Source organism: Amphiprion ocellaris, chromosome 5 (genome assembly GCF_022539595.1).
Source record: "Amphiprion ocellaris isolate individual 3 ecotype Okinawa chromosome 5, ASM2253959v1, whole genome shotgun sequence".
NCBI classification, from domain to species: Eukaryota; Metazoa; Chordata; class Actinopteri; family Pomacentridae; genus Amphiprion; species Amphiprion ocellaris.
Window position 1 is genome coordinate 38,781,924 of NC_072770.1, and position 72,089 is coordinate 38,854,012.

Below are 72,089 nucleotides of genomic sequence, written 5' to 3' on the forward strand. Positions count from 1 at the left end.
CTGTGTAGTTAGCTGTTTCTATGACTTTAGCTGTGTAGTTAGCTGCCCTTCTATGACTTTAGCTGTGTAGTTAGCTGTCCTTCCATGACTTTAGCTGTGTAGTTAGCTGTCCTGCTATGACTTTAGCTGTGTAGTTAGCTGGATTGCTATGACTTTAGCTGTGTAGTTAGCTTTTCTTTATATGACTTTAGCAGTGTTGTTAGCTGTTTCTGGGACTTTAGCTGTGTAGTTAGCTGTCCTGCTATAACTTAAACTGTGTTGTTAGCTGTTCTGCTATGACTTTAGCTGTGTAGTTAGCTTTTTTCTATGACTTTAGCTGTGTAATTAGCTGTCCTGCTATAATTTAGACTGTGTAGTTAGCTGTTCTGCTATGACTTTTGTGTGTAGTTAGCGCTTTCAGTGATTTTAGCTGTTTAGTTAGCTGGCTTTTTAGGACTTTAGCTGTGTAGTTAGCTTTTTTCTACGATTTTAGCTGTGTAGTTAGCTGTTTTTCAATGATTTTAACCAGCTGTTTCAATGACTTTAAATGCATAATAAGTTGTCTTTGTATGACTTTAGCTTTATAGTTGGCTGTTTCTATGGCTTTAGCTGTGCAGTTAGCTGTCCTGCTATTACTTTAGCTGTGTAGTTAGCTTTTTTTCTGTGATTCTAGCTGTTTGGTTAGCTGTTGTATGACTTTAGCTGTGTAGTTAGCTGTTCTGCTATTACTTTAGCTGTGTTGTTGCTTTCTTTCTGTGACTTTAGCTGTTAGCTATTTAGTTAGCTGTTGTACAACTTTGGCTGTGTAGATATCTTTATTTCTATGACTTTAGCTGTGCAGTTAGCTTTCTTTCTACAACTTTATCTGTGCAGTTAGCTTTCTTTCTACAACTTTATCTGTGCAGTTAGCTTTAGTTCTCTGACTTTAACTTGTTGCTGTTTCTGTGATGTTTACTGTGATGCTAGCTGACTTTCTATGATTTTACTGTACAGTTAGCTGTTTTTTTTTTACTTGAGGGTTGCACTAAGCTTTCCTTCTGTGACAAACAAAATAAAAAAATGTAGAATCAAATGTTAATGTGTTTTACTTCTTTAGGGTGAAAACTAAATGAAAATTCTACAGTTTCTTGCCCCGCTGGACATCTTTTAAACTGTTTACTTCAGCAACTAACCAGCAGGTGAGTACGTTATCATTATTATGATTTTCAAAGGAGTGGAGTAGATTTAGTTCTGCTTTTAAGCGTCAGTTTGTCACATCTTGTTGGGTTTAAAGTCTCAAATTAATCCTCATTTCACTGGAAGAATTTGATTCGTGTCTAAAACTATTACATTTTCACATTAAAATCTGATATTAAGATAAAAACAACTGGCAAATATTCACTGAATCCATGTTTTATATCTCAACTGTCGCCACCTTTTTCCTAAATGTGACAAAACGTCCTTGATGCGCCTCAAATATAATGTTTTCGTCAGAACTTCCCAGAGATCCGAGCCCAGGTCGGACAAAAGCTGCTATTGAGTGGAACTTTTCCCACCAAGCAGAGCAGATCTGAGCTACTGCAGCCCTGGAACAAACTGAGGGAGGTATTGAGCCGAGTTCTCTTAAATGGACGTTGGGAAACGTCTATTCCCCACAGAGGCAGCGGCTGGCTTTAATTATCACACATTTCCACACATTAGCCCATCTGAGATACAGGCGCTGGATTCTACAAACAGCTGATTTGAATCTGCGTGTATGATTTATGGTGACTGATATTTCCTATGATTTATGATGGTGTAAAAGCACGTTGGCTCGACAGGAAATGAAACATAATTGGGAAATTGACTTCGCGGTATGCTTTCTTGTATGTGTTTTCTCCTCCCGTGATGGATCGGGATTGTTTAAGAGGAAACACAATGGCTTCAAAGCTGAACTGTTTGTTAGCTTTCTAATATTCCTGTCTGTAGTTTTACATTAAACGCTGTTCTCACTCCACATTTACATTCTTGGTTTGGTCAACATCGTACGCCTGCAGAAAATGCTTTAAAAGACAGTTTCTGTTGGCTAAATTTCTTCAAACAACAACATCTGAGGAACTACCAAAGATAAAAACCTGAAATCTGCCCACAAAAGTCATGAAATGATCAAATATTCAGACATTCAAAACAACAAAAAATACACAAAATTATAAAAAATAAACACAAAATGAACATAAAGACACAAAATATGACCAAAAAAGACAAAGCAGAATTGTGTTTAGGTCTTCATGGTAAAAACTAGAGACATGTTTATTTTCCAGTTAATACTCTGATGGAGGTTTAGAGGTAATACATGATGCAGTACTTGTTAAAGCAGACGTTAGCAGTATAAATACAGATATTTGTATCGTCCCACCTGTGGCCCCCCGTCCCTCCACAGAGCCCGTAATCACATTAGGTCCAAGAAATGTGTAGTAAAGCAGAAACACGGACTGTTTACAGGTGTCAGGTTTCCTCGGCGCTGTTTGTGGCTGGGAGTTGTGGCAAAGCGTCGGGCCGAATCGCAGCGAACGGGATCAAGAGCTGGGCTGAAGAGGACTATTGTGTTTGTGAGGCAGCGCTGATCAGGACCAGATGCCGTCCGTCCGTCCTCACCGCCGAGTGGGGAGCCTCGTTTAACGGGCCTGAGCTTCATTGAACACAACTTTAATGCTCGGCCCCATTTCCACGCTGAACAATGATGTTCTGGAAGGCTGGTGGACGTCAGACAAGACCGCTGACACCCAGAGGCATTTACATGCAGACCTGAACACCTAAACAACCAGCTGCACTGGTCCACAGCTCCTCCACTGGTCCTCCACTGGTCCTCCACTGGTCCATAGTTCCTCCACTGGTCCTCCACTGGTCCTCCACTGGTCCACAGTTCCTCCACTGGTCCTCCACTGGTCCTCCACAGCTCCTCCACTGGTCCACAGCTCCTCTACTGGTCCTCCACTGGTCCACAGCTCCCCCACTGGTCCTCCACTGGTCCACAGTTCCTCCACTGGTCCTCCACTGGTCCACAGCTCCTCTACTGGTCCTCCACTGGTCCACAGCTCCTCCACTGGTCCTCCACTGGTCCACAGCTCCTTCACTGGTCCTCCACTGGTCGTCCACTGGTCCACAGTTCCTCCACTGGTCCTCCACTGGTCCTCCACAGCTCCTCCACTGGTCCACAGCTCCTCTACTGGTCCTCCACTGGTCCACAGCTCCTCCACTGGTCCTCCACTGGTCCACAGCTCCTCCACTGGTCCTCCACTGGTCGTCCAATGGTCCACAGCTCCTCCACTGGTCCACAGTTCCTCTACTGGTCCTCCACTGGTCCTCCACTGGTCCTCCACTGGTCCACAGCTCCTCCACTGGTCCTCCACTGGTCCGCAGCTCCTCCACTGGTCCTCCACCGGTCCTCCACTGGTCCTCCACTGGTCCACAACTGGTCCACAGCTCCTCCACCGGTTCTCCACTGGTCCTCCACTGGTCCACAGCTCCTCCACTGGTCCACAGCTCCTCTACTGGTCCTCCACTGGTCCACAGCTCCTCCATTGGTCCTCCACTGGTCCACAGCTCCTCCACTGGTCCTCCACTGGTCCTCCACTGGTCCACAGCTCCTCCACTGGTCCACAGCTCCTCCACTGGTCCTCCACTGGTCCACAGCTCCTCCACTGGTCCTCCACTGGTCCACAACTCCTCCACTGGTCCTCCACCGGTCATCCACTGGTCCACAGCTCCTCCACTGGTCCTCCACTGGTCCACAGCTCCTCCACAGGTCCTCCACTGGTCCTCCACTGGTCCACAGCTCCTCCACTGGTCCTCCACTGGTCCACAGCTCCTCCACTGGTCCTCCACTGGTCCTCCACTGGTCCACAGCTCCTCCACTGGTCCTCCACTTTTCCACAGCTCCTCCATAGCTCCTCCACTGGTCCTCCACTGGACCTCCACTGGTCCACAGCTCCTCCACTGGTCCACAGCTCCTCCACTGGTCCTCCACTGGTCCACAGCTCCTCCACTGGTCCTCCACTTTTCCACAGCTCCTCCATAGCTCCTCCACTGGTCCTCCACTGGTCCTCCACTGGTCCACAGCTCCTCCACTGGTCCACAGCTCCTCCACTGGTCCTCCACTGGTCCTCAGCTCCTCCACTGGTCCTCCACAGCTCCTCCACTGGTCCTCCACTGGTCCTCCACTGGTCCTCCACTGGTCCTCCACTGGTCCTCCACTGGTCCACAGCTCCTCCACTGGAAGTCCTGCGAGCCACAATTTATTCCATTTCACCTGTAATCTGATGGAGACACAAAATGACCATATAGAGACACAAAATGACCACAAAGAGACACAAAATTAGCACAGAGTCACAAATTACCACAAAGAGAGACAAAATGACCACATATCGACACAAAACAACCACAAAGAGACACAAAATGACCGCAAAGAGACACAAAACAACCACAAAAAGACACAAAACAACTACAAAGAGGCACTAAATGACCACAAAGAGACACAAAACAACCACAAAAAGACACAAAATTACCACACAGAGACACAAAACAACCACAAAAAGACATAAAATTACCACAAAGAGACACAAAATTACCACAGAAATACAAAATGACCACAAATGGACATAAAAAGATGAAACGTCAGGTGCACCTTTTTGTGAAGCTGCATTAGAAGGCACAATGTCTGTTTTGTTACTGTTGTTACATACATCACAGATGAAGTTTAGGTTTGGAAATAACTGAAAAAATATTATGGTCAAAGGAAATGTACATGAAATGACCAAAAAGAGAAACAAAATGGGCAAAAAGAGAAATTAAATAACCAAAAGGTGATGCAAAATCACCAAAAACTCACATAAAATTGCCTAAAAGTCACATAAATTTACAATAAAGTTACATAAAATTACAAAAAAGACACATGACATCACCAAAGGGACACAAAATGACCAAAAAAGAGATATGGAATACCCAAAAAGTGATGCAAAATGACCTAAAAGTCATGAGTCATGAGATGACCAAAAAGACATCAAATTATGAAAAAGGGACATGAAATGACCAAAATGATCAAAAATTGACAAAAAATGACCAAAAAAGAGACATGAAATACCCAGAAAGTGATGCAAAATTACCTAAAAGTCACATAAACTTACCAGAACGTCACATAAAATTAACAAAAAAATCACATGAAATGACTATAAAGGCACATAAAATGATCAAAAATAGACAAAATGACCAGACAGAACAAAAAGAGACACAAAAAATCTAAAACTTACACAAAATTACCAAAAATGGACACACAATGATGACAAAAAGAGACATGAAATGATCAAAAAGAGACAGAAAATGATCAAAAAGTGATGCAGAAGGACCAGATAGACCACAGTTAGACACAAAATTATCTAAAATGGACACAAAATGACCAAAAAGAGTAAAAATCTGACTAAAAAGAGACACAAAATTAATTTAAAATGACACTAAATGACCATAAAGAGGCAAAATAATCAGAATAACACCGATCCAGAACACATTAATGAATTAAATGGCTGAAATAAACTATTTATCCTTCAATCCAAATACAGAATTAAATAGATTTAATTTGCAAAAAAAAAAAAAAAGCTTAACTGAATTTTAAATGCAGTTGGTCTAAAAAGCCCATTTTTACTATAATTCTGTTTTATTTCTCAGTTTTCTCTTTATTTATAGTAGCAGATGATCAGATAATAATAATAATAATAATAATAATAATAATAATAATAATAATAATAATAATAATAATAACAATAATAATAATAATAATAATAATAATAATAATAATTATTATTATTATCCAGTCAGCTTTTATTTCTTTATCAGATCTGGATGCTGCTGGAGTTTCTTTTCTCTGACAGATGTTGTGGAGGAATTTAATCAAGAGTTTAATCTTGAGAACATGGACAATACCATCTGGAGGCTTCACTTCTGGAAGGTCTGGATTTTTAATCTTTTTCTATTTCTTTTGGACATCTTGTGTCTCGTTTTAGTCATTTTGAGTGTTTTTTCTGTCATTTTGTACCCGGTTTTAGTCATTTCTCATCTGGTTTTGGTCATTTTTCATCTGTTTTGTTCATTTTTTATCTTGTTTTGTTCATTTTTTATCTTGTTTTGGTCATTTTTCATCTTGTTTTGGTCATTTTTCATCTTGTTTTGGATATTTTGTGTTTTTTTCTGTGGACATCTTGTGTCTCATTTTAGTAATTTGGAGTATATTTTTAAACATTTTGTATCCAATTTTAGTCATTTTGAATATATTTTTGGACATTTTGATCCAATTTTAGTCATTTTGAGTATATTTTTGGACATTTTGATCCAATTTTAGTCATTTTGAGTATATTTTTGGGTATTTTGTGTCTCATTTTAGTAATTTTGAGTATATTGTTGGAAAATTTGCATCTCATTTTAGCAATTTTGAGTACATTTTCTGGCATTTTGTATCCCATTTTAGTCATTTTGAATATATTTTTGGACATTCTGCATCACATTTTAGTCATTTTGACTATATTGTTGGACATTTTGCATCTCATTTTAGTCATTTTCAGTATATTGTTGGACATTTTGTGCCTCATTTTAGTCATTTTGAGTGTGTTTGTGGTCATTATGAATCTCTTTCTGGACTTTCTCATTGCATAAAACTGCATCTGTGTGTGGGATTTGTTTGTGTAAAGCATATGTGGGGATTTTAAGCCCTCAGGCCGGGTTACAGTAAGAATGTCTAGCACAGGAGGGGGTATTTTTCTACAGAGCTCTGGCAGAAGAGCAGCTGAGTACATTCTGGGTCCAGTTTGAACCTCCAGCTTCTAATCATGAGTTAGTGCTGCTGCTGCTGCTGCTGCCGCCGCCGCCGCCGCCGCCGCCGCCGCCGCCGCTGCTGCTTTGGCCTCCTCCTCCTCCAGGAATTGCAGAAAAAAGCTGCACTTTCTGTTCTGCTGTGAAAACATAGCCGTCATTTGAGTGGAACCCCCGGCCTGCACAGCGTTTGATTGAGGCGTACATGTTTCGTGTTAAGATACAGAAGGTCTATTCATTTCTGCTCGCTGTGCCGGAGCAGAGTGTTGTAGAGGAAGAGTCGTGTTTCCATGGCAGCTGCATCCAGAGCTTTGATTGGACATTTTCAGTCTTATTTTGGTCATTTTCACTGAACTAAGGTTGACGTTAATGTTATTTACTGCCTCTCTGGGGTAGTTTTGTGTCTTGTTTTGGACATTTTTAGTGTCTTCGTAGTTATTTTGGATCTTTTTTTTGGACATTTTAGTAATTTTCATCTCTGTGTGGTTCTCTTGAACGCTACTTTGTTCTTTATTTTGGACATTGAGTGTTATCTTTGTTATTTTGCATTCCTTTTTGGACATTTTGAGTGTTTTTACTGTCATTTTTGCACCTGGTTTTGGTTGTATTGCATTTCTTTTTGGACATTTTGCATCTTGTTTTGGAGCTGAGTGCCTTTTTACTAATTTTGTATCTCATTTTGGTCATTGTGCATTTCTTTTTGGACATTTTGCTTTTTTTTTTGGACATTTTGCCTTTTTTGAACATTTTGTGTCTAACTTAGACATTTTGAATGTATCTTTGGTCATTTTTACGTCTTTATTTTGAAATGTGGACATTGCTTTGAACATATGTGTCCTGATTTGGACATTTTTAGGATATCTTTGGTCATTTTGCATCTTATTTTGGAGATCTTGTATGTATTTTTGGTCATTTTGCATTATTTTTCCATATTGTTTTGATTATTTTGCATGCCTGTCTGGTTATTTTGCATTTACTTTCGAATATTTTGAATGTATTTTTACTAATTTTTGCGTCTTGTTTTAGAAATGTGGTCATTGTTTTCAATATGTCTGTCTTGCTCTGGATGTTTTTAGGGTATCTTTCTATCTTTCGTCATTTTGCGTCTTGTTTTGGAGAGCTTGAATGTCTTTTTGGTCATTTTTCTGTTTTTTCTCAACATTTTACATCTCATTGACAGTATTTTCAAAATGCCTAAAATAAGATGACAAAATGGCCAAAAACACACCTAAGATGATGAAAATGATCCCAACAACAAATATAAAGTAATGAAAATCACCAAAAAGACACTTAAAATGACCAAAACAAAATGCAAAATGATTAAAAGGACTCCAAAAATAATTTTAAAAATGATGACAAAACAAACATAAAGCAATGAAATTGACAAAAATAAGACACAAATTGACCAAAAAGACACTCAAAATGTTCTAAACAAGATGCAAAATTACCAAAAAGACACTCAAAATATCCAAAATGATATCAAAGACAAGGTGATGAAAATCATCAAATAAGACATAAAATGACTAAACATGTTCAAAATGTCCAAAACCAGACACGAAATGACCAAAAAGACACTCAAAATGTCCAAAAGAAGATGTGAAATGACCAAGAAGGCACTCAAAATGTCCAAGACATGATGCAAATTGACCAAAAAGACACTCAAAATGACAAAATGATAAGACAAAAAAAAAAAGCCAAGGTGATGAAAATCATCAAAATAAGACATAAAATGACTAAACAGATGCTCAAAATGTCCAAAACATGATGTGAATTGACCAATAAGACACTCAAAATGTCTAAAAAAAGACACAAAAGCACCAAAAAGATGGTTAAAAGGACCAAAACAAGGTGAAAAAGTACCAAAAAGCTGCTCTAAATGATAAACGGATATCAAAAACAAACACAACGTGACAAAAATGACCGAAATAACAGACAAAATGACCAAAAAGAGCCTTCCTTCACTTCATTCCTTTCCTTGTTCTGTCTGGATGAGATAGAATCAGCAGCCTTTCACTGCCTAAACTCTCCTCTTTATTTATATACTTGTACTTTTTATACTTTAATAAGAATTTGGATCAGAATCATCTGTCAAATGGACCGTATTTTATCTGTGGTGAGTGATGGATGTGGTCCTGCTTGGAGAAACTGTTTCTGGAGTTTTGTGAGCAGCAACAAACTGAGATAATTCCTGAATAATCTTCTTCCCTCTACGGTTCGTGGCCACATGCCGAGCTGGACTTTAACAGTCAGACACACCCACACATCGTCCACTCTGCAAACCATTATCATTGCCAGGTGCTGAAAAGAACAGATATCAGCGCTCGCCATTCATCAATCAGCACTCCTCCCCTCACACACCTCCGGCTGCCAGAGACGCTTTTTTCTCAACATGTAAAACATTTCGACCACCTGTGTGCTTTGGATCTGTGCGGCTCGACATAATTTCTCACTTTAAGGAAAAAAAAGATGGATTTGAGGACGTTAGGTTTTTGCCAGAGCAGAAAGTTCTATGAAGAAAACCTGCTTTTTTACTGCCTGTGTTTCAGATCAAAGGTTATAAAGTCTTAAACATTCCACATTATGCATGAAAGGTAAGAAAAAGCTGCAAGGAATAAGATAGTGTTTTCACACTCAAAACAAGACACAAAATGACTTAAAGGACATTTAAAAGTACTGAAATGAGACACAAACTAACCAAAACATCACTCAAAATCACATAAACAGCACACAAGTCTACCAAAACATGATACAAAATTACCAAAAGGACATTCAAAACCATCAAAACAAGACTTAAAGCGACCAAAAGAAGACACAAAATCACTAAAAAAGACACAAAATGAATTAAAGTACATTTAAAAATACCGAAATAAGATACAAACTAAAAAAAAATCACTCAAAACCACCAAACCAACACACAAAATGACCAAAACAAGAGAGAAAACTACGAAAACATGACACAAAATGACAATAAGGACATTAAAAGCTGCGAAAACAAGACATACAATGACCAAAACAAAACCTAAAATGACCAAAGCAAGACACAAAACCACCAAAACGAGACCCAACATGACCAAAACAAGACACAAAATCACCAAAACATGGCACAAAATGATCAAAACAACGCTTAAGGCCACTAAAATGAGACACAAACATGCCAACAGGACACTAAAAACCTCTGAAACAAGACCCAGAACCACCAAAACAAGACACAAAACTATCAAAGCAAGACACAAAATCATCAGTACAAGACACAAAATTACCAAAACAAGACACACAATGACAATAAGGACATTTAGAACCACTGAAATGACACAAAAGGAAGCAAAAACATGAAAGCGAGACACAAATCTATCAAAACAAAACACGGAATGACCAAAACAAGACACAAAATCACCAAAACGACATCTAACACCAATGACTCTGATACAAAATAAACCCAAACCATGAAAATGAGACACTAAACAACCAGAGCAAACATCTAAACCTTGATTTTCTGAGCCTCTGCTCTATAATTTGCTCCAGTTTAATGTAAACGTGCTGCTGGAAGCCTCCAGAACAAAGTTTATGTTCGTAGCGGCAGTAAAAACTCCCTCTTCCTCCCCGGTGACACGTTTAGCGCTGCTTCTTCCTCTGTGGTGTTTCTGCCACTTCTAGAACTCGACTTGTGAATCAGTCAGTGGGACGTAAATCAGCTTTGATTCGGAAGCACCGTAAAGAAAAAAAGGACATTTATTTATTTGTAGGAGGACGTCACGGCTGATGAACTGTTAACTGACCGCTGTGTTTAGAAGCAGGAGGAACTCTGCTATATTCGTTGTTTTATTCAGGTTCTCCTCCATACCAGAGGAAACATGGAGCTGTTTCTGTTGTCCACATGATGTCTGGTTCCTCCCATTTACTGAAACTTTACAGTGTGTGTCAAATAAAAACAAATACAAATATGAACAAAAATAAAGAATTTCCAGCATGACCGGTGTATCAGCTGCATGAAATTTCATTAATTCGTTTACATGTAAATAAAATAATTTTAAAAATACATAAAAGTACTATTTTTTCCCACAGTGAAAGGCTGTATATACTACAGGTAATAATATTAATAATAAATAATAATAATAATATAAAAACACATAAAATATTTTTTCCACAGTGAAGGGCTGCATATGCTATTAGTAATTTTTATTTATTATTTTATTATTTTATATTAATAATAAATAAAAATACAAGTTTTTCCTGGTGTAAATGCTGTAGTAGCTAAATGTAATTTTTATTTATTTAAAATAAAAATAATTTTACAGCATAAAGAAGGAAGTTTATCTCAGGAATTTTTGTTTTCAAAATAAATAAATTATATTTAAAATCTTTTTTTTTTTTTTTGCCCCAGGGTAAGGGCAGTATATGCTATAGATAATTTTTGCTTATTTATATTATTAAAAAATAACACTAAAAATTATTTAAAAATATATAAAAGCAAATGTATACTGGTGTAAGAGCTGTAACAGCAGATACTAGTTTTTAAAATATATTGTATATATATTATAAAGGGAATGTTTTCTCAGTGCCAGAGCTGCATAGGCTAAAGGTAATTTTTTACTTAATTCTTATTTAAATTAAAAAAAAGAAAAAGAAAAATATGAACAAAAAGTACAGATTTTCCAGCATGGCCGGTGTGTAGGCTGCAGGGAAACTTCATTAATTCATTTTTAATAAAACAAAATTATTTTTAAATGCATAAAAATACTATTTTTCCCATGTTGAAGGGCTGTATGTGCTATAGGTCATTTCCATTTAATCATATTAGTAATAATAAATAATAATTATAAAATACATTAAATAATTTTTTTCCCCAGTGAAGGGCTGCATATGCTATTAGTAATTTTTATTTATTATTTTATTATTATATATTAATAATAAATAAAAATACAAGTTTTTTCCCTAGTGTAAATGCTGTAGTGGCCAAACGTAATTTTTATTAACTTAAAATAAAAATAATTTTAAAGCACAAAGAAGGAAGTTTATCTCAGGATTTTTTTTTTGTTTTTAAAATAATTAAATGAAAATATATTTAAAACATGTGACTTTTTTCCCCCAGAGTATGTGAAATGCACCGTGTTGCATGCTGGTTGCGTTGCAAGCGCATCACTCTAGAGTTACCTGCAGCTCATTTGCATAAAGTAGTTTGATTTCTACTTTATGCAAATGAGGCACGGGAAGCGGAGGTCTGACGCCTCGCAAAACTTTTGCTAAGCATCTAAACCAGCCATGGTTGAACTAAAACCAGGACAGCTTCAGCTGCTTGTTTCTCACTTCAAATGCTTTCAGAAATACTTTTCGATGAACTGTTGTCGTAACAAACGATAAATTTTGCGACCGAGCAGCCATCTTGGTCCTGTCATGTGACCTCCTAGTGGCCCAAGTCGGCACCGAGGTCCAGAACTTCAGAACGTTCTTCAAGGGGGAGATGTTCTTGAATGAGAAGAGGCGGTTTTATGGCCCAGTGAGCAGAAGAACTGCTGGAGTTCCTGGGGTTTGGATGAACGACCTGAGGGCCTTCAAGAACGGCTTCTCGGGAAACGTTCTGGGGGAAGGATTTGTCCTTGGTGGGGTCTTCGTCATCAGACAAGAAGAGCAGGGAAAACTTCTGGAGCACAGAGAGATGGAGTTCGCAGATAAAGTCAACACTTATTACTAAGTGGGCGATGTTTAGATGCGACGCGTCTCCATGAGAGAAAAACTGTGGACACAAACCATCAGAGTCTTGGTTTTGTCTCAGGATATATCGAGTCTTTTTCAGGACTGGTCTCTATTTGGCGGTCTTGATTAAATCAGTGCTGTTTTGCATCTAAATCTGTCCAGATAAGTTTTGGTTTTTGTACAGTTTGATGCATTTATTAAGTTTTTGTGCATGCTGTGATATGCTTCTGTGCTCTTATTTATACGTGTGTGTGTGTGTGTGTGTGTGTGTGTGTGTGTGTGTCGTCTGGCTCTTGTAAGTGTGTCCATGTGTGTGGGAGAAAAGGCCTATTTAAGCAGCATTACTGCGATCATGAGCTGCCAAGTACCTGTCGCCTCGACTTCTCTTCCCCTCTTTGTCTTCTCTTTCTCAATATGGCCAACACCTGCAGAAACACTGCACACACACGCACGCACGCACGCACGCACGCACACACACACACACACACACACACACACACACACACACCTACTACTAAAGATGTGCAGGGAAACACACACTCTTGTCTGGTCTACACCGGACGCGATGTGCCCACATTTTGAAGCAGCACAGACTTTTTATTTTACCCAAGACGTCGTCTTTTTTTGCTTCACCTCCTTTGTTCTGGCTTTTTATTCACTTATTACAGACGCAGCTTTGAATATGTTTCGAAATATATCAACAGAGCAACGCGGGAAAAGCCCACATTGGTGGATTTTATTGTGCACGTTGTTATTATTTGGGAAGTTTTTCTTCCTATATGTCTTAACAAAATGGTTTTGGATGGGACCACGATAAAGTTTCACTATCTGGGTACAAACAAGAACAATTTGCAAACAAGACTGAATGTAAGCCATTTAACGGGTGATATAACCACATATCACCAGCAGGGTGCGCTGAAGAACTAATGCACCACAATTCAATATCGTTAAAGGAATAACAATTAGTAGCAAACAGTTTTGTAAAAAAACTAATATTCTTCAGCTTTTGTCCCAGAAAAAACGACTGAGAGCATCTGACATGTAAAAGGGATCATTGTCAGCGTACAGTGATAACCACTCAGTTTATTTTCATCTACGGCTGCTTATATCTGCATAAAACTGATATAATGTGCAAATACACACAACCTTTTGTCTGTTTGTGTTGATAGAGAAAGTTTGTCTTTGTGAAACTTTCTTGTAACCTGAAAAATTTAATCTAAAATTTTTTTTCTAACTATAGACAACACTGTAGTGTATTCTGCTCCTGATATTTATGTTTTGTTTTTTTTTTGTCTAATATGCTTGTTTAAGTCACCTGTTTTTGGAAACTAGACTGTAGCTAATGTGGTTTACAGATGGTTTTTTTATATAAAAAATATCGTTAGAAACAAAAATTATAATTAGCTACGTAAAGATTAACTGGAGACAGTCGTAAGGTACTATGGTTGCATTCCTTTTCTGCAACAGTTTTCTGATTTAAAACGGTACTTCCCACTCTGGTATCCAACCAGAGGTGGTGAACTTAACATCTGCACTGACATTTGTCCAGAAATTTGGATAAATGTGGCAAAAAATAGAGCATCATTTCTGCAGGAACATTCATGAGTTGGTGGTAGTAGGTGCTAAGACTGAGACAGCTAAGCTAACGTTGTCTACTGGGACTTCACTCCTGCTAACATCACTGTTGTGGAAGTTGTGTTTGCTTTGTGTTCTGCTGCTGTTGTTTGACTTCGGTCTCAACAACCATTCTGAAACTGTTATCTTCTAGTAAAATGAATCATACATTCATGAAAGTCGTTGGTATTTATGACTTTTCCAAAGAACTGATTGATATTGTGATGCACGGAATGGCTTTGTTTACATTTTCACTGGATTTCTGACTTACAGCGATCCATAGGAACGGAATGCCGACATAAGTCAAGGACTCCCTGTATACCGTTTTATGGTACTTTTACTACATTTCAGGAGAGAGTATTATACTTTCTACTTTGCCACATTCATCTGACAGCTTTATGGTTAGAGGTTAAATCAGTGGTTTCCAACCTTCTGTTTTCTTCTAAACTGCAGGCAGTCGGCTCACATTTCAGATGTTACCAGTTCCAACTAATCGCACTAATTTCAGTTAGAGCTCAGATACGCCAATGTGTCACCAATAATCAAAGCTTAGAGAAAAACTACAGATTGTGCATCAGAAGTCTCTTTCTCTGAGTCATGGAATGTCAGATTTCTGTTTCTGAATATACAACTGGATATAAAATAGTTGAAACATGCAGCAGCTCCAACAGTAAGCTGCTGACACGCTGATGATTTACTGTTAATAATCTAATAATACTTCAGACACACGGACCACATAAGGACTTTCACATCAATACTATGACTACATTTAGCTGCTAATGCTGACGTAGGATTTTTCATGCATCACATGAGTACTTCTATTTTGATGCATTGGTATTTTAATGAAAGATCTGAGTGCTACTTCCACCACTGCATAGATCTTCATGACACAGAAACATCTGCAAAACTGGACGACTCCAACTGCAACCAAAGTCAAACCACCTCAAAGTCCAGAAAAGTGAGTTTTATTTTTCATTGCATCTGGCAGATTTTCACTCCAGGAATTTGAGGCAGGCGCAAATATTTACCACAACGAGACCATAATTGACTTTCTGTTTCCATTGTGGTGCAAGATCTGACAGCTTTGCCCTCTGAATGCACCAAAACAACAGCTAATAGTAGCAGGACACAACTGCAGTTAAAAGAGCACGAAGGAAAACTGAACGGTGAAGGTTTAGGTTAGCCGATGTGATGAATTTTATGTTGGAAAGAAGAAAACTAAAACTGCATGAGGACATCCAGAGGTCAGAAAGACTGGAGTTTGTTGCCCTCAAAGTATAAATTAATCAGCATTTGTCACTGAGTTTAACCAATCAGTCAGCAGTTTTTCAGAAGTATCTACCCAGGAGTAGAAGTACTTTTTCCACTCTTAAAACAGCCCTGAAAAGCTTCTACAGGAGGGATTTCTGATGCTCAAAGATTAAAGCAAACGAAAGAAATGTACACTCTTTACACACTAGTACAATAAAGCAGCTGTGATATATATGTGATATTTATGGTCCTTGTGTCCCACCCCCCCACCTCTCTATCTCTATCCCTCTATCTGTATCCCTCTATCTCTACCTCTACCCCTCTATCTCTACCTCTCTACCTCTTCTGTCCCTCTCAACCCGCCCGGCCAGCAGGCAGATGGGTCCCCCCACATTAGAGCCGGGTTCTGCTCGAGGTTTTTTTCCCTGTTAAAAGGGTGTTTTCCTTGCCACTGTCGCCTTTTGGCTTGCTCTGGGGGTCAGGCATATGGGTTCTGTAAAGCGTCTCGAGACAATTTGACTGTAATTGGCGCTATATAAATAAAATTGAATTGAATTGAATTGATATAGTGATACGCTTTAAGTTTAGAAACAGGCGGTAGGAGGTTTTATGGCAGCCAGCCTTAAGGAAAACACTCCGCACTTCCACACATCTTCAGTTTATTTACATGCAGGCTGTTAAAAATCGCTTCAGTTGGTCTGTTTCTGTCCGACATCCCATGAATGCAGGGCTGTACGGCGTCCAACTTGGACACCTTGGACGTCGGACCGCCTTGCCAACACAATTACATACACAAACCGTGCACGCCCACACAGAGTCGGCTTTGGACCGGCCAGACGCCTCTCTCCCACTCTTACCCTCTTCATAAACACCGCTACTCCGACGTAAAACCGCCTGCAGCTGGTATGCTCCGATAAACGCCATTAAACCACATAAATAAAATGGCTAAATAAATATCTCCATGGGGTGGCCTGCAAATATTATGATCCACTGGTTTTCTCTGACAACAGGAGGAGAGGGAAGGTGTGTCTGTCTTTAAGGGTGTGTGTCCACAACTCTCTTTGTGTATATGATTATTTATAAGTGAAAAATTGGTGGCGCTGTAGGAAATAGTCTGAGTTCTGAAATCCACGACCAGTGATGCCAAATATAAACAATCAAAACGGCTAACCTCAAGAAATTCCTTGGGCAAAGCGTTTTCAACGTCAGCAGAGCTAAATTAGACACAGCAAAGAAACAGAGGCTGTTTACATCAAATTAGTCTTACCACAATATCTGAACACGTAGCTTGAATGCAACATGTTTCTGTTAGCCAACTGTAATATCAGAGCCAGTCAGTGCTACAACTTCAACACCAGTCCATCAGTTCAAGCCAAAACAACATAAAGTTAGCCACTATGTTAGCCTTAAAAAGATAAAGCCAACTGATATGCTTGCCCAAAAGAGATCAATTTAGCTGCTGTTTTAGCCTACAAGGGCTAAAGTTAGCGGCTGTGTTAGCCTAAAAGGGCTAAAGTTAGCTGCTGTGTTAGCCTAAACAAAATCAAGTCAGCAGCTACATTAGCCTTAAACAAAATAGCATCAGCTGCTGTGTTCACCACAAGATAGAGCTAGACATCACATTAGCCTAAAAAAATGTTAAAAAAAATAATGATAAAATCTGCTGTGTTATAACAAGAGCAGGTCAGCTGCTACATTAGCCTAAACAAGATAAATTTAGCTGCTATGTAAATCTAAAAGGGCTAAAGTTAGCTGTTGTGTTAGCCTAAACAAGATAAATGTAGCTGCTATGTAAATCTAAAAGGGCTGAAGTTAACTGTTGTGTTAGCCTAAACAAGGTAAATGTAGCTGCTATATAAATCTAAAAGGGCTAAAGTTAGCTGTTGTGTTAGCCTAAACAAGAGCAATTTAGCTGCTATGTTAGCCTAAAGGGGATACAGTTAGCTGCTGTGCTAGCCTTAACAAGATCAAGTCAGCTGTTGTGCAGTCGCATTAAGATCAGATTTGTTGCTATGTTAGCATTAGCAAGAGTTTATAAAAATACATTTAGAGCTGTGCTGACCTTAACAAGATAAATTTATCTGCTCTGTTAACCTAAAGGGCTAAATTTAGCTGCTGAATTAGCCTAAACAAGGTCAAATTTGCCACTATGGTAGTACAAGCAGGATCTTAAAATGATACATTCAGATCTGTGCTAGCTTAAACAAGATAATATCAGCTACGTCAACCTTAACAAGACACAGTTACCTACTAGTTTAGCCTAAACAATGTAAAATGACCCTCTGTGTTATCGCAGTTAAGATTTAATTTGCTGCTATGATAGCATAAAGAATATTTTAAAAAGATACGGTTAATATCTGTTAGCCTAAAGTAGACATTGTCAGCTGCTCTGTTAACCTCAACATAATAAATTTAGCCACTATGTTAGCCTAAAAAAGTACTTAGCTGCTACATTAGTATGCTGTCCTCATTAAAAGTTGCTGCAGACAACACATCCTTATAGCTATACAGCTAGCTAAACATTATATTCTCCAGTTTGTTGTGTTTGAAAGGATTTAATCAAGAAACTATTATCTTTATAAAACTGTGAACAAGTACAAAATACAAACAAGTAAGTACCTTTAGGAGTACAACGTAATATCTGTAGTAGTAGAGAAACATTACAGACATAAACTCGTGAACAGTTGCTTAAAGCTACGTCAAGGAACATAGAATATGGAAATACATCAGTAAACACCATCTATCTATACACCTGTGCCTTAACCACCAAATACTAATCCACCCATCCATTTTATGAACAAACCATCATCAAAAATACTGAACTCAAGCCAAGAAGTAGTAACAGAAACATCTTAATATAGCTGTACATACCTGATGACTTACAGATGAAGTCGGTTTGTGGACTTTAAGACTCAGGATTAAAAAGACTGACGCTCTGGGATTCTTACTCTGATCATACTACATGGAAAAGAACTTCCTGAACTGTACTTCCTGTTCCTGTTATCTCACTTCCTCTTTAGTGCTGCTAAAGTGCTGCTACTAGCAGGTGGTACTGAAAAACATACAAAGGAAAACAATAAACTGATTCCAGTACAGTTAGTCTAAATAATACAGTTTGTCTACACAAGGTAAAATTAGCCACTACTTTAGTAAAACAAGTTTTAAATAAGACAAAATTGCTGCATTAGATTAAACAAGATAAAGTAAGCCGTGTTCACCAAAAAAAAAGATTGAGTTACTAAATATAACATAAATCACCACTAAGTTAGCCTAAAAAATATGACCTAGCTAAGATAATGCTGGACATGAAGTTAAACTCAAAAAAACACGTAACCTAAATATGATAATGTTAAAAAAGGAGCCTGAACACAAAAATGTTAGCCTCTAGATTAGCCTATAAAAGACAAATGGCCTAAACATGATAACATTAGCTGCTATGTTGCCTAATGTAGGTAAACATAGCCCATATAATATGCTAAACAAGACGAACAGAACCAATATATTAGCCTGAACAAGACAAAGATAGCTGATAATTTAGCCAGAACAGGATTAAGATAGCCGACATGATTCATCTTAGTGCTGCTTACATCATTTTGAGCTATTTCCTTAGTTAAATGTTCTGTTTCACAGTTTAAAATCTGACTTTTGGTCATCTATAACTCGCCCCGATCATTGAGTCCAACACTAAATACCTCCTTACATAATTCTTTCTGTTTCTTGTTGCCACAGCCACCCTTTATTGATATCTCCAGAACCTGCAGCATCTATGTAACGTCTTCAGGATGTTCCAGACTTTATGCTAAGCTAAGCTAAGTGTCTGCTGACTGTAGCCTCGTATTGAAAGTACAGACATGAGAGTGGCATCAGTCAAAGTAAATAAATCCAGAATGTGAAACTGTCCTTAAAACAGACAGAAAAAGTAACTCTCAGCTCTGACGTCTACGACATGCACCATAACCGGCTGAATCACCGGGACCCTCCTCATCAGCGTCATATTTAACGGAGGCCGCTCACACCTATAATTTTCACTTCTATATTCAGTTCTGTCTGCAGCGTCACAGTCCTGCTGCTGCCCACAGTTTATTCCACCCTGACTCTTTGTTTGAGCAGAGCGCTGAGCTGTGCAGACGGATCAAAAGGCCGTGACCAGAGGTTTCTACAGCAAACACAGCTCAGGATCAGCCTGCTGGACTAAATACTACATATTAAACACACAAACTGCTCAACTTTATCAACTTAATCTTAACTTTCACTCCACCAAACTCCTTAAACTACAAAAAACTCGTCATAAGTTGCTTGTTTTAAGCGCCACCTGATCATGTGGAGATGCACTTTCCCTTAATTGTCAACAGTAGTTTGTTTTATTGCAAAAAATCTACCAGAAATGAGAATTTCACAACACTGAGCTTTAAAATCTTGTGTCAGACTGCAGTAGATGAAAACAAAGCAAGCATAGCAGTGTCTGTACTCGGATTAGGAGAAGTTTAGCACTTTAGATACACTAAAAATGCTAAAACAAAGCTGTTTTTGATGGAAAACCATCACACAGAGGAGAAATTAAAGAGTTTGAGGCTACTTATCAACACCTACTGAGCTGTAGAAGTTCCCAAGTCTGTTGTTAAAATCATAAAATTTGCCTTTAAAAACATACATATTTAATTATCATAACTGAAATGTACTCTTGTACAGTTGTATTTTTTATCTGTTTGCCAAGTTGAGAGATTTTCATGATTTTGAGACTAAACATGATGCTCAGATTGTCCCGATTGCTTGTTCTGAAGAGGTGGATCCAGTTACCTTTGGTTGTGAGCTGAAACACTGACAGATCTACCCGTGTGTAGCTTGAATTTCTGTACTGGTCTTTGGTTTTTGTGGACTTTAGTTTTCAATAGGACACCTGAATTGTTTTTGTAACAAATAAATCCTCAAGAAAGCAACGAGAGGTGCTCTGGTAGCTCAGTAGGTTGATCAGGTGACCCATGAACAGGAGCTATAGTCCCTGATGTGGCAGTCATGAGTTCAAATCCAGCTCATTTGCTGCAGGTCCGTCCTCTATTCTTCTCCCCACTTTCCTGTCTCCCTCCCAATGCTGTCCCATCAATAAAGCCAAAAAATATCAAATACCAAACATGAATGAATTTAATTTTTATTTATTTAATAACATAAACTAAGTGCTGTGGCCACTATTTACAGCGGTGTCTATGTGTGCTATCCGCTAATGCTAGCTTACTAACCTGGGACCTTTGTCCTTCCATGCTTCGTCCTTTTTTGTCTGGTTGTGGTCTGAGCTGGAGGACACGTCTAAAAGGCTTCTGCTGCCACATCTCTACTAGGCTGTCTTCTCTGTTTAAATCCCACATACTAGTTTTGAAGCGTTTTGTCTCCGTAAATCCTCTATCTGGGTTTATTGATCAGTATGTCATTTCATCCTGCATTTCTATTGGTTAGTTAGTTGTCGTAGGTCCAGCAGCATCACACTGTGAGATGATCACCCAGAATTTCTGACAGAATTTGATCGCAGCTTGTCTTTGGTCGCCATGACAACGGCCGTCCTTGAACCCGTCTCACAGTGCGATGTAGGACCACCGATTTAGAGCCAAGACCAAAGATATTACCAACATTCTCTCACCGTTGGTATCTTTCATCAGGGACGGCCGAAAATCGCACAGTCTGTAGCGGCCTTTAGGCTTGGGAGTCATAATGAAGGGCAAGAAGTTAGTGAATGTAACACAATCCAAGGTGGAGTACAACCGGAGAATGGAAACAAAGCCGTCTGATAGCGCCGTGTGATGACGTATTCATCCGCTCTGATCGCAATTAGTTCCACGTGACCAGTTCTGATGAAAGGCTAGGAATTATTGGAATTTTCTTCCTTAAGGTTTTGCAAATTTTTAGAAATTTGGGGGATTTTTTTTGCTGAATTTTTGGATTTTTTTCAGACAGGTAAACAATATTTTTTGGTGCCTGTAAAGACAACAGGAGGGTTAAGTGTTGTGGAACCAATGAGAAACAGCTTTAAATGAACAGCCCTAAGTTTGGTTGATAAAGTTGTTTGAGTTAAACTGAATAAGTTGGTCATGGATGTAGCTTTTTTCTGTTTTCATGCGTTTAAGCATGTTTCTATTTGATAAAAGTTGCAGCATAGAGAGAAAATGAAGAAATGCAGCTTTGAGTTAGTTTGTAGTTCAGGTTGTTTCCCAAACAAATGGAAAATATTTGAGGAATTTCAGGCTTTTTACTAGTAGAGTTTGTAGATCTTTGGGTTTGAGACAGTCGGTTGGCTTGTAGTAAACAATAATGAACACTGACCAAAGAATTAGCTCAGAATCAGAAGAAGCTGTTTTAAATCATGGTATTTACCAGTTAGAGCGGCTCTGTTGTGGTTCTTGCCTGCAGAGTTTTGATTTAAAGAGCATGTTGATGCCACTTCTTCCTCCCAGACTGTCCTCGCTGTGAAACTGAACACTGAACAGAACAGAAAGCGGTTCTGGTTCTGATTCTAGCCACATGGACTCTGAGCTAGCCGACCTTTAGCCTCATTACAGGACTCCGTGTCTGGTTTGTGTAACCCAACCGCAGATCTTTTGTGTCTCTCAGCTGAAATGAAACCATTTCCTGATAATATAATTCCATAATAATGTTTCCCAGCTTTCTGTTGGAGGAATCTTTCTTTTTTTTCAGATTTTTGAACCCTTAAGCTCCTTTAAACCGCCAGACAGAAAGTTGTACAACATCAAAAGGCGTTTGAGACGATAGCGAAGCTTCGATCGCTCCGTGAAGAAGTGGTTTCCCTGGATGTGTGGAAGAGCAGCAGCTTCAGCGACTGGACCGAATTAAAGCCGATAAAACTGGGAAAGAACATCGAGTCACAGCAACAGATAAAGAAAGACAGAAGCTGCAGAAGGTTTCGGTTTTAAGGATTGTCAGGAAACAACTAACCAGTGATTGAAGCTAAAATAGGAGTAATGTGGGGTTTTTTTCACCGCCTGCTAGTTTAAAATCCAGATGATTCTAGATTAACTGTCTCGGATTTCTCAGGAAAGTAACGATTTAATATTAGAAATCAGTCAAAAGTTGGAAAAAACTGTCCTGAACATTTTTGTCATTTTGTCTCATGTTTTTGTCGTTTTGTGTCTCATTTTTGTCTTATTTTTGTCATTTTTTGCTCATTTTTGTGTCTCGTTTTTGTCATTATTGTCTCATTTTTGTCATTTTGTGTCTCATTTCTGTCGTTTTTTCTCATTTTTGGTCGTTTTGTCTCATTTTTGTCATTTTGTCTAATTTTTGTCTCGTTTTTGTCATTTTTTTGTCTAACTTTTGTCATTTTGTGTCTCATTTTTGTCATTTTGTCTCATATTTTTGTCATTTTGTGTCTTGTTTTTGTCATTTTGTGTTTCATTTTCGCTGTTTTGTTTCTCATTTTTGTTGTTTTTTATCTCATTTTTGTTGTTTTGTGTCTTGTTTTTGTTGTTTTGTGTGTCATTTTTGTGTCTCATTTTTGTCGTTTCGTGTCTCATTGTGGTTTTTGTCTCATTTTGGCTCTCGTTTTTGTGGTTTTATGTCTCATTTTTGTCATTTTGCCTCTTGTTTTTGGATTTTTGTGTCTCATTTTTGTAATAATTTATCTTGTTTTTGTTGTCTTTTATTTTTTGTCTTATTTTTGTCATTTTGTGTCTCGTTTTAGTCGTTTTGTCTCATTTTAATTGTTTTGTGTCTCATTTTTGTCATTTTATGTCTTGTTTTTGGCATTTTGTGTCTCATTGTTGTATTATTTTGTCTTGTTTTTGCAGTTTTTTTTGGCTTCTCTCCATGATATATTTGGGTTTTCTGTCTGGATTAGTTTTAGAATGAGAGATTGGCAGCAGATATATCGCTCACATCACTTTAACGGCGCTAAATTCTCTTTTTGCCTCTCTAATGTGTCATCAGGGATCGGTGTTAGTGCCAGCGAGGGGACGGGTGTTAAACCCGAGACTGCCGTGGCACCAACACCATAACTTCCCGCGACAAAACCGAAACAGAACCACTTCCTCGGGGAGCGTTTGCAGGCGTATCGGCTGTCCAATGAACCCCGGTGCTGCTCGTATTGGGACCCGGACAGAATACAGGTATGTTCTGTTAGATTTTATAGCTTGTGGCCCCGGCGTGAAACCCGAGCCCGCTGGGTAAACATCCAGTTGTGCCATTTTCAACAAAGCCCACAGTCCATGTACACAGTTATGTCACATCCTGCGTAAAACGTGGCCGCCTGCCCTCCAGCCACAGCTCAGCTCCACCAACCAAATATCGATCAACGTCCTCCGAAAAAAAGAAAAAAACCTGAGAGTCAGGAAGGAGCTAAAGGGTGAAAAGTTCAGGCTGCAGAGAGCAAGTGAAGGTCTGCAGAGGCAAACATCTGTAACTCTATTAGAGCTGCATGTAGAAGCAAACAATGAGTCCAACCGAATGAACTCTGGTTTAAGGAAAAAAGATGGAGGAAAAACAAAACAACTTTTCCTTATAGTTGTGAATGATTCAGTGTGAGTTTAAAGTCAAGACTGGACTCCAGTAAAGTGGCACAAATACAGTGAGATTTTATGATTTATGGCCTCGAAAACAGAGAAAGGAAGCAGCAGGAATTACTGCAGTAAACACATGAATCTGCAGGTAAAATGAGGAACTAAAACACCAACAACCTAATGAGGCTGCATGTTCACCTTCTAGTCAGACAACATTCATCCTTTTAGAGATTTATTTGTTTTCAGCATTGAATCATGGTTAGTTATTTACTCAGTTATTTGATCTCCCACTTTAAAGTCCAAAACTGTCAAGTTCAGAAAGCTGACAGTCTTTAATCAACAAGGACCAGACTTCATTCAGAAATCTGCCAATTTAAGGCCAGATTTTATTCAGGTGAAATCATCATTTTTTTTTGGAAGACATGAATTCATGCCTCTAAACAAACACATACAGTATCAGACTTCCTTCAAAATTGAGCCAGTTTTAGCCTCGCTTTTACGTAGCTCTTGTTTGGCAGCTTTTGTTTGGTCCAAACCTTTTCTGTCATGAAAGTTTTGGAAAGTTTGTGTTCCTTGCACGTGAATCTAACATTTCTTTATCGAGAAATCACAAATCCAGGGGTAGGTATGGCCACAGTACCTAAAAAGTAGAAAAAACTCAGGCTTTTCACTTGCATCCCTATGCTAGCAACAAGGATCCCCAAGCTTTTCACTTGCATCCCTATGCTAGCAATGAGCATACCCAGGCTTTTCATTAGCCTCCTATGCTAGCAACAAACATACCCAAACTTTTCACTAGCATCCCTACGCTAGCAACGAGCATCCCAGGCTTTTTACTAGCATCCCTATGCTAGCAACAATGATCCCCAGGCTTTTCATTAGCATCCCTATGCTAGCAGCGAGCATACCCAGCCTCTTCACTAGCTAACTATGTTAGCAATGAGCATACCCAGGCTTTTCACTAGTCATGGGCATCCCAAGGCTAGCAACTAGCAGATCCAGGCTCGTCACTAGCATTCCTAGACTAGCAGGTAGTGTATAAATGCTGGTTAAAACCCTAGAGATGCTAAGGACTTGCAAAATACCTGCGTCGTATTTTGTCCTTTAGCTTGAAGGGCAGGGGTTAGGCATCTTGGTTTATGTGTCATTTTTATAAAAAATGCATTGATTGGATGTTTTCCAGTCTAAAATGCCGTGTAGATGTTCAGACTTTAAAACCAGCTGCTTGGTTTTGGGGTTCAGAGGGTTAAAACACTGATTATATATTAGTAAATCTTCAATCTCCTTGGATGAACCTCCAAACGCAGCATGTTTTCACTCTTTAGTTTGTTCTCTGTGATGAACCTGAACTCCACACATAAGGGGCTAACTGTTAAAGTGACTTTTTATCTGTTCATCTGAACCTTGGCTGTAGCCGCCATCCCTCCGAGCTTTGCCCCAACAAAGACCACTTTATCCGGCCTGTCGACAGCCTTCCCTCCCCGTTTACCCCCCTCCTGCTGCATAATGTCGTATTGTTGGGTCCAGACTTCCAGCATCGGCTTTGGCTCTTCGGGACTTTAAAGAAAAGCTAGATTCGGTGTTGTACCTGCTCCCACTCAACGCTTTTGTAAACTGGATTTTTGATATTTAGAGATATTATTTTCCCCAAGTTGTTCCATGTGTTTTCCGCACAAAGCCCCACTTTGTTCTTCAGCAACAATTACCATTTTTTCCTCCTCGGTGCTGCAGAATATTACGCTGTTGTCAGGATAAAGCGCCACAATTAGAGAAACAGTACAGTCAGCGGCAGGAAAAACACTCCAGCCTGCAGATTCAACCATAAAACTACAGTTTAAGGTCGACACCTTTCAAATATACGACTAAACTGGCAAAAAAAAGTATGATTAAAGAGACAGAATGCAATATTTAAAAATGAGTATGATAAATAAATGATTAAATAAAAATAAAAACCACAACATATTCAAGATAAAAAAGCTTTCTAAACAGTTTGTTGTTGAATAGTTAAAATACTTCCAGGTAATCAGTCATCACCGCAAACCTTTGCCATCGCCGTGTCAATGGAGGAAAGACTCACTAGCATTCCTCGGTTAGCAGCTAGCAAGCACTCCTTGGATAGTCTGTAGAAATAAAGCTCATTAGTATCTCTAGAATGCTAACCTGCGTTTCTAAACTGCTTGGTAGCATCCCAACTGGTCATTAGCAGAATTAGGAAGCTAGCAAGATAATACTGAGTTGTTCTAAAGAATCTCCTAGAAGTAATGGTTGCTATCCTAGGTTTGCTAGTGACTAGCTTAGGAATGCTTGTTGCTAGTCTGGATGTGAGTAGTTTAGAAATGCTAGTTATCACCCTAGAAATGCTAATGAGTAGCATTTTAATGACTGCCAAAGGAGTGCTAGCTTCTAGCCTTGGAATGTCAGTGACCACCCTTGGGATTGTAGTTGCTAGGCTAGAGATGCTAGCAAGTAGTTAAGAAATGCTAGTTACCATCCTAGAGGTAAAAATGAGTTTTATTTCTGATGAATCTCTGAGAAGTAGTGGTTGCTAGCCTCAGTATGCTAGTAGGTAGTAGTAGTACTTAGGAATGCTTGTTGCTAGCCTAGACATGGTAGTTACTAGCCTCCTAGAATCTTCTAGAAGTGCTAGTTGCTAGGATAACGTTATTTCTTTTACACCGACAAATCAAAGAAAGATGGTTTTACCTTAGCTGACGTGTTTCAACTGCAACTGCAGTCTTCTTCAGCGCATCATCTGACGTGTGCTGATATGTCCTTTTTATCATGTGACCAGTCTGACAGATCTGTCAGAATCTGTCAGATAGGCCACGCCCCCCACCATCCGGTGGTCTCTGGAGGATGGAGTCCCAGGTATTAGAGGGTGTAGTCCCCCTCGTCCCGGTTCATGTAGCAGCTCGCCTGCTTCCTGATCTCGATGGCCTCCTTGACCCATCATTTATGTTTGTTGGTCTCCGATGTTACAATCCTCCCCCTGTCCCAGTCCATGATATGATTATTTCTTTTGCAGTGATCCCTGATGGCTGATTATTTGTTTTCTTGTTCAGCTTTTTCTTTTTGTGTTCTTGTGAGTCGTCCAGTTGTTTCCTTTTCACATTCTGTCTGGTGTTCTTTTCTTCTTGTGTTGAATGTTCTGCCTGTTTCTCCAATGTATGTTTTCTCGCAAGATTTGCACGGAATTTCATAAATGATGTTGCATTTCTTGTCCGGTTCTATTTTGTCTTTGGGATGGACTAATAGCTGCCGGAGTTTTGTATGTGGTTTTACTGCTGTATTGATGTTGTGTTTTTTCATTATGCGCTGTATGGGATCAGTTATCCCACGGATATATGGGATGGTGATTGTGTCTTTGTTTTTATTGTCCGGTTGTTGTGTGCGTTTTGTTTGTGTTTCCTTTTGTTTTTTGACTTTGTTTTTAGCTTGTTGTTTTCCTTTGTTTATGGCCCATATTGGGTATTGGCAGTGTGTGAGTGCGTTCTTGATGTGTGTCAGACCGGGGGGCGTGGCCTATCTGACAGATTCTGACAGATCTGTCATACTGGTCACCTGATAAAAAGGACACGTCAGCACACATCAGATGACGCTCTGAAGAAGACTGCAGTTGTAGTTGAAACATGTCAGCTAAGGTAAAACCATCTGTACTTTGATTTGTCGGTATAAAATAATAATAATAATAATAATAATAATAACGTTATCCTATGATAGTTAACGACAAAATGAACATCATCCAAATAGTGCTAGTTGCTAGCCCATGGATGACAGTGACTAGCCTAGTGATGCTCATGAGTAGTTTAGAAATGCTAGTTACCACCCTAGAGATGCTAGAGATGTATTTGTAATGAATATCCATCATATACTGACTACAAGTTATTTTCTATCAGAATATATTTGTTTTTTTTTAATAAAAGCAGCTAAAGTCTCTACTTTTGTTCCAACTGATAACTTGCGCTGCGGAGGTTGCTATGGTGATGGGAACAGTAGGTGATGTAAACAGAACCTCCTCCATCATTTAACAACACTCAACTGTTCAACCTTCGACTCCTTCGAAGGAAGCAGCTCCTGAATTAGACTCACTACATTGACGACACCAGAACAATGCATTAGCTCCCATTTCCACCAGACTTTAGCGTCACTTTTGGACCTCAGTCTTCCATCTTTCTACCCAGTCTGTTATCTCCAGGACCTTGATTTCCCACACCGGGTCAGCCTCCTGCAGCGTTTTCCTGTTGCTCCTTCACACCATCAGTGACGGAGCTGAAACCACCTGCTGGGTTCATCCTGTGTGATCTGATCTCCGGCTCATTCCAGACCATGACTCTGAGAGCGTTTAGGCACGTAAAAGCAATCTGAGCCACCAAAGTGAAGTTTCAGGAGAACTGCACGCCACAGTGTGCTTCGCTTTACTGCCAGCAATTAGCTGTCCACAGTGGATGTCTCGATCTGGAATCAAACTACAGACTTTCCAATAACAGGCTCCTAAATGGCTGTTGATTCCTGAGCTAAATTTATCCTCCCAGTAATGATGTCTGTGACTGGATAAACAACATGTGAGATCTAAGACCTGAGGAATGCTCTTAATGGGCTTATTTTACCTGATTGTAGCTGAGCCATGATGCCAAACACACATCGACACACACACCAACACACACCAACACACATTGACACGCCAACACACACCAACACACACCGACACACACCAGCGCCGATCTTGCGGACAGATGTTCAGGTTTGGGTTTCGGTTCCGTTCCCAGGAGACTCCCATGATGCCTTGCACCTGCTCACAAACATAGCCAGGTCTGCTACCAGGTCATCAATCATCGCCAGCCACCCTTTGCCCTCGCCATGGCAACGGAGGAGCCAAAACCACCAGGAGAGAAATGACAACAACATCCAATAATAATAAACGTTATCAGTAGCTGCTGCAGTTTCTCCTCCAGTGGTATTTTAAATAGAAACTTCAAGACGTACGTGTTCTCAAAGGCCTCTGGCTCCTCTCAGAGGTTCATTTTTAGTATTTTATTATTTTATCTTAGAATTTGATCTTACAGGTTCTCATCCTGCTGTTTCCCTTTTTAGCATTTTATACTGTTAATTTTCTTTTACAAAGTGATTTTGTAAATTTATATTCTGTCTTTGCACAATTTGCACAATTGGGAACATGTCCAGCACTTTGGCCAACTCAGACAGTTTAAATGTGCTACATAAATAAACTTGATTTGAACAATTATCCAGTAGCATCATCACGCACCTGTAGTCTTTCACTTTATTCCATCCCAAAAAACACCAAACAAATCACCCAAAACAGAATCACACCTAAAGTTTATCTTCAGTTGGAAGAATTGTGAGTCTCGAATGTCAAAATTTAATGTTTCCAAACAATATTTTTCAGTTTCATAACAGTTACTCATTAGCATCCCTGGACTAGCAGCTGTCACGCTAGATGAGCTAGCTGCTAGCAACTAGCATTCCTACGAAATTCATCAGAAATGCAACTCATTAGCCTCTCTAGAGTGGTAAACCAGCATTTCTAAACTACTCACTAGCATCTCCAGGCTAGCAATTAGCATCAGATAGTGAGGCACTAGCATGCCTTTGCTAGCAGTTAGCGCTCATTGGACATTTGTTAGAAATACAGCTGATTATAAAGTCTCAATCTCTGGTAACTAGCATTTATAAATGACTTGCTAGCATCCTTAGGCCAGCAACTAGCATTCCCATGCTAGTCACTACCTTTCCTAGACTAGCTGCTAGCTAGCACACCTTTGATAATCATCAGAAGTACATCACACTAGCATCTCCTGGGTGGTAACTAGCATTTCTAAACTACTTGCTAGCATCCTTAGGTTAGCAAGTAACATTCCCATGCTAGTCACTAGCATTCCCAGACTAGCAGCTAGCACGCCTTTGATAGTCCTTACAAATACATCACATTAGCATCTCCCGGGTGGTAGCTAGATAAAGATAAAGAGGCTTTATTGTCATTGTGCAGAAATACAACGAAATTTGTCCTTTATCTTTATCTTTAACTAGCATTTCAAAATGAGCATCCCTGGTCTAGCAACTAGCATCTCCAGACTAGCACTCTTCGGACAGTAATTAGGAATTCAACTCATTAGCATCTCTAGGTTGGGAACTAGCATTCCTAAACTACTGGCTGGAATTTCTAGGCAAGTCACAAGAATACCTAGCACTCCATGGATATTCATTACATTTTTTTTTAAAAAATCCTTAGCATCTATGGGGTGGCAACTAGCATTTATAAACTGCTCACTAGCACCCCGAGGCTAGCAACTAGCATCTCTAGGCTAGTCACTAGCATCCCTAGTCCAACAGCTACCACTCCTACAATTGTCATTAGAAATACTATTCGTTAGCTTCTATAAGCTAGCAACTAGCATTACAGGTTACTCGTTTGAATAATTTGCTTGCTAGTTGCTAGCTTAGAGATGCTAGTTATGAGTTAGTATCTTTAGTGTGTTGCAGATGTATGACTGACTGAATTAATAGATGATGCAGCATTGTCTTGTTTCAGGCAAAAATAATAATGTGGTGATGAGTATTTAAAATGCTACATAGCATGTCGCTGTACAGGAAATGAGCATGAGTATTTTAGCTGGATTGAACCTGTGAGGTGTAGATCTCTGACCTGCTGCCAGGTTACATAAAATCCCGGCCAACACATAACCGCCGTCTTTGTTGGGAGCAGCCGGAGGTGTTTACTGGAGGCAGCAGCTGGACGAAGGACGCCCAAGAAAGAAGCTCTTTCACCTGGAGGATGGAGGGATGAAGAAGAAAGAAAACAAGGAAGGAAAGGCAGTAAACAGATCCTTTAGTAGCTCTGATTTATTCTGTTTGTTCCAACAGGACACTCAGCAGCTGATTTATTTATTTGCAATCAGTGAGATTTAAAGTCTCTGTCTCTCTCTGACAGTAAACATGGCGGCAGAAGCAAACAGAAAACAAACAGAAAACAAATAACAGTTGAAAAGTTGTGAAAGAAAACTACTGAAGTATGTCCTGCTGGAGGTTTTGCGGTTATGTGTCTCTCTGTGGTCGTTTTGTGTGCCTTTGTGGTTGTTTTGTGTCTTTTAGTGGTTGTTTTGTGTCTTTTAGTGGTTGTTTTGTGTCTTTTAGTGGTTGTTTTGTGTCTCTTTGTGGTTGTTTTGTGTCATTGTAGTTGTTTTGTGTCTTTTAGTGGTTGTTTTGTGTCTCTGTGTGGTCTTGTGTCTTTTAGCGATTGTTTTGTGTCTTTTAGTGGTTGTTTTGTGTCTTTTAGTGGTTGTTTTGTGTCTCTTTGTGGTTGTTTTGTGTCACTGTAGTTGTTTTGTATTTTAGTGGTTGTTTTGTGTCTCTTTGTGGTTGTTTTGTGTCACTGTAGTTGTTTTGTGTCTTTTAGTTGTTGTTTTGTGTCTCTGTGTGGTTTTGTGTCTTTTAGTGATTGTTTTGTGTCTTTTAGTGGTTGTTTTGTGTCTTTTAGTGGTTGTTTTGTGTCTTTTAGTGGTTGTTTTGTGTCTCTGTGTGGTTGTTTTGTGTCTTTTAGTGGTTGTTTTGTGTCTTTTAGTGGTTGTTTTGTGTCTCTTTGTGGTTGTTTTGTGTCTCTGTGGTTGTTTTGTGTCTGTTTGTGGTTATTTTGTGTCTCTTTGTGGTTGTTTTGTGTCCTCGTCTACAGAAATGTATGTATTTGTTCATAAAGTTTTTAAAATAGACGTCATCAGCAGGAATCCAGAAAGAGAAAAATCAACACATTGTTAGTTTGAACATTTGCTTGTTTGTGTTTAATAGTTGAACCTAGAGGTGTCATTGAACCAGGAACCCTGTGATCACATGATGAACTTGTTCAACCACTGCACCACATGGTCAGCGGTTGAACTTCTCCTGGGATTGGGTCTGGATTGACGTCAGCACCACAGAATGTGGAAACACCTGATCTGAGTTCCAGGTTGAAGGAAACTCCCAAAGATGGTGAAGGTGAATGAAAACTCTTCCCATCCGCTCTGATCTTTGTCTCTCTGCTTGTCTGTGCTGCTTAGTGCTGAAGACGGTCCAGAGGACAAGGACGCTGACCTTTAACAGCGAGACGTGGGTTCGAATCCCAGCAGGTCAGTCTGTGTGTGTGATGAGTGAATGTGTGTTCAGAACTACAAAACTCTAAATAAACCAATCTGAAAACAAACAAAACAACTCTCAAAAACAAACATTGAAAACCACTTAAAGTTGCGTCGCTGCGTCTGCGTTCGGTAGAATTTCTGATTTGTGGTCGTTGAACTTGGACCTTGGAGGGAGCAGAGAGACAACAGGTGGAGGTAAGAAAGCTAGCTGGCAGGTAAACAGCTAGCTTTTACTGCTGCTATGTTGTTGGACTGTTAGCTTCAAACTCACTCTTTTACATCTTTGTCATCGTTTTATTTCTCTCTAGGTTTTTGTGTGTCTTTGTGGTCAGTTTGAGGTTTTTGGGATTGTTTTGTTTCTCATTGTAGTTTTTGTTTTTACCATTTCTACGGAGACATTTTGTGTCTGTGGTTGTTTTGTGTAATTTTGTGTCTGTGAACATTTGTAAATATTTTCTGTCTCTTTGTTGTTGTTTTGTGTCTTTTTGTGGTTGTTTTGTGTCTTTGCTGTTTTGTGTCTCTTTGTTGTTGTTTTGTGTCTTTTAGTGGTTGTTTGTGTCTCCTACTGGTCCCTTTGTCTCGCTTTGTGGTCATTTTCAGATTAATTTGCCATCAATCAATATATTGTATAATATAATATAATATAATATAATATAATATAATATAATATAATATAATATAATATAATATAATATAATATAATATAACATAATTGGTTCTAACTTGAGGGTTCTTCAGTCATATATTCAGAACATTGTGATGACACCATGAAAAGTCAGAGGATCACTAAGTCCAACAGACTTTATCCTCTGGAAACGTCGTTAGCGTCTTTTGTTTAGCCCAATAAATGATGAGTGATTTTTACCACATCAGCAGATTAACGATTTACAGCTTCAGCTGAGCAGAAGCACATTAAGATGTTGGACAGCCTGTCGGTTTGGAAAGCTTCTCTGTTGTTGATTCCTACTGAATATGTCCTCCTGACTTTTACCCAAACAAAACACAAGCATTTGCTTCCAATGAAAACACGAGTGGAACAATTCGAAACAGCAGTATTCTTTGGTTTTAGGAGTGAAATGAAGTTGGAGCTCCTCAACCATCAAACTCAGCAGAACGGAGGACAAAAAGACGAGTTTCTGAAGCACAAATTCAAGCATTAGGTAAAGTTTTCAATACGTAGCTTCCGTGAACGTATAACAACAGATACTGAATGTGTTGATGGCAGCATGGAGAGTTTTACTACATTTATGCCCTTTTCATGTCCAGACAAGTTCTCAGCTGGACTGAAGGATTCTGACGGTCAGGATTCATCTTGTCGCTCATCGTCTGGATGGAAACTGATCTCCAAATCTCAGTTCTCTTCAAATCAGGCTGTCCTGCAGGATTTCATTTACCCTCTACCTTTACAAGCCTTCCAGGACCTGCTGCTGAGGAACATCATGATGCTGCCACCACCATGCTTCATGTCATGATGCTGCCACCACCGTGCTTCACGTCATGATGCTGCCACCACCGTGCTTCACGTCATGATGCTGCCACCACCGTGCTTCACGTCATGATGCTGCCACCACCGTGCTTCACGTCATGATGCTGCCACCACCGTGCTTCACGTCATGATGCTGCCACCACCGTGCTTCACGTCATGATGCTGCCACCACCATGCTTCACGTCATGATGCTGCCACCATCGTGCTTCACGTCATGATGCTACCACCACCATGCTTCACGTCATGATGCTGCCACCATCGTGCTTCACGTCATGATGCTGCCACCACCATGCTTCACGTCATGATGCTGCCACCACCGTGCTTCATGTCATGATGCCGAAACATATCATCTAGTCTGATGAACATAAAGCTCCATTCTGGTCTCCTCAGACCAAATAACCTTCTTCCAGGTGTCTCCCACATGTCTTCTGGTGAACTCTAGTCCAGATTTAATTGGAGCTTTTGCCAACAGAGTCTTTCTCTTTGTCTCCATAAAGCTTTGATGTCAGCTGCTGAAGCTTAGAACTCCTTCTGAGGAGCCATAGATGTCTTGGTGGCCTCTCTCACTGGTCTCTTTCTTCTCAGTCTCTCAGTTTTTGAAGACAACCTTGTGTAGGTAGATCTACACTTGCTCCAGCAAACTTGCTGGCTTAGAGAGGATTTCTGAATTTTTCTTCCTTCTAATAATAAAAACATTAAATTGACATAAAAGTAAAATAAAATGAATCCTGATTTGATGACTATTGACAATGAACTATCAGGGATATGATGTAAATACTGAGCAGTTAGAAATGAATGACGTGTTGTTGTATTTTTTAAACAAAGTGGGCTGACTTTAACTGGGATGCTCTTTCATGTTCCGGAGGAGGTTAAAAAAGGATTTTCCATGTAGCGATGCTCTTGCCGGGGTTCCAGGATATTTTCTTTTCATCTGAATGAGTAGTTTGGCTTTCTGAGGGAAAACTCCATTCAGACTGGAGCAGATGTTGACCATGACTAATGCTACATGAATGGACTTCGATGGATAGAAGGCTGAGTCATAACTCTGTGACCTTTTTCTAAATGTGATTTCTCATGATCTAGCAGCTAGCCTTCCTATGCTAGTCGCTAGATAATAACGTTACTGAATGGACAGAGCTTCTTATTAAATCAAGTTTTTTTGCCCAACGAACCCATTCAGTCAGAGGTATTCATGCAACAAACATTTCCTAGTCCACACAACTGTGTATGAGTCTCCATTTCTATGCAAAACAAGGAATTTCCTGCAGATGTGACTGCAAAAAGTCATCACCAATTAAAGAACTTCTTTATTTAAATCACGGTTCTTCATCTACTTTATGTGATCCTGGACTTATTGGGATAGGTGGTATATAATAACATAAAATTAGAGCTGCAGCAAACAATTACTATCAGTTTTTCAACTGTTAAATTAAATATACGGTCGATAAAACACCTAAAACCAGAGGAAGAGAAGCGCCTCTCACATTTCCCCAATCCCAAGCTGCCATCTTGATGTTCTTCTAGTTCAGAACCCAAAATATTCCATTTATTATAATGGGAAGAACCCAAAAACACAGTAAAAATCTTACATTTCAACATTAAAGATGATCTAAATGACCTTTAATCAAAATAGAACCAACAGTCTCACAAATGGTTTCTTGAAGAACTTGTCTTTGAAGCGCTTTTTTTCTTGTTTTGACTTCTCAGTGTATAAAATATGCTATCAAGAAATAAAGCTGCTGTGTCTAAAGGAATCTTTTTTGATGGTTCTTGGGGCATCTTTGGGTTTCTTTGAAAGAACTTCTTGTCAAAAGGTTCTTTGTGAAAGAAAAATGAATCTTCTGTGGCGTTCCTGTGAAGAACCATCACTGGAGGCAGTTCAGTCTTTATTTTTCTGAGTGTACGTTCTACTGGAGAAATAATTTATGCAAAAAATTGTTGTCGTAACCTCAAACACAGCGACAGGTTTCTACTGTCTCCTAAACGAGGACAAACACAAAAAACGTCTTCAAAAATCTCTCCATTGTCAAATAAAATCCTGAAAACTTCAAAAAATAATCCCAGCCTGTGCAGTGTGAGTGACGTGCTGTCAGCGTGGCCGTAATGTCAACACCGAGCAGAGAGGATGGCCTTTATGTCCGACCAGTTCCCAAACGTTCCTGGCGTTCCCTGACCCCGCTGGGCCTCCGTACGGCAGCAGCAGCAGCGTTGATGTACGGAGCCTCTGGGAAGCCCGGCAGGTTCATATGAGCCGAGTGTTGACAGCTTGAGAGGGTCACGGCGGCTCGTAACGGACTGAGGAGGTTCATATCCAGCTTCAATAAAACGATATGAGCTCCGTGTGTCCGTCTCCGTCACTCAGCCCGGATTTCTGCTGCCATTAATCACACCGCCCCAGCTTTGTCTCCTTTTTCTCATTTTCTGTCTCATTTCTGTTGTTTTGTGTCTCGTTTTTGTCATTTTTTGTCTCGTTTTTGTCATTTTTTCTTGTTTTTGTTGTATTGTCTCGTTTTTCTCATTTTGTGTCTTGTTTTTGTCGTTTTCTGTCTCATTTTTGTCATTTTGTCTCATTTTTATCATTTTGTGTCTCGTTTTTCTGATTTTGTGTCTTACTTCTGACATTTTGTGTCTCATTTCTGTCGTTTCGTGTCTCATTTTTGTTGGTTTGTGTCTTGTTTTTGGGATTTTGTGTCTCGTTTTTCTCATCTTCTGTCTAATTTTTGTCATTTTGTTCTCATTTTTGTCGTTTTGTATCTTGTTTTTCTCATTTTGTGTCTCATTTTTGTCATTTTGTATCTTGTTTTTCTCATTTTATGTCTCATTTTCACATTTTGTGTCTCATTTTGTGTCTCTTTTTTCTCATTTTGTGTCTTGTCTAATTTTTTTGTCACTGGGGTGAGGTTTTGACCAGTAGACAGATTATTTCCTGTCTTTATGCTAAGCTAAGCTACTGACCATTCAGATCAATCCTCTCTGTGAGGTTTGACGGTAAAAGTGGAATAAGTTTGAGATAAATGAGTGTCTTTCTCGCCTCCTTCCCCCTCCGGTTCCTCCTTTTGAAGGGTAAACTTTCGAAGGAAAACATTTCGAAGGCAGTGCTGCCCTGTAGCTGTCATGATGTCATGGAGTCCCTGCACTCAGCTAAACTTATCTGCAGCCTCTTTATGACTTCAGCACTGAGTGTTTGACGGAGCGAGGAGGCAGAGATGCTGTTTCTGGGTGTTTTACGACAGTCCGGGGGCTCCGAGTGCTTATCCAGCCTAATAAATCCTGACAGGCTCTCCACAATAACCTGGATGAGGTTTCTCTTTTCTCTGCTTCCCCCAGCGGCCGGCTAACCTCGCTGCTATGCTACATATTATACCTGCCACCTACTGTTTCCTCCACTTCAGCACACTCACATGTCCACTTGCATGTTTGTGAGGACCCTCCGTCACAGACCTAAACCCAAACCTGAACCTGAAAACTGACTTTAAAGCCTCAAACTGGTCTCTGAAGGTCCCAAAGTGAAGACCAGACACAATGTCCTCTCAAGGCAGGGATGTCCTCACTCCAAAGTTCTGACATAAATTAATTTAAACCTAATTAATTTCAATTAGACTAACTAAACCTTAATCTAAACCCAATTCCAAGCTAACTTTAACCCTCTCCTTAATCTGAATCTTTATATAACCTTTCTCTACACCTAAATACAAACACAAACCTAAATTTAGCCTAACCTAACTCAAACTTCAACCTAATCAGGACTAAGTCACAATATAAACCCAACCTAAACCTAAACTGGACCTTCAACCTAAACCAAGTCTTCACCCTAAAATGTAGTAACTGACATGACAAAGATTTGCGTTTTGCTCCCAGAAGAGAGTTGTGTCCCAGCAATGCTGCCGTTCCAGCTGAGTAATGCGGTACATAGTGTGGATAAAATAGTGTGTGCTGAGCTACAGATGGAGGAAAGTGTCATATTTATTGTCTGGATGGGGTTTGAATCCTGCCGTCCTCCATCTTTTATTGTGTCACGTCGGCTGAATCATTGGGTCCATTCCTGCCAGGACGCTCGAGCTGTTTGCAAAGTGACATAAGTTCTGGCTGGAGCTGGATCCATCTGTCAGCTTGAAGGCTGCAGCATGAGGTGGAACATTTAACACGTATGAAGCATCCATCTCAGGAACACGGCTACTTCCAGTCCTGCTGGTGGAGTTCTGTGGATGAAGCACTTCACTTCAAACCTGAATATCTCAGCTGCTGTTTGATGGGTTTCCATGAAATCTTCTACAAGCATTCCTGATCGTCAGAGGATGAACCCCGGAAAGTTTGGTGATCATCTGACTTTTACTGTCACATCTCCAGGAGGTTTTGAGTAAAATATCTCAGAAACTTTGGAATTCGGTTCAAGCGTTCATGTGAAACCATGTTTTTAGATTTTAATATTCTTGGGCATTGGGGTTCTTTCTGCAGAAACAATCATTTTTTAAATGTGTGGATAAAAACCCAGAATGTTAATCCTGAAAAGACTTTTTTTTTGTCACATTTTAATGTCTTTGAAGTTTTGCAGATGGAAATTGAAGTTTTGCTGCCATTTACACATGAAACTAAGAAAGATTCCATATTTTCATTATGCTCTTTTTATAATTCAGACTTTGACTGGAGCCTCTTTCTTCTTCTGCAGTGATTTAACGGCATCAACTGGATAATTAGTTTATTGTGATGAACCAACTCCTAATTACTGCATGTTGTAAAGGTCGCGGACGCAGTGGAACAGCTGTTAATGTAGGTTCAAAATTACGCTACATTTGATTGCAAAGTGGAACTCTGATTTTAAAAACTCTATTTTATGCTGCAAACATGCAGTTCTCTGGTGCTCAAATATAAGAATGTCTTTTAAAACATTTCATCTTTGTGTTTGTTGATACTCAGCATTATGAAAAAACTTTTAACGTTTGCATGAAGTAGTTGATGTAAACAGGCATTCGTTTGTGCTGCGTTTGGGTGCAAACTCACATTTTCTGCATTCAAAAACAATATCTGAAGCTGCAAACACACAATTCTCTCAAAGATAAGATGACCTCCAGTTTTTCAAACCGTTTTCTCACATTTGCATGTTGATGTCTTAATTTTTGTGTGACATTTTTCTTGAATTTATGCTAAAATTTGTGCTACATTTGGATGCAAACTGGTATTTTCTGCATTCAAAAATAATATCTAATGCTGGAAACACACAATTCTCTCAAAAATAAGACGGCCTTCAGTTTTTCAAACCGTTTTCTTTCATTCAGTCATTGACTTTCCATCATAAACCAATAAGTTTCATCTTAATTCACTGATAATGTTTTAAATTATGAACTAACTCTTTATTTTTCTCTGACAGGCTTTAATTTATGCTAAAACTTGTGCTACATGTGGATGCAAACTAGTATTTTCTGCATTCAAAACCAATATCAAAGCTTCAAACACACAATTCTCTCAAACATAAGACTACGTCCAGTTTTCAAACTCTTTCCATCATGAACAAACTCTTCATATTTGCATGAATGTAGCAGATACAACCAAATTTGTTCTACATTTGGATGCAAACTGGTATTTTCAGCATTCAAGAACGATTTCTCTGAGCGCACAATTCTGGTCCTCAAATACAAGACGAGTTTTTCAATCCGTTTCCTCTCTTTCAGTCATTGACTTTCCATCATGAACCAACAAATTTGATCTTAATTGATTGATATGGTTTTGAATTATGAACAAACTCTGAATATTTGTGTGACAGGCTTTCGTTTATGCAAACATTTGTACCTCATTTGGATGTAAACTGCATTCAGAAACAGTATCTGATGCCTCAAACACTCAGTTCTCTTAAACACAAGACTACGTCCAGTTTTTCAGTTGGTTTCGTCTCTTTTGGTCGTTGACTTTCCATCATTCCACCAGTGAGTGAAAAAGTCCTTCAGTTCATCTCGTCCTGACTTTCTGCTTCTCTCTGCGTCTTGTTTCCTTCCCTCTTCAGTCTCATGTTTCTGAATTTTTCTCTCACACAAACAAACTCTGGGCGAGGGATGAAGTCATTATCAGCTCTAATAGGTGACGTGCCAGTTATTTCCACTGCACTGCAGGGAAATAACATGACAGCAAAACAAACGACGCCATTAGTCATACTCAGCACCACCTGTAAATCAGCGCTGCAGCAGGAGGAGGGACTGCCGTGTTTTAACAGGTTATTTTGCTCCACAACTGGAAAATATGAGCCGCACAGATGACTGACAATGTATGATGAGAGCGAACCTCTGGAGCAGCAGCACACAAATAAACCCTCTGCTAATGGAGATTATTGTGCTGCTAAGGTTTTCCACTACAGGTTCAACTCTGCTGCCAGGTAGCCGCTGATCCAGAATCAGATCTGCTCATCGTCTGCCTGGATTTCACAGCTGCTCAGAGGTTTTCTGTTTGATTAGTTTTCAGCACCTTTGTTTCGTGGGATAACAGTGAAACCTCTTTTTCACAGTTTATTCACCTGAAACTGAAGCTGGTTTGGTTTCATAATAAACTCAAATTGTTTGATCCTCAGAGGAAGAATAAAACAATAATCAGTCCATTTGGTTTCAGACTTGGTTCGAACGCAAGTCTGGTTCTTGCTCTGAACCGGTTTTGGATTTGAGTGTGGGATTGTTGTTGGTAGGTTTTGGGCTGGTTTTGGACATGCTTTGGACTTGGTTTTAGACTGGTACGGACCTGGTTCTGGAGTTTTTATACTCATTTTGAACTCTGTTTCTGACTTGGGTGTGGAGTGATTTTGAACTTGTTTCTGTCCTGGTTCTGGACTTGACTTTGGGCTGGTTTTGAAGTGGTTTTGTACTTGGATGTAAACTTGTTTTAGACTGGGTTTGGACTTGGTTTAGAACAGGTTTGGACATGGTTCTGGACTTGATTGAATACTAATTTTTGAACTCTGCTTTGGATTCGGATGTAGACAGACTTTAGGTTGGTTTGGACCTGGTTTTGAAGTTGGTTTTGGACTTGTGGAGGTGTGAAGTGTGATCATTTAGCATCTTCTGTTGAATTTCTAACACTTCACTGCACCTATGAAACAACACAGAGTGAAGTATTTTGTAGTTTATGGTTAAAATGTTTATTCTAATCACAAGAAAACATGTTTAGACATTATTCTTTAACCCAGTTGTAGATGTCTTTTGCTATAAAAGTTCATGCGATGTAATGTAACTGGTTGCTGCTTATCTAAAGTGAAACGGATGTGAGGCAGGTATCCAACCCAATGATCACTGAATTAAACTTCCTGTATTATTGGCTGTAAACGGGCCAAAATCAAAGAACTGGACGTGTTCATATTTGGCCTGGATGTGCTAAAGGGAGGCTGAGCTAACGGTCAATTAGCAGCAATCACTCGGCAGAGCTTTACAGCGGAGGATTACCACCTAGAACCTGAGCGCTGTTTGGTCGTGAACACCCGGCGGTTCCTCCAGCTCCCGGTTCCTCCTGCGAGCGTTAATCCTCCGTAAAGCGTCGGCAGCTGGACCTGCACAGCTACCAACATGAAGCTGCTAAAGTGTAAAGAGTCTGATGGGACTGTCAATGAAAACCAGGCTGCAGCAGTAAAACCGAGCAAACAACGAGGCTCTGAGCGCTGCCTCGACCCCCTACACCAGCACACTGGTTGGACCACGGAGCTCCCAGCCAGACAATAAAAACTAGAACAACACCATTGTCTTCACGCTGAGCTCACAACAGAACGGCTGCAGATGATTTGTGACACTTTACAGGATAAAGAGTGGAGGAGTCGACAGCTGAATGACTGGAGGAGAAGAAGGATGTGTCAGAGAAGGAAGGAGGTGAAGAAACTGTTGTGTTTCCAGTCAAATGCGGCAAAACATGCGACGTGACTGCAGCGATTCAACACACAACTGCAACACCACTATGAATTACTCAGCACAAAATCTACATATTAGAGTCTGCTGCAGTTTTATGTCTCTTTGGAGTCATTTTGAGGCTCTCTGTAGATGTTTCAGATCTCTTTGTAGTCGTTCTGTGTTTTTGGCGTCCTTTTGATTCTATTTGCAGTTGTTTTGTGTCTCTTTGCAGTAGCTTTGAGTCTCTTGAGTCTTTTTGCAGTTGTTTTGAGTCTTTTTGCAGTTGTTTTGTGTCTCTGCAGTTAAATTGTGTCTTCTGAGTCTCCTTGCTGTTGTTTTGAATCTATCTGTGTTCATTTGACGTCTCTTAGTAGTATTTTTGTGTCTACTTGTCTTCATTTGGGGTCTCTTTGAGGTTGTTTTGAGACTCTTTGCAGCTGTTCTGACTTTTTGCAGTTGTTTGAGGCCTTTTGTAGTCATGCTGAGTGTCTTTGCAACTATTTTAACTGTCATTGCCATTGTTTTGACTCTATTGGCAGTCATTTTTCATCTGTTTGTAGACATTTTGAGTCTTGTTGAATCTGTTGTTTTGAGTCTTTGCTGTTGTTTTTAGTTCTTACAGTTGCTTTAAGTCTTTTGTAGTCATTTTGGCTGCTTGCATGTATTTTGAGTCTCTTTGCAGTTTTTTTCTGTCTACTTGCAGCTTTTTCGAGTCTTTGTGTTCTTTTTGAATATTTTGCAGTAGTTTTGAGGTTCTTAGGTTGGATTTGCATTTGCTTCAGTCTCTTCATAAATGTACATCTTTTTGCAGGGGTTTCGGTGTCTTAGTAGTTATACTGTGTCTTTTAGTGGCTTTATTCTTTGCGGTTGTTTTGACTTTTTGTAGTCAGTTTGAGTCTCTTTGTGGTTGTTTTTTGTGTCTTTGTAGTTGTTTTAATTATGTTTGCAGTTGTTTTGAGTCGTTTTGTAATTAGTTTAAATCTCTCGCTGTTTTGAGTCATTCTGTAGTGGTTTTGTGTCTCTTTGCAGTCATTTTGAATATTTTTGTGGTTGTTTTGAGTCTCTTTTTGATGTGTTCGGTGACTTTCGAACGCTAATTTTCAAACAGGACATTGTGCTTGCCGTTCCTTCCTGGCCCGGTGTCCTGGTTCACCTATTATTTGCCGATCCTGCCTTGGACCAGTAACTCCTCCAGCTTTGTTCCGGGCTGGATGTGTTTCCAGTTGGCAGGAAAAAGTTTAACAAAAACACACCAATCACCAAAGTCCTTGGGGGAAAGAAAGAATTCAACAGTAAAACTGCATGTAGAGAAACAGCAACACAATCGTTTGTTACGTCGACCGAATAATGTGACTGAAGATGACCTGGTTCTTCCTCTACATTCAGTCAGAACAGAAACAGGCAGCAGCTCAACCCAAACCCTTCAGAGCAGAAACTCATTCTACTGTTTTTATTGTTCAATAAATACGAAGGATTGCCCGGAGCTTTACGACTTCTCAAAGTCAAATGAATGCAAACTAAACAGAAACAGCCGTTGTGGAGGAAGTCTCCACATCACTTTCTCAAGTTACAGTAGAAATAGAACCTGAAAATACTGTTTAAATACTCGCCAGAGCCAGAAGAGTTTCCCATTATTACTGTCTGATGAATGTTGTTGAGTGGAGTTTATGGTTTCCGTTGGTTTCAGTTAAATTAAACATCTGTATGAATGCATGTAAACTGATGTTGGTTTGAAAGTAAAATATGAAATAAAGCAGAAACAAAGAATAGGCAGTAGAAGAATAAAGTGATGTGAAATTAAAATACTTACACTGTTTCTTGATGTTGAACTATGTTTGGATTTCGGCCTGGTTTCAAAGTGATTTTGGAGAAGTTTTGGGCTGGTTCTGGACTTGTTTAAAACTAGTTTTCTATCTGGGTTTAACTCTGTGTTGCACTTCAGTGTGGATTTGGTTTTAGACTGGATTCAACCTGGTTTTGGACTGGTTTTAAAATATGTTTGACTCATTTTAAGTTGGGATTTGGCCTGTTTTTGGAGTCATTTTGAAACTGTTTTGGACATGGTTTCAGACTAGTTTTGATCTCTGTCCTGGACTTGTTTTAGGTTGGGTTTTGTCCTGGTTTTGGACTGATTTTAGTCTGGTTTTGATCTCTGTCCTGGACTTGTTTTAGGTTGGGTTTTGTCCTGGTTTTGGACAGATTTTAGTCTGGTTTTAACCTCTGTCCTGGACTCGTTTTAGGTTGGGTTTTTTGCCTGATTTTGGACTGATTTTAGTCTGGTTTTAACCTCTATCCTGGACTTGTTTTAGGTTGGGTTTTGTCCTGGTTTTGGACTGATTTTAGTCTGGTTTTGATCTCTGTACTGGACTTGTTTTAGGTTGGGTTTTTTGCCTGATTTTGGACTGATTTTAGTCTGGTTTTAACCTCTATCCTGGACTTGTTTTAGGTTGGGTTTTGTCCTGGTTTTGGACTGATTTTAGTCTGGTTTTGATCTCTGTCCTGGACTTGTTTTAGGTTGGGTTTTGTCCTGGTTTTGGACTGATTTTAGTCTGGTTTTAACCTCTATCCTGGACTTGTTTTAGGTTGGGTTTTGGCCTGGTTTTGGAATCATTTTGGCCTTGTTTGGAACTGGTTCTTTCCAGGGTTTTAGACTGGTTTGGACCTGGTTTTGGAACAGTTTTAGACTGGTTCTGAGCTTAGATTAACACTAGTTTGGACCTGGTTTTGTACTTGATTCCACTCTGGTTTTGAACTAAGTTTTTCACTTTGTTTTGGGATGATTTTAGACCACTTTTGACTACTGGTTTTAAACTGGATCTTTTTTATCAGTAATCTTGCCGAGCTTCAGATGGACTCTGACTGGGTTTGATTTTGAGCTGTGGCTCAGGTTCAACTCTTGAGGTACATTTTAGCATCTTTAAAGTGTTTCTGCATTAGGAACTGTGGATAAACCAGTTCAGACATTACAATAATTTAAACTCCTTAACCAACAAATTTCACTTGAAGCAGCTTTAAAATGATCTAAAACATGTTTAGAGAGTGTAAAGTCATCCTGACCCATAGAGTCAGGCTGAAATAAAGCAGAGTTATCCTTAATTACACCGCTTCTGTTCTCTTAAATACATTAGCTTCAGATGAAACACCAGTGAGCTGCAGGAGGAGGCTGGGACCAGTGGAGGCCAACAGGTTGACCAGTGCAGCCAGCACAGTGTTGGTGTTGGCATCCAACACTCGCCCAGCAGCGGTGAGCTCACCTCTGTAAAGTTTGTGCGAACATATAATCACCCGCAGCCTGTTTTATAGACTCCCAGAGCTCTGCACTCGCACACACATAAATATGCATGTACACAAACAACACACACACTCTGCAAACACATGCAAGACGCTGAAACCAAACGCTCGAAACCACAAAACAAACCGGAGTCACAGAAGAGTGATTAATAAGCTGACATGTTTGTTTCAGTCGCCACCACATCACACCGCTGATGTTCACATAGATTTACATTTAATTACACTCTGACGAAGCCTGTTGGTGCAGAAAAACAGTGAAAAATGAGAGATTTCAAGGATTAAAACAAAACCTATGCTGTAAAAAGTGTATTCAAGCTGTCGTTGAAGTAAAGTACTGTTTTGTTTTTTATTTCAGTCTGCTTTGGAGATGGCAAACTGTAAAAAAGAAGTTTATAAAACATTTTTAATTGCCATTAAAAAAAATTACTGTCAATTTTCCAGTTTTATCTAGTTTGGTTAAATTACAGTAAAATCACAGAAAATAATTAGTAGTTTACATGTTAAAAGCTATAAATAACAAAAAATGAGACACAAAATCACAAAAATGAGACAAAAAAACATCCAAATGAGACACAAAATCCCAAAAATGAGGCACAAAATAAGCAAAACGAGACAAAATCACAAAAACAAGCCAGAATTTTTTTTTTGCAGATTTATTCATTAATAGTGATAATTTGACTATAAAATTATGCTATTTTTACTGAATTTAATTCAACATTTTTTTGTTTTTTAATTGTTACTTTACAGATTTATCCAGTTTTGTTAAATTACAGTAAAATTATAGAAAAATAATTATTAAGTTACATGTCCAAAGCTATAAATAATTCAAAATCTGTATTTTTCTTTTTTACAAATGTATTCATTAATAATGTTTGACTATAAAGTTATTCTATTTTTACTGTATTTAATTCAGCATTTTTAAAAAATATTTTTTTAATTGTTACTTTACAGATTTTCATTTTGTCATATGCACTTAAATGTTAATTTTTTAAAAAATTATGTCGACATTTAAAATACTGTATTTCTACAAATGATCATTTATTCTTTTGCAATGTTTGACTCTGAAATTACATTATTTTTACTGCATTTAAATCAGCAAAAAACTCATCACATCACAGATGTTTGCTTTTATTCGAAAGAAAAATTACATATTAAGGACTGAAGCTTTTAAAATAGTTTACATATTTCCCCCATTTTGTTAAATTACAGATCATGTCTAGTAAAATCACCACAAAAAACCACTTATTTACATGTTAACTGTAAAAAAAAAAGGACCAAAACCGTAAATAACTAAAACTAATAATAATAAAATGTTTGATGGTGAAATTACAGTTTTTACTGTATATAAATCAGCTAAATATCTAATTATTTTATGGATATGTGCTGTTATTTTCACCGATTTTCTGGTCTAGATTGCAAAGCAAAATGATGAAACTGATTTTTCAAGTCTTTCCTTTTTCCACAAAGCTGAACCATAACAAGATGTTGTATAAAGATTATAAAACTCATAAAAGTCATTTAGAATTTGACTTTGAACAGCTGATTTTATCATTTTAATTATTTAAACTACTGCAACGTGACATTTGGTCAATTTGTTGTAACTCAGAGTCCAGATGGTTCAGTCCTGGTTTCAACACCAACGTTAGACATGTTTGAAATGTTTTTTTCTTGTCCCTTTTGGATAAATCAGAAGAACAAACGAACCCTCTGACCTCCTCCATGATCATTCTGGCTCCAACGCTGTGTCTGGTTCGACATACTAATCAGTCTAACTTTAGATTTGTCAAATGTTAGATCTGTTTTCTTTGGAGGGGAGGCACCTCCATCAGGTCAGGAAGTTTCTTTTAATACCTTTGAGGTTTCAGTTTAACAAAGCTGACTTTGAGGACTTTTCTTTGTCCTTTACATGCAGGTGGACAGCCGGGTCTGATCCTAAGATGCTGATGGACACTTCTGGCCGCATTCATGAGAAATACGGTGGAAATTTACTGAAATTCTCTGCTAATGTTTGTACCTGATTATTGTGCCGGCCCTGGTAGCTCAGTGTGGCTACAGTAGGTAACACAGGTGTGAACTAGCTAGCGTTGCAGTAAGTTTGAGGTATTATGTTGAGTTTGTACAGTGTAAAAGACAACACAACACTCTTTTCTGGTTCTAAACAGTAAAGATGGCCTCGTGGGTGACATCCGTCTTAACTTCCAGCCTGAGCAGAGTTAATAGAGTAAATCCTAACACTTCATGACTGTATTTGTGTGGCTGAACTCAGTATTAACCTCGAGGCCCCAGCATTTATTACAGCGACCTTCATCAGCATCTGGGTTGTCGGGGTGACCATGACAAAACACACACTCGCGTGTTGATCAAGTGCAAGTGAAGTTTTCCATTTGTTTAGTTTACAACTCAGGTCATCGGATTTTGTTTTCCTTCTCCGTTGGAAGTGTGCTGGCCTCCGAGTCCTTTTGTTGCCGAGTCCCAAACTGCAGATGCTTTCGGTTCCCAGGAGGCCGAACCGCTGGCACACAACTCTCAGCTAATACTGTACTCCAGTGTGTTGGTTTTGGCCGGGTTCCCGTCGTGGCTATAATCACGGGCGTCTTTGACATGTCACAGTTTCCCCACCTAAGCATGACCTGCCCTCAGCCAGGAAACACTGAACAAACCCACGCTGGCCGAGCAGAAAGGGAAAGAAATGTGTGTTTTCAGTGGAAGGCGTGTAGAAACGGTGCGTGTGCATGTACATCTGTCATACGTGTTCATGTTCGGCACCGTGACAGTAAGGTGAGGATACTTCAAAAGTAAAGCTGTGGTTTGTTTTTAATGTTCAGTACGGAGGTAAAACCCCAAATCAGATCCCTTGAATTGATCAGCAGGTTGATTCTTCAGCATCTTCCAGAGTTCTCCACAGTCCTTCTGTCTCACTGTGTTTGTTTCTTCATGTAATCCACAACGTCTGAGGTCAGGGCTTTGTTCTAAGACTGGATCTCGAATAGTTTTGTTGTGTGTACTGGTGCTGGTTTGGTCTCTGTTGGACTGGTTTTAGATTTGGCTTTAATTTAGTTTGCCACTGGTTTAGATGGATTCTCCAGGGATTTTGGAAAAGGATTTTAGTCTTGGTTTTAGTAACAGTTTGTTCTAGATTTGGACTGTTTTAGACTTGGTTTTGCTCTTGTATTGAAATTAATTTGCACTGGTTTTAGACTGGTTTTAGACTTGACTTTATATTGGGTTTGTGTCTGGTTGAGACTGATCTTATAGGGATTTGGGGAAATTATTTTAGACCTGTTCTGGTCTTGTTTCAGACTGATTTTCTTCCTGATTCAGGCTCTGTTTTTGACTTGTTTTTAGAAAGTTTTTGGTCTTGAATTTGGTATTGTTTTGGACTTGGTTTAGGTTTTGTTTCAGTCTTGTATTTTACTTTAGTCTTGGTCTTGTTTCTAAATTGGTTTTGACTTGGTTTTGGACTGGTTTGTAAATGGTTTAGAATTGGTTTTGGATTGATATTGTACTTGGTTGTAGGTTGGTTTTGGTGTTGTGGAAGTTTATGAAGCTGTCAATAAACAAGCCACCTGCTTACATTTTTTCAGCTGTAACATTCCAGACTAGTTCAAAGAATCAAACTTTCTAAATTAAGTTTTTAATGAATCTGCACAAAAGCAGTTTTCTGCAGCGCTGAGAATAAAACTAAGTGATCTGATGAAGACACTGTTAGCTGGTGAATCTTGTGAAGATTTTACAGAAACTCCTTGATGCTCACCGTTGACGATGTTTGCAGGAGCATGAAATAGGTCACGATCTTTATTCCTGCAGCACAGTGCAGTCAGAAGTGATTCCTGTCAGAGCCGAAGCCTAAATGACATTCAGTTTCTGTACCAGCGGCCGTCTCAAGTGACAACAAGCTGAGTTGTGTTCATGACTTTCAGCTCGGTCCAGCAGGAAGTCCAGGCGCCCTGCTCTGCTTTTACCATTTCTGTCATTCCACTGTAATCAACAGCTGGCGTTGTCCCTCATACATATAAAACACTATAACAAACCCGAGGCCAAGACAAACCGCCGAGACGAACTCGGAGGTAAAAAATGTTCAGTGGACGATAGAACCCGATGCTGCTTCTCTCCATTCCTGCACGACTGACCCAACTGAGATATGAGAGCCGCTGGCGGCGTGTTGTGAATTAAGTTGCGAATATCAAATCAAGCCAACTTCACTGGTGTACAAAAACTCAAGTGTACGTTGGCCAACGTTCAGGTATGTCAGAGCTACGAGGTACAAATCCACGTACTTTTACTTCTCACCTAACCTCAATTTATATGCTCTTATGGGCTTAAAAACTGAGTCCTGACATCCTTTAAACATGTGAGGAAACCTTCTAAGTAAGTCTTTGCTCAGTGGAATCTGAAGGGAATCAACGGCAGAACATTCACTTAAGTACTGTATTTAAGAATTATTTCAAGGTTCTTATCCTTTACTGAGTATTTCTACATATGTCACTGTAGGCTTCACAGAATTTACCCGGCAGATAAATGTTGTTTCCAGGTTCAGATCAAAAAATCACAATGCACTGTTTAAGATGATCAAATCTGACATTTAATGGCTCTTAGCTGAACTGCATAAGTGATATAGTGCATCATGTGTGTAATATTACAAGCTCAGTTGTTAAGATGTTGCAGCATCAAAACTGTTTGGAAAAAATGGGGGAATTAGCTTCTAGCTAAGCTAGCTAATTTCTATGGCAACATAATGATTATATAAGAATTCAGATTAAGGTCAGTTTTTGGTAAATATGTACCATTTAAAGAAAAGTTTGAGGCCCAGATTGGTGAAATGATCCAGACTAATTTAAGAAAAAAAAAAAAAAAAAAAAAAAAAAAAAATATATATATATATATATATATATATATATATATATATATATATATATACATACATACATATATATACATTAGATGGTTGAAACATGTTTTGCTTCTTTTTGTTTTGTCGGTATCTACTGTAGAAAACACTGTGAACATGGATAAGACCCTCAGACAACCACACTCTAAAGAAATCAAACCTTCCCTTCAAGTGATTCGATGCCAACTTTGAGTCCAGTTTTGGATCTCAGTAGCAGTAAAATGGTGCACCTTTAATATGCCACAAATACTGAGTACTTTTAGCATTTATCCTACATTTTGTTTAGAGTACTTATGTAACTTTGCTCAGGTTTTATTTTTGGAATTAAGTTTAGACCTTGTTTTGGACTTGCTTTAGACTTGATTTTGGTCTAGTTCTGGTCTAGTATTGACCTTAGTTTTGGACGGGTTTCAAACTCAATCTGGTACTTGGTTTTGTACTTGTTTGGGACTTGGATTTGGTCTTGTTTCAAACTTGATTTTGAAATTGGTTTTGCTTTTTTTTTTGACCTGGTTTTTGTCTTGTATTGGACTTAGTTCTAGTTTTGTTTAATACTTGGTTTGGGTTTTGTTTTTGTTTTTTTATCTTGGACTTAGTTTTGGATTTGTTTGGGACTTGGATTTGTTCTTGTTTCACACAAGGTTTGGACTTGGTTTTGTTTTGAACCTAGGTTTGGACGTGTTTCAAATTCAGTTTTGTACAGAGCTGGTTTTGGTCTTGTTTCAAACTTGGTTTTGAACTTGGTTTTGTTTTTGCTTTTGTCTTAGTTTGAACTTGGTTTTGGTTATTATCATTCAATAATTGGTCCGTTTACCTTCTGAGGCTGTTAAATGTCAGATTGGCTCAAAGAATCAAAACCTACTTTTAAAGTAAAGTTTTTATTGAATCTAGCTGTATAATCTGACCAAAGACGTTGTTAGCTGGCAAGTCTTCTGAATGTTTTGCAGAAAGTAGCACTCTGTATTCAGTACTGATGGCGTTTTCAGGAACATGAAATAAGTTGTGAGTTTCATGATGTCAGTTCTACTGAACTTCTGCAGCATCGTGCAGTCAGAACTCTCAGTACTGAAGGCAGCGGGAGTTAAGTGTGATTTTTACTGGTACTTTTACTTCAGTTAAGGCTCGGAATACTTCCTCCGCTGCAGTTCAGAGTACATACATGCGAACAGATCAGCTCAGTGTGAGTGTTGAAGCTGAAACGCACACACAGAGGAATACAGTAGAAATACTGTAGTCTGAATGTTTTAGGGAGTTTCGACACACACTCGGCGCTGCCAGGAAACACTTTAGTGAAACTTAGAACTTAACTTCATTGGCTTTTCACTCCTCTGGGTCATTCCTTCACCTCAAGGCCACATCTCTCCCTCCGCCTCATTATACAGATGGAAGTGTTTCCAAACCTGACTGTCGGCACATTACCATCTCTACCTGTCTGCTGCTCCAAACCTTCTAGTGTTTCCTCGGCCCCATGTTTTCCTAAGTAAGTGCTCACAAAGGATAAAATATCAGAGCAGCTGCAGCCGGGGTTGGAGGGGTTGGAACGGTGGGTTATGAAATACATGATATAAAGAGCTGATTATACCCGATTTGTCCAAGATGGCCGACTGCCAAACTTGTGGGGCATCTAGGAGCAGCAGTTCACCTCTGAGCCGCCTGCTTATATGAAACAGGTTTGAGTTTTGGGACAAAAGCAGAAGGCTGTATATAAAGATGGCCGACGTGACAGGTTCCCAGAAAAGAAGCCAAAACATCTGGATCAGTCGCCCCCTAGTGGGAGGCTGCTTAAGGTAACAGCCCTAAGCCCCGCCCCTTCAATGTGAGCTAGTAGCGCCCATTTCCGACATAATTTGGCTTCACATTTGGACTTTTGTCAGTGAAATTTAATCGTTAAAGCACATTTAAAAGAAACAGAGTTGAACCAAAGGGCTGTGTAGTTAAGAAACAGGTCATAAAACACGATAAAGCACAACCACTAAAAGACTGATCTGAATTAAAGTGAATTAAAAAAAGATACGACACAATGAAAGCTGTAGTCAGGCTCTACCTGAGTCAAATGCCAACGAAAAGGAGGCGTCTTAAGGAGCCACTTAAAACGTTCTAAAGTCTGACCAGCTCTCACATTTGGAATTGGTTTTGTCTCGTTATGGACACAGTTTTGGTCTTAGATTTGAACATGATCTTGGACTTCCATTGGACTGGTTTAGTTTTGTTTTCATCTTGGTTCTGGTTCTGTTTTGGACTTGGAACTTGTTTTTGGCCTTTGAACACAATCTTAGCCTTGCATTGGACTAGTTTTGTTTTTGTTTTTGGTCCTCTTTTTGACTTGGTTGGAGACTTATTTTGAATTTGAACTAGTTGTTTCAACTTTGGTCTTGTTTTTGGCTTGGTTTTGAACTAGTTTTAGACTTGGTTTTGGTCTTAGATTTGAACACGGTCATGGTTTTGCATTGAACTGGTTTTGGATCTGGTTTTAAATATGATCTTGGTCAGCATTGGTCTAGTTTTGGATTTGGTCCTATTTTGGACTTGGTTGTAGACTTATTTGTTTTTGATCTAGTTTTGCCTCAATTTTGGTCTTTTGGTCACTTTATTCGACATGTCTCATTCAATATTTCTCCAAAAATAATCAGTTTGCACCAGATTCTGAAAAAGACAAGTATTTCTGAGCTCTTCGGTGCAACAAAAAAACCACAGCTGATTCCTTAACAGTCACAAATTCAGACTTGTAGGTTGAACTGCAGGCGGTGTTTCCACAGAGCAGAGAGGAGATGAGTCGGGGAACAAATTAAAATTGCAAGGCATAAATATTACATTTACAGCACTGGAGCTCTTTTTTCCCCAGTGTTGGTAACACGTGTGGGCATTTGGAAAAATGTCGTAGATTCATTTTTTTCTTCGGTTTTTGCAAAATAAATGATCCAAGAAATCCGACTCTTTTTTTCCAGTTTGTGTCGTTCTGTGTCATCCTGACAGAAGACATCTCTGAGCTCTTTCTGCTTCTTTCCATAGAGGTGCAGGATTGAAAAATGAGCCCATTTTAAAGAAAAATGTGAAAAACCAAGAAACTGCTTTGACATTTAAAATGATTAAGATTGATAAAGCGCATATTTTACTAGTTTTGGTCTTCGATTTTAACATGGTCATGGTCTTGCATTGAACTGATTTTGGACGTGGTTTTAAATGATCTTGGTTTTGCAATGGATTTGGTTTTGGTTCTATTTTGGACATCATTTTTTTTTCCAAATAATGTTTAATCAGCAAATTTATTTGGAAAAATGTTGTTGATTCAGTTTTTTGTTTGTTTTTTATCAAATAAATAATCCAAGAAATCCAAGTCTTTTTTCCAGTTTGTGTCATTCCGTGTTATCCTGACAGAAGACATCTTTGAGTTCTCTCCTTCTTTCCATAGAGGTGCAGGACTGGAAAATGAGCCCATTTTCAAGAAAAATGTGAAAAACCAAGAAGCTGCTTTGACATTTAAAAGGATTAAGATTGATAAAGCTCATATTTTGCTCACGTTGTGCTTTTTTTTTTTGGCCTTTTATACAAACAGTACGAGCCTCTTGTCCGTGTTTGTTCTGGTACAAGAACATGTGAGAATGAGTGTTCTCCAGGGATTCCTGGGTTCTTCTGCCTCCAGAGTAGCTGTTCCTGCTGGATTCACTCGGTTTGTTGTCTGGTGTGTTTTTGCTCAGCGATCAGGTGGAAGCAGGTTTACAGTGTGACTCGTCCAGCTCCTGCAGGTTTGAGCTGGTCTGCAGCGTTTACTCAGATACTCGCCGAGTGTTTGGTAAAAAACAGCGAATGTAAACATAGCAGAGCACATTTTAAAGCCTCTGGTTCTGTCGCTGCCTCACTCGCAGCAGGAGGCATATTATGTTTCAGGAAAACATGCTCACACATGCGACGTGCACACTCACACACACAGAGTTGGACGTGAACACGCAGTTGGAGCAGCTGTGGTGGTTAGATCATCAGTTTGTACAGCAGGCTGGTACCCTGTCCTGCGTCAGGAGGTGTTAGCGCTAACATTAGCCAGGGGGGTGGAGGAAGGAAGAGCCAGGAAAGAGAAACAGAAAGAGAGAGTGAGGTGGAGTGTTAGCATAACCCGAAGCTTAAACGTGTCATTTGTGTTGTTGTTTTAGCCCCACCATGTAAACGCTCAGGAAATCTTAGCAGGAGAGCCGCTGGGCCGTCGCCACCCTCCACTCTGTTTTCTTTGGTTGCATCTCTCACAGTTTTTACCATGTGAGAGCAGGAGAGGAGGTCACATGACCAGTGAACAGGTATGTAATGCTTCCTCATCACATGTCGATCTGCTAGTCTCGTCAAGCCGTCAACAGTTAAATAAGCACCACATGTACGGGTCAACAGCTGGCAGTCCACGGTGATACTTCACCTTCAGACCTTCAACAGCTGACCTCGACAACTACGAAGAAAATTAAGACTATTTCAAGCCAAAATTACAACTGATTTTTGCAAAACAAAGTCAATTAATTTGAAACACAAACCATAAAATGAGTGTTTGCGTAAGATTCAACTCTTTTAACCCTTTGATGCATAAACTGGGTCAAAAGTGACCCAAATCCAATGGAAAATGGGTATCTCCTCATGTGGTCTACGCATCAAAGGGTTACAGTGATTTATCTAATTCAACTCAGCTGCCGCCAGTTGGTTCTAGAAGTCATCAGTCAGTAAATGGATGATCTGAGGTCAGTGATTGTTTTTCTAAAGACTCCAGGATCTGAAGGTCCAGTCTCTGGTGGATCAGAAGTCCTGGATAGAACTACACCATGAAGACTGAAGAACCAAGAAACTGTGAGAAAAGGTTGTTGAAAAGCGTCAGTCAGGATGATACAAGAACATTTCCAAGTTCCTGAAGATCTCCTGGAGTCCAGTTAAATCCATCATTAAGAGATGGAAGGAAGATGGAACGTGAATAAATCTGACTAGAGCAGGATGTCCTCAAGACCCGAGAGACTAGAGAGGGAGGCCACCAAGACTCCTATGACTCCTCTGAAGGAGTTAAGGGCAGATTTAGGGTCAGTTTGAGTCTCCAGGAAATGAATGTCAGTCAATGTAACGTCCTGTGAAGTGATGGAACCAGAACTCTGTGTGAGAATAATTACATCCGTTACCTTTGCTTTTTTTTGTGTGTAAATTTTTTACTGTTAACACACACTCTAACACACACACAAAGAAACACACTCACACACACGCACACACACAGGATGGCGGGTGGCAGCTGTTATTTATGTCTGCTTTCTTTAGCGAGGTTTCTCACAGGAACAGGAGCCGAGCAGGAATCCGACGCTTCCTCTGCGGCCGCCATCGATCACTCTTTATTAACACAAACACACACAAACCACACACACAGGTCGACAACTACATGTGAAAAAAACATGGACACACCGATGCGTGTCAGGAATGTGTGGAGGATACCGATGGAGCTGTGCCATGACGCCCCCGATGTCCAGGAATAGTCCATGGGACGCCTGAGCTCTGAACTGCAGGATCTGAGGTACAACGGCACTTCACTTCCTGCCACAGACGTCTCCATGGTAACTGATGCTGAACTCCTAGATACCAGATCAACACGTGTGGAAACACCTCCTACTGACCGGTTCATTCTGTTGGAAAATGGCATCATTGGTCTGAGAAGATCCTGTGGAGGGTAAGAATTTATAAAGCTGCAATTTTCACAGCGACTTAAATCGAAGCAACTTATTTATAGTGAAAATTTCATTCAGTAAAAAAATTGTGCTTCACGCCATGATGCTGCCACCACCATGCTTCACATCATGATGCTGCCACCACCATGCTTCACATCATGATGCTACCACCACCATGCTTCATATCATGATGCTACCACCACCATGCTTCACATCATGATGCTACCACCACCATGCTTCACATCATGATGCTACCACCACCATGCTTCATATCATGATGCTACCACCACCATGCTTCACACTATGATGCTGCCACCACCATGCTTCACATCATGATGCTGCCACCACCATGCTTCACATCATGATGCTACCACCACCATGCTTCACACTATGATGCTGCCACCACCATGCTTCACATCATGATGCTGCCACCACCATGCTTCACATCATGATGCTGCCACCACCATGCTTCACATCATGATGCTGCCACCACCGTGCTTCACACCATGATGCTACCACCGCCATGCTTCACATCATGATGCTACCACCACCATGCTTCACACCATGATGCTGCCACCACCGTGCTTCACAATGGGGATGGTGTGTTTGTGATGATGTTCAGTGTTTGGTGTCCATCAAACATATCATCCAGTCTGATGGTCAACAAGCTCCATCCTGGTCTCCTCAGACCAAAGAACCTTCTTCCAGGTGACTTCAGAGTCTCCACATGTCTTCTGGTGAACTCTAGTCCAGATTTAATTGGAGCTTTTTCCAACAGAGTCTTTCTCTTTGTCTCCATGAAGCTTTGACTGGTGAAGAACAGACAACAGTTGTTGGATGAACAGTCTCTAACATCTCAGCTGCTGAAGCTGGAACTCCTTCAGAGGAGTCATAGGAGTCTTGGTGGCCTCCCTCTCTAGTCTCTTTCTCCTTCAGAGGAGTCATAGGAGTCTTGGTGGCCTCCCTCTCTAGTCTCTCAGGTCTTGAGGACGTCCTGCTCAAGTCAGATTTATTCATGTTCCATCTTCCTTCCATTTCTTAATGATGGATTTAATTGGACTCCAGGAGATCTTCAGGAATTTTAAATGTTCTTGTATCGTCCTGACTGACGCTTTTCAACAACCTTTTCTCAGAGTTTCTTGGTTCTTCAGTCTTCATGGTGTAGTTCTATCCAGGAGTTCTGATCCACCAGAGACTGGACCTTCAGATCCTGGAGTCTTTAGAAAAACAATCACTGACCTCAGATCATCCATTAACTGACTGATGACTTCTAGAACCAACTGTCCAATTAGTTGAATTCGATCAATTACGTTAAAGGAGGTGAATATTTATGCAATCACTTATTTTATATTTTAATTAACTGACATTCCTCTGCAGAAATCTGTTTTCACTTTGACATGAAATAATTGGGTTTTTGTAAATTCTTGTCCAAAAAAACAAATTAAATTGACCGTGATTCAGTGTTGGAAAGCAATAAAAAGGGAAAATTTTCAAGCGGAGTAAATATTTTTTATTGGCACTTTGGTCCACTCAGTTTATTTTAAACATAAACTTGATTTTAAACATTTAAATATTAATTTGGGGTTTCTACGCGACTTTCAATTTGGGTGTGGAGGGTTAAAACTACAGAGCTCCAGGGGTCATGAGGTGGATGAAAAAAATCATTAAAACCACACAGCAGATGAATAAATCTTTTGGATTGTTTATCCATTAGCACAGATAATCACAGAAATATGATTTTCCTCCGTCTGACCCCTGGAGGAACTACACTGTTGAGCAGATGGAGTTTAGTCTCGTTGAACGTCTGAAGCAGCAGCAGACTGTCGGGGTTCTGGTGACTTCCTGGGAGGTTATTCAGAGCTCCATCAAGGTCGCAGATTGGCAATGAAGTGTGTGTGTGTGTGTGTGTGTGTGTGTGTGTGTGTGTGTGTGTGTGTGTGTGTGTGTGTGTGTGTGTGTGTGTGTGTGTGTGTGTGTGTGTGTGTGTGTGTGTGTGTGTGTGTGTGTGTGTGTGTATGTGTTTTCAGGTGGGGTCACTGCAGGGAGTTGGGCATCGACTGGCTGCAGAGGAAGCAGCAGCGACTAGACCTGACGTTACCTCGCTGCGTCTCATAACTCAGACTGCTGTGTTTTTCTAAGAGTTCAGCATCGATCTGATGCTGCCGCTCGGCTTCTTTTTCCTCTGACTGCTGCTCCACAAAACTCCACTTGACCCTCCAGCCTTTCCTTTTCGACGCCCTGTTCCGTCTGTTTGTCGTCTCTGAACCAGAACTTCGTCTGTCTTGGTTTTGTGCTGATGTTTAGTCCTGATGTCCGTCCTCTGATTCTGAAGGTCAGCTTCACTAATCATGGCTGAAACCTGCCGCCTTCACACACAAACACTTCCACATGAAAACACAAAGTGATGGCGAGGCAGCTCAAACATGACCTCAGCAGTTCTGTTCACTGAGAAAACAAACCCTAAACACACCTCCAGCTGCTGCTGCTCAGCTTTCATGGAAGTTTCTGTCAACTGTTTGTTCAAATCCAACATTATCTTAGTTTGTCTTTAAATCTTAGTTTTAGGTCTCCTTTACTGGTCTCCTTCTAATAACTCCTTCAGAGGAATCATAGGAGTCTTGGTGGCCTCCCTCACTCGTAGTGGAAAGGAACAATGTTGTACAGGATTATTCTATATGTGGAAAACCACATACATGATGTTGCACAGAGTAGAAAATGAAAATGAACAGGAATCAGCTGATATCATTTTTGTGTTTTAAGAAGCTGTGCCTCATTTGAAGGTCTTCATGTTTGTCTGTTCCTCTAAATATTTTAAAGAAACACCACTCCTACAACTTACAGTTTGAATTTGTGATGTTTTACGTGTTTCTCAGATTATTGTTATATATTCTACACTGCTATTAGAACTAAGATGAGATAAGACATGATAAGAGAAAATAAGATAAGCCTTTATTAATGCCTCCGTCTGGAAATTTACAGTTTGAAAGATTTTCTCTGCATTGTGAATTAAGCCAACTCATGGATCTCATTGGAAGTGATCTCCGTTTATTCTGTCTTTACAGTAGACAAAAAAACCAAACAAAATCATCCGTCTTATAAACTTGGGCTCCTACAGAACTCAAACAATGCACATATGAGAAACGGAAAGTGACTCATAAGTGGAATTACATGACATCAAAACACAAATCACAACTGCACATTCTCACCTACCTCACCTTCTGAATACATGCAGAAAAGGGGAGAGGTAAGGCGGGAATACGTTTACACGTTTACACGATGCTGTGGGGCGGCTTAAAGTGCACAGCAACAACTGGGAGGCAGACAAAACTGTGTAATTATAACTAAATTAAATATAGATGGTATTTTATATATTAATAATACCATAATTAATAATAATACCACTGCTGCACTACTAACCCCGTTATACAAACATTTAGGAAATGAAGTACAAAGTAAGGTAAACTAAAAAAAAAACATATCCAAAATGAACCAAGACATACATAAGTACTAAACAGAATAACATTCTTGCAAAAGCCAGTGGTTTTGCACAGATTCTTACATAAATGGAAACATTGACATAAGTATTAATATTTCTCAGGTTATCAACATCGCACAGATGTTTATGTAAAGTAGAAAACTACTACTACTACTACCACTACTAATAATAATAATGATAATGCTGAGCATGTTCATATTCTCTCACTTAAAGTTGTTTATTCTGCAATACCAAGTAGCTTGATATGAAGGACCATTACTGTTCAGAGGACTACTGCTAACAAAGGTGTTTATCTAATGGTGTCTTCCCAGTAATGGGTGAAATTCACAGTGTACAGAGTGTAGTCATGAAAATGTACAACAATCTCACTGTTTAAACGCTGATGGAGGCGGGCTGTGGTTTAGACCTGCTCTCTCTCGTTGGTGGATAGGCTTGTCCATAGCCTCCCACCATACGATCCTCCAATCTGTCTGTTCCAGGTACAGAAAGAGAAACCCTCCCTATTATGAATTTTGGGCATGTTTATGTCTTTAGGTCTTCATTATTAACCTGTCTGTTATCACCGTCATATGCATTAGCTATAGTCTACTTCCACAGTCATGTTTGAGACCATCTCATTCATTCACAGGTCAACACAACTCTTTTATGTAGCATATAATGCAATGTGTATATCAGTATTAAGCCAGCAGTATGTTTAATAGAAATAGTAAATGTGTAGGATAATATACTTATTAGTATTAAAAGGATTACATTTTCATTAGTAGTAAAAGATAGCATATTTATTAATAATTAAAGGACAACATACAGTTACTTGTAAAAATAAATCCCACCAGTGATGATAACACAACCTTTTTGCCTGTTATTGCCTATGGAGATGTGTTGTATATGAAGGCTTCTGCTAGTTGTGTTAGCATGCTGGATAATGTAAACCATGGAGCTGAGATTCATTATCAGATGTGGTCTCCTTACACACCACTGTGAGCTCTATTCTAAAGTTAACTGGACATCTTTAAGTGGCCGACGTCTCAGTCATTGGTATGTGTTTATTTACAGAACCATTCTGGGTATTGTTCCTTCCTATTTGTCTTTTAACAAGGAAACATGGAAGTCACAACCTTCAATCCATGGATATTGTGCAGTTTGTTGTCCCCAAAGTAAGATCTGAACTGGGTAAGAAAGTCTTTAGGTTTTCTGCACCTGATGCTTGGAATAAATTACAATCTGAACTTAAACTTCAAGCCCTTGTGACACTGAAAGAGTTTAAAGTTCTGTTGAAATCCTTATGGGCTACCTGGTCTGTGAGCAAGTTTTAATGTTGTTAGTTTTATCTATTGTTTTTAATGTGACTATGCTGCTGCCCTCTTGGCCAGCTCTCCCTTGTAAAGGAGATCTCTGATCTCAATGGGACTAACCTGGTTAAATCAATGCTAAATAAAACCCAAATTTTAAATTAAAAACCGCTGTGTCCAGGCGGAACGTTTATTCGCTCCGCTGTTTCCTGTCCGGACAGTTTTCTGTGTCGGACAGATTCCGTTGACATTGCTGCTGTTACCAAACCAGAAGGTTTCGTCGCAGGGAGCCGCAGTGAAGAGGCAGCTTCTCTTGGCTCCTGGCTCCTGGCTCCTGGTTCCTGGCTCCTCGGGTCTGACCTCCTGCGCTTCGTGGAGTCATGTACCGGCGGCCGCTGCAGTTCGCCGCCCGGAGCTTCGCCACCGTGGCCGCTTCCAGAGCCGCCGCCGGCAAGGTAGCTCCGATACGGGCTAACGTTAGCTTAGCGGCTAACCGGAGCTCAGCTCGGTTCAGTCTTTAAACTGTGAAATCAGAGCTAACAGTCAGTGGGGGTTAAACAGAACCACTGCAGGAGGTCATACATGTTATAAAGTCTATAAATTAAACTCTGTCAGGTTTTATTTCTGCGTGTTTTCTGCTGTTTTCAGTCTCCGAGCTAACAGGCTAACGGGATTAGTTGCTGCTTTACGAGGTGAACTTGACCAACAACAAAACAGAGCTACAGATTGTTTATCTCAGGTTTTATAGTTTATTTTAATTTTGTCTTCACCACTACATGCTTAGGGCAAATATCCACTGCATACCCAACAGCTGGAGTTTAAATTTCAGACTATAATGTCTAATAATAAATACAATAAATGGATGCAGTTATTCGTTGTATTTATCACTGATAAATCTGGACAGTGTTTTTATTGATCAATAAAATGTCAGAAACTGGTGAAGAAATAAGGCTATAAGATGTAGCAGATTCACCACATACCTGTAATTTCTAATGACCTATTTTTCTTAAGGACTGAGTAAATATAATAATTAAACTTTAAGCAGTTTAAAAAATAAGGTAAACTTTACTGATCCTTCACAGCAGGTATGAACAGTCATTTAAAGAAGCAGGACAAGAAGTAGAAATTTACAAAAAACAAAAAACGATGCAAGAAAAGTCTCATAAAGACAATATGCAAGGAATGTTGAATTAACACACAGATAATACGAGTTATCAAACACTGTTCCCTCTGCAGAATCCCCCTCAGTCTGTAAGAAAAGACTAAAAACCAGCTCTTAACAGACTGCAAAAAATAAGTAGACACTTACACTACCATTTAAAAGTTTGGGTTCACTTAGAATTGTCAAATTTTTTTGAAAGAATGTCATTTTTTTCCAATGAAGACAGCATTAAATGAATGATAAATCCAGTGCAGACAGTGTTAATGTGGTAAATGACTATTCTAGCTGGAAACAGCTGATTTGTAATGGAATATCTATAACAGTCATTTATATTTTTAGTGTATTTTTGCTATATTATAACTACATTTTTACTGTATTTTTTCTATATATTTTACCTGTATGTTTATGAGATTTTTTAATGTATTTTTACGAAATTTTTACTGCATTTATACTGCATTTTTTTTCATTATTCCTGATTTATTTCAGGTCATCTCTACAGTGTTTTTGTCATTAAACTGTGCCTCTCTTGTCATGTTTTTTCCTTCCAGGCGTTGGATCATGACGCCTGTTTCAGAGCTTTAGCTGCCAGAGTCTCCTCTCCCTGTTCAGCTCCATGTCGGACGCTGCACATCAGCACACAGGTAGCGTTTCACACTACACATCTGTCCTCCAGCGGTTCACAGGTTCAACAAGACCTTCTGCTGCTTCCTTTAAATTTAAATCCTCAGCATGAAGGCGCCTGTCGGGTTTGTTTGATCCGATCTGGAGGAAATAAACGACCCACTGTAGCTGCTTAGTTCACGTCTGGTTTATATTTATGCTGACAAACACACAAAATTGCCAAAAAAAGAGTTGAAATTAGGACAAAAAATTAGGACAAAAAGTCAAACAAAGTCACAAAATCACCACTGAAAGACGCAGAACTATTACAAAAACACACAAAATTATCATGAAAAGTTGAAATGAGGAAAAAAAGTCTCAAAAAGATGCAAAATCATTCCAAAAACACTTAAAATTATCAAAAAAAAGAGTAGAAATTAGAACAAAGTCACAAAATCACCACAAAAGATGCAAAACCATTGCAAAAACACACAAAATTACCACAAAATGTCACAAAACGCCACAAAAAGATGCAAAATCATTACAAAAACACACAAAATGACCAAAAAAACAGTTGAAATTAGGAGAAAAATTCACAAAATCACTCCAAAAGATGCAAAATCATTGCAAAAACACACAAAATTACCGAAAAAAAAATGTGAAATTAGGACGAAAAGTTACAAAACACCACAATAATATGCAAAATCATTACAAAAACACACAAAATTTACAAAAAAAGATTTGAAAGTAGGACAAAAAGTCACAAAGGCACCACAAAAAGTCACAAAATCACCACAAGGGGTGCAAAATTATTACAAAAACACAAAATTACCAAAAAAAGAGGTGAAATTAGGACAAGTCACAAAATCGTTACAGTGTAACTGAAAATCATGAAAAGACGTGGTAAATCACCAGAAAACCACACAAAATTACCGAAACAAGATGCAAAAGCACAACAGAAAGAGGTAAAATATGATAAAATGTCTCAAAATCACCACAAAAAGATGCACAATCTAAAGAATAAATGTGTTTTTTTGTTCATTTCTTCGACGTTTAATCGTCAAAACTCCGGCCGATGGTGATTATTTAGAAAAGCGCTGCAAATCAGTCGGACCCTCATTAGAACAGAGCAGCTGGAAACGTTCCTCTGGACCTTTATGGAGATATTCCATTAAAAACAGTCATTTACCACATTACCAATGTCTATACTGGATTTATCATTCATTTAATGTTATAAAAAAAACTGCTTTTCTTTCAGAAATCAGGACATTTCTAAGTGACCCTAAACCTTTAGACAGTAGATGTATTTATAACATCTAACATGACGGTTTTTGCTTTTATTTCATGGTAAAATATCCAGTTTGTAGCCTAATTTTAGTTTACTGGAGCCTTTAATTCCATCCTGTCTTCAGCGTCCGACAGCCTGCAGGACGTTCAGCTGGTTTCTGGGTTTAATGTGGAGTCAGAAAACAGTCTGCAGGGTATCTGGATGGAGGACGGCTAATAAATCTGTCAGAGCTCAGAGTAGGTCAGAGTTTTCATTAGAGCTCTAAAGGCCACCGTCTGCAGGTGTGTGTCGTCACTGAAACTCTTTAATGACCAAGGTTTTCAGCTTTCTGTCAACTCTCTGCTTCAAACTCAGCATCGTTGTCTCATTTCTCTGTGTTTTGGTTTATTTTAGCATCTGTTTGTGTCATTTTGTGTCATTTTTGTGTCTTTTTTTAGTTATTTAAGCATCTTTTCGTGTTATTTTGGTATTATTTTTGTGTAGAATTGGCATCATTTATTGTTGTTTTGGTGTGTTTTTGTGATGTTTTTGTGGTATTTTTTAGCATCATTTTGTGTCTTTTTGTTTTGTTTTTAGTTATTGAAGAATCCTTTTGATGTGTTTTTGTCATTTTTGTGTTATTTCAGCATCATTTTGTATCTTTTTGTGCCATTTTTTAAAATTTTTAAGTATCCTTTGTCATTTTTGTGTTATTTTAGCATCCTTTTCTGTATTTTTGTCATTTTGCATCGTTTTGTCCTTTTTTGTATTATTTTAGCGTCATTTTTGTGTTTTCGTGACATTTTTGTGTTATTTTTAGCATCATTTTATGTCTTTTTGTCTTTTTTTTTAGTTATTTAAGCATCCTTTTGTGTAATTTTTTTCTTTCTGTCATTTTTGTATTATTTTAGCATTGTTTTGTGTCTTTTGTGTAATTTTTTAATTATTTAAGCATCCCTCTGTGTCATTTTTGTGTCTTTCTGTGTGAATTTTGTGTTGTTATAGCATCCTTTTCTATTTTTGGCATTTTGCATAGTTTTCTTTTTTGTGTTAGTTTAGTATTCTTTTGTGTCTTTTGTGCCATTTTTTGTTTATTTAAGCATCATTTTGTGTCTTTTTTTAGTTATTTAAGACTCTTTTTGTCATTTTTGTTTCATTTTGATATTATTTTTGTGTAAATTTGGCATCATTTCTTGTCATTTTTTGCGTTTTTTTGACATTTTTGTGTTATTTTTAGCATCATTTTTTCTTTTATTCATTTTTTGTTTATTTTAGAAACCTATTGTGTCAATTTTCTGTGTTTTTGCCATTTTTATGTTGTTTTAGCATTGTCTTCTGTCTTTTTGTGTCCTTTTTAAATTATTTAATGCCAAGCCACGTGGAATCTGATTACTGGATCGGCAGAATAATCAGGATGATACTCCATCACTAAAATAACCAGTCGCTGCAGCCCTAGTCTTAACTTTCATTCCTCTGTGTTTGTTGTGGTTCAGCTCTGTAACGTGAAGGAGACGCCTCAGCACTCGGAGGAGGAGGTCGGCGCCTTCACGAAGCTCATCGAGGCCATGGGCTTCACTGGACCCCTCAAATACAACAAATGGGTGAGTGATGGAGAGGAGGGGAGACAGAACGGCTGGAGGTGGTAAAATGAGCAAAAACTGTCTTTAATGTACATTATTTAACAGGAGTGGGTCTGAAAGGGATCAACCGATGTTTTTTACTGGTTTTTCAGGGCCGATACCAGTTTATTGGAACCAAAACACATTAAATGTTGGAGCAGGAACCTGATATTCATAGCAGGGTTACTTTATGAAATAATAAGGAGCATTTTAAGTGAATATGTGAGGTAGAAATGGAGTCATGTGACATTAGAACACGATCCTGTTTTTGAAATTTTAGCTTGATTTATATTAAATACTTCCATCACAAACTATGAGTGTTTATAATAGCATCAGATTTTAGAATTTTAGATTTCAACCCATTTTCAGCAGAAAACTAGAATGAAATCTTCAGTTTTGTTTGTGTTTCATGAACGATTAAAGGTAAAATCCAGAACCGACCAATACGTTAGTTTTTGTGCTACAACTTATCAAACCTGCTCAATCAGTTATGAAAGTCTAATAAAAAATGACTCTCTTTTCATTATTGTGATCAAATGTTTCATATTAAAGTGTTCTACATGTTTAGTTTTGTATTATTTTTTGACCTGCCGCTACAAGTGGTTCAGAAAATATCACCAGTTGAATTCTGCTTTATCAGTTTTTTGCTGATTTGTGCTAAAAGATGTGACTTTACATGATAGCTTCACATTTTATTCATATTTAACTCATCCATAATCAGAGATTATTTGATCTACTTGTCCAATATTGCAGATTCTGAATCAATGACATGATGAGAAATAACAGTGAAGATTCCAGGTTTTTATCTTAAATAGTTCCTCAGACTGGGCTTATTAATAAAGAATACACAAAATTACCAAGAAAAAGTTGAAATTAGGACAAAAGGTCACAAAATCTTTACAAAAAGATGCAAAATCTAAAGAATAAATGTGTTTTTTGGTCATTTTCTCTGTAACCAACTCTGAACATCAATATTCACAACAAAACTCATGTCAAGGCGGTTTTCATGTAAAAAATGTTGGTAAGCAGAGAGCATTGTGGGGGTTTAATGACCTCTGATCAGTTCATGTTGTAAAATATTCTGTTTTTAGAGCCTTAAAATCTGTAAAACTAAGAAGCTGAACTGTTAGCTTCCATGCTGGTGTTGCTGTTGAGGTTTTCTATGAATTGAACCCCATCAGGCTTTACTTCTTCTGTCTCTGGGGACTTTCTGCCAGACTTTCCTCTATGATGATTCTCCATCTAGGCTCGTTTGTTCTCTTTCAGCAGGTTAAATAAAGACGTAGCTGCAGCTGTTGTTGTATTTAAACTCTGCATGCAGCCCAGCAGTTAACAAGGTGTGAGGATGTTCTGTACCGAGAGCATTTTCAACCTCCTGCTGGGAAGATTTCATCCTGTCATTAAAGCTATGCTGATGTTTTTACGGAGGATCTGCGTTTTGGTGTCTGTTCTGATAAAACGTAGGAGGGTATTAGCGTTTATTTTCTCCTCATCATCCAGAAACGTTATGAGGTGAAAAACATCAGGTGATTAAAGGCCGTAGAGGGACAAATTAAAGGATGAATCCAGTTCATTTGCTGGTGCTGTTTTCCCCTTTAATGTGGGCTAACTTTGAACGTTTCACCTCGTTGTAGAGATTCATGGAAACGAGGAGTCGCACGAAACAGCGTCAACACAGCAAATCTGAAAAAAGGTTCCTCCTGTTCCCCTCAGAACCTTCTGGTTCTTCATCTCCACTAACTTTATCAGTGATCAGCGTTCTACCTTCATACTGGGAATGTTTTCCTTGAAGTCCATAGAGGTGGGTCCAGACTTGTCACTTTTTAATGGACTTTTTCCATCATTTCTGAGCCTCATGACATTGAGTTCTGTTAAAAACTGCAACCAGATTACCACTAAAACACCCAAAATCACCACAAAAAGATGCAAAATCATTACAGTGGGACTGAAAATCCTCAAAAAGATCGTAAATCACAAAAAAACACAAAATCACCACAAAAAGATGCAAAATTACCACAAAAAGATGCAAAATCATTACAGAACAATGCAAAATCATTGCAATACCACACAAACTTACCAGAAAGAGTTGAAATTAGAACAAAAGGTCACAAAATCACCACAATAAAATCCCCAAAAGATGCAAAATCATGACTGTTTGACTCAAAATCATCAAAGAGAATGTTAAATTACAAGAAAAACACACCATTACCACAAAAAGATGGAAAATATCAACAAAAAGTCTCAAAATTACCACAAAAAGACGCAAAATCACCACAAAAGATGGCAAATCATTGCAAAAACACACAGAATTACCAAAAAAAGTTGAAATTAGGAGAAAAAGTCACAGAATCACCACAAGAAGATGCACAATCTAAACAATAAATGTGTGTTTTGGACATTTTCTCTATAACCTGCTCTGAGCATCAATATTATGGATCTATCAAAGCCATACAAAGTTCTACTTTCATACTGGGAATAATTCTAGACTTCCAGGTCCTTGAAGTCCATAGAGGTGGGTCCAGATTTATCACTTTTTAATGGAATTTTCTATCATTTCTGAGCCTCATGAGTTCTGTTAGAAACTGCAGCCAAACTACCACAAAAAGACAAAATCATTGCAAAACCACACAAAATTCTGAATAGAAGAGCTGAAATTAGGACTAACAGTCACAAAATCACCACAAAAAGATGCAAAATCTAAAGAATAAATGTGTTTTTTGGTCATTTTGTTTCTATCCAAAAAAATCACTGCATAAAGAGGTAAAGTAACGACAGAAAGTAGCAAAATCACCACAAAAAGATGCAAAACCTAAAGAATAAATGTGTTCTTGTTCATTTTCTCGATAACCAACTCTGAGCATCAATATTATGGGATGCATCATAGTTTGAAGAGTAAAACCAAGTCATAGAAACAAGCACTGGTATCCTGGATGTGTTTTGTGTTGTGTTTGTTGAAAGTTACCCTAAAATTGTCCAAAATGCCTCCAACTTATCTAAATTGCCTTAAAAGCTTCCAAGAATGACAAGAACTTGCTCAGAATGATGACAAAATTGTCCAAAGTACCTAATAGCAAAGTGCTCAAAAAGACTTTAAATGGTTTAATTTTTTTAAAATGACTCCAAAAAAGTCCCAAAGAAGTTAAAAAATGAACCGAAAGCACATAAAAATTGCCAAATTATGGTGATTTTGCATCTTTTTGTGGTGATTTGGTTGCAGAAATATTTACAGTATGAAGGTAGAACTGCTTTATTAAATAAAGTTACTGCAGATAAAAGATCAGCTGATTCGGGGAGGGGGGGGACTAATTGATTTTTCATGATTTTAGTGTCAGTAGAAAATCAAATTAAATCTCTTATCTTGCAGTTCTTGGATCAGTCCGTTGCGTCGTCCTGGTAGTCGGTGTGTTTCCAGGCATGTTGGCTCACCTCATTAAAGGCGTAAACATTTACAGCCATGGCAGTGTCCGGTCATGTGGGAGGTTTTGGCCGAAGCCTGAGAGGTTTCGTACGTTGGGAGGAATGTCAGCCTAGCGGAGCTGCTGGATTGGCAGAGTTTGGCTCCAGAACCGACACATCTGTTTCGTCATGTCCTCGCTGCTGCAGATATTTGCCTAGTTTTCTGTCTGAAGATAAACCGGCTTCAGTGGCAGCCGTCAAACACATTGCAGATTGTTTTATCCCAGCTGGTTAAATGTGTGATCGGATCTGCTGCTGTGGAAGTATTTTTAGCTTGTTTCCACTGAAAACAACTGTTGATAGAAGCAACACGAGACCAAAGAAGCACAGCAACACATCATCTTTGTTTATCTCAAGCTTTTCAGCTCCAGCTTCTCCAGTGAAGTTATCTGGTGGAATGTGACACATCAGCTGGAGTTCATCTGTTAAAGATGTTAAATATGCTACTGATATTCTCCCTTTCTTGTTTGTTGTCTTCACAGAAAATCAAGATTGCAGCTTTGCGTATGTACACATGCTGCGTAGAGAGAGTCAACTACGACGAGTTCTTTGAAAGTAAGTCGGAAACGCTTCATCCTACGTCTCCCACAATCTACCTACCGTCGTTTTGTGCAGTGGGCACCATGACAAAGACTTCTGTGGAGGGTAATGACCTCGAAAGAAATCTCTGTCATGGAGCTACACCCCACAATGCAACTGCCGCCATCAGGCACAACATTAAAACACAGATTAACTGGTTCTAGTGGCTCATGTTTGTGGAATCTAAAGGACCTCAACCGAATTAGTGCATCTACAACAGCAGAGAACATTGTAGGGGTTTAGCTAGCAATTGGCACCATGACAAAGACTTCTGTGGAGGGTAATAAGAAAGACTTCAGTGGGCGGTCATTGCATTCCGCAGAAGTCTTTGTCATGATGCCCATTGCTAGCTAAATGATGTCGGGGTTCAGCTGGCAATGAGCACCATGACAAAGACTTCCACAGAGGTCATTACCTTCCACAGAAGCTAAATGTTGCTAAATGTTGCCATTGCTAGCTAAACCCCCACACCATGTAACTAGCAAGTGGCACCACGACAAAGACTTCTGTGAAGAACAAAGACATGTTCGCTAATTTAAAATGACGTTTATTAAAGCACGTTACCCTGGATCATAATTACATTCTGCAAATGTATAAAAACCACGTTAAAATACTTTGTTTCCGTTGTTTTCTTTCTGTCTCAATAGCTGTCAGAAAATATCTTTTAAGACATTAGTGTTTGTCATATTTTTCAGTCTGTTTATTATTGTCCCAGTCAATAATAATTATCAGAGAACAGGGCGGTTTGTGTGGAATAACTGAAATGATTATTTAATTTTCAGAATAGCAGCACATATGAGTGTTAAACCTCATTTTCATGTTGTGTGTTGCAGAATTTGCCCTCCCCGACACCCTCAACTCCTGGTTCCTGGTCGCACAGCTGCACGTATGGTGAGTTCAACAAACTTTATTAGGAACGTTCTCGTCGTTATCCAGTCATCCGCTGCTGGTTTCAGCGTTTCTACAGCAAATCTGGACTCTTTTTGTTAACGGCTAAAATGTTTTTTCCTGCATTTTTACACCTTTCATGTGTTCATTCATACGAATAGTTCTCTATCAGTGAAGTGTGACTGATGGATTGATTGATTGATAATGATGTGGTTGTTTTGAGGCGTCTGTTTGCATTATTGAAGACAAACTACGGTTTGAGAGTTCATCCTGGAGGCGGCTGGTGGTTTGTAGGACTCAATGTGTCTCACCGTGTTTTGTCATCGTTTGTCAGGATGTGTTTGGTTCGGATGCGTCAGGAAGGCCGAGAGGGGAAGTACATGTGCCGCTACATCGTCCACTCCATGTGGGAGGACGTCGAGCAGAGGAGCAAAATCATGGGGGTGAGTGAGTCGCCGGGCAGGATAAAGCCCTGTAGATCATGTAGCAGCACATATTGTACATACATGACATTACGCTACATGTATAGCAGCTCTCTGCATGCCTCCGATAACACAGCGTTAGAGCCTCCTATGTTTAGCAGCTGTAACCTGCAGGAGGATCATGTGGCAGCAATCCCACCTTCGCTGCTAGAGGCGTCGCTCACAACAAAAGAAGATCAGGGATAGTTTACAATTATAATGAAGTGATCAAGTTATTGACGCTGTAGGTTCAAGTGATTCCTGCTGCAGCGTTTTAATAAGCTCAGAGGACGCATTTCTAAACATCTGGAAGCAACAAACTGAACTGTGACAACAAAAGATGAATGTCAAATATCATTGGCGATTTGTAAATTACAGCAGGTCCTCGGTTTACGACGTCCTTGATTTACGGCGTCTCATGGTTACGTCTCCATCGCCTATAAATTTATTAAGAAAGTCTTGTTCCATCTTTCCGATGTACGGCGTTTGGACGTTAAAGCAGATTTCATGCAAGAACTAGTTGGTGAGCAGAGTGGACAGATACGTCGTCACGTGGTGCTTGTGTGCTGTGTTCGCTTTCTTTCTTTTGTGTTGTTTTTTGGAAACATTTTGAGCTTTGTTGTGGCTCCAAGTGTAGTCAGACTGCAGGTCAAAGTTGACCTGTTTTAAAGTTTGAAAATGTGGAAAAAATATATATTTTGACAGTGAAACTTCTGATGTCCACATTTTCAACAATTTTGGGAAATCTTTGAACAGTTTTTGGCAGAAAAAAAAGAAATGTTAAAAATCTTTCTTTAAGAACATTCACATAAAAATCAACCAAAATCCAGCGAAATTCGCTGGATTTTGGTTGATTTTTATGTGAATGTTCTTAAAGAAAATATTAGAAGTTTTACTGATATATATGGAATCACTTTAGATATTTTTAGGAATTTTTTTGCAAGATTTTTACTCATTTTTTGAAAATATTTACAAGAATTTTCCTGCCAAATTCGGGGGATTTTTTAAAAATAAAACTTTTAAGGGAAACTTTTAAGGAATTATTGGAATTTTCTTCCTGAGTCTGCAGATTATTGTCTTTATTTAACATCCAGGTTTGTTTTTGATGATTTCCTCAGATCTGTTGTGTAGGACTAGATGTTTCTATCCCTTCTTGCGTACATGAGACACCTAAGACTCTGTGGGACGGTCAGCTGAGTGAGGGCATCCATCAGAGGAAGTATTTGAGAAGAAACACGAGACTACACATCATGACAAAGAAATAACAACAATTTTACCAAACTTTAGCACTGTTGTGAGAATTACAGAGTCTAGCTCTGCAAATATATAAAAGACACTGTACAAATAAAAGATAAACTCCATACGAATATCAATAAAATACCACCAAGCTAAATATACATGCTCCTCCAGAGGCAGTGGCTCTACACACTGCACTGTGATCAGATGTTTTGTCCATAAAATGTCAGAAAATATCCCATAAATGTTTATAACAGCCCTCTTTAGATGTCAGAAACCAAAAATATTCAAATTGCCCAACAAATTCATCAAATCTTCACTTTTGACAGGTTAGAACAGAAAATATTAAAATGTTTTGGTAAAAAAAAAAAGATCAAATGTGCCACGCTGTAAACGGACAGGATTGGTTCTTTAGGTTTGTGACATCAGAAACCCCGGACGTCTGATTCTGTGTTTTTGAGACCTTCATCAGTAAACTGCAGTTTAAGCCAAAAGTGGTCATTTCAAGTCAAAAACTGGATTTATTAGATTTTTAAAAAATATGCTGCACTGTTTTATTTGATTTATTTCATACTTTTCTCATTAAAAAATGCAGCATTAGAACTGTTTCAAGGAGTATTATGGTCTTTGAGTCACTGTTTTGTGTTTTTTTTTCAAACTAAATGACAAATGTCTGTTGTTTCTCTGCTCATTGGAGTAAGTAAAATCTAAATTTGTTCATAAATTTGGCAGAAATATTCTGATATTTGACTTTAATAATCAGGAAATTAAGGTTTCTCACTAGTTTTAGCATAGTTTCTCTGTTATTTAGCTCATAAAATAAGACTTCATATCTCTTGATGTCTCATAAAATTGGACAGTCGCTGTTCTACTTCTTATT

The 72,089-nt window shown here is 39.0% G+C and overlaps 1 protein-coding gene and 1 long non-coding RNA gene across 2 annotated transcripts in view; both read left to right on the forward strand.

Moving 5' to 3' along the window:
• Positions 1-1,074: 1,074 nt before the first annotated feature.
• Positions 1,075-31,962, forward strand: LOC118469883 (uncharacterized). Its single transcript, XR_004846860.2, has 3 exons — positions 1,075-1,157; positions 23,278-23,456; positions 31,892-31,962. It is a non-coding gene; the product is annotated as an uncharacterized LOC118469883 (long non-coding RNA).
• Positions 31,963-60,170: 28,208 nt separating this feature from the next.
• LOC111564478 (ubiquinol-cytochrome-c reductase complex assembly factor 1) overlaps positions 60,171-72,089 on the forward strand; it is a 16,447-nt gene continuing 4,528 nt past the window's right edge. Inside the window, exons 1-6 of the mRNA XM_023264068.3 lie at positions 60,171-60,396; positions 61,652-61,744; positions 64,464-64,571; positions 68,528-68,600; positions 69,458-69,515; positions 69,847-69,955. Coding sequence (XP_023119836.2) covers positions 60,322-60,396; positions 61,652-61,744; positions 64,464-64,571; positions 68,528-68,600; positions 69,458-69,515; positions 69,847-69,955 — 516 coding nt within the window. The 5' untranslated portion in view covers positions 60,171-60,321. The remainder of the gene's footprint in view (positions 60,397-61,651; positions 61,745-64,463; positions 64,572-68,527; positions 68,601-69,457; positions 69,516-69,846; positions 69,956-72,089) is intronic.